The sequence below is a fragment of the Protopterus annectens genome, chromosome 3.part0 (genome assembly GCF_019279795.1).
Source record: "Protopterus annectens isolate FY-2018-M chromosome 3.part0, PAN1.0, whole genome shotgun sequence".
Lineage (NCBI taxonomy): Eukaryota > Metazoa > Chordata > Ceratodontiformes > Protopteridae > Protopterus > Protopterus annectens.
In genome coordinates this window covers 1,106,417,721-1,106,489,809 of record NC_056731.1, presented here as the reverse complement: position 1 = coordinate 1,106,489,809, position 72,089 = coordinate 1,106,417,721, and the positions used below count along the sequence as shown (strand labels likewise).

The 72,089-nt window shown below is 41.6% G+C and overlaps 4 non-coding genes across 4 annotated transcripts; 1 reads left to right on the top strand and 3 right to left on the bottom strand.

The window, feature by feature from the left end:
- Positions 1-26,020: 26,020 nt before the first annotated feature.
- On the top strand, positions 26,021-26,184 carry LOC122797382. The gene has a single exon (XR_006364103.1). It is a non-coding gene; the product is annotated as a U1 spliceosomal RNA (small nuclear RNA).
- A 12,935-nt stretch (positions 26,185-39,119) lies between these two features.
- LOC122797377 lies at positions 39,120-39,283 on the bottom strand. Its single transcript, XR_006364099.1, has one exon. It is a non-coding gene; the product is annotated as a U1 spliceosomal RNA (small nuclear RNA).
- A 16,740-nt stretch (positions 39,284-56,023) lies between these two features.
- On the bottom strand, positions 56,024-56,186 carry LOC122797390. Its single transcript, XR_006364111.1, has one exon. It is a non-coding gene; the product is annotated as a U1 spliceosomal RNA (small nuclear RNA).
- Positions 56,187-63,652: 7,466 nt separating this feature from the next.
- LOC122797381 lies at positions 63,653-63,816 on the bottom strand. Its single transcript, XR_006364102.1, has one exon. It is a non-coding gene; the product is annotated as a U1 spliceosomal RNA (small nuclear RNA).
- Positions 63,817-72,089: the final 8,273 nt, after the last annotated feature.

Here is a 72,089-nt window from a genome sequence, read left to right as displayed (position 1 = left end):
GCCATAACGTCAGCTAAGAGTTCTGGAGTTGCAGACCCTTTCTATCAAACCGCCTTTCATGGTTTTTCATAAAGACAGAGTGGCCCATCAAACTAACCCTTCATTCATGCCTAAAGTTACCACAGAAGCAGATTTGATCCAGTCAATTCAATTGCTATTCTTCTTTCAAAATTTTGCTAATAAAAAGGAATATCTGTTGCATATGCTAGATGTGCATAGGTAACTGTGCTTCTACTTAGATAGGATGAAGAGTTTCTGCAGGTCTGACCAGCTGTTTGTGGTGTTCTCTCAAGGATGGTGCAGTGGTAGTGTCGCCTCACAGCAAGAGGTTCTCCTGTTTGATGCTCAGCTGGAGTGCCTTTTGTGCAGAGTCTGCATGTCCTCCCTGAGTTTGAGTGGATTTTCTGTGGGTGCTCCCGTTTCCTCCCACTTACAAAGACATGCATCTGGAGCATCTCTCCCCAGGCCTCCGCTGCAAATTGGCTTTGTTCCATGTCAGATTTTTCTGGTAAACAAATGTTAAATAAATAAATTAAATAAATAAACAGGAAGGGTCAGGCAGTGTCCAAAGTAACTGTCTCCTGCTGGATTTTGATGTGCATTTCCTTTGTTTAGTCATCCAAAGGTTTATCCTTACAAAGACCAATTAGAGCTCACTCTACTAGGTCAGTGGCTATGTCAGCTGCCTGTCTGGCCCGTCATTCCATAGATGACATTTGTGCAGTAGCCACCTGGTCTTCCCCTCAAACATTTGTTAGTCACTACAAACTTGATTTTGTCTCCAGGATTAGGGCTTCCTTTGGCCCTACAGATGTTCTTCGTATTTCACTGTTGCAGTCATCACATTTGGGTTATCCCTGCCAGAGTAACCCTCGGACAGCCCGAATACCAGAGGACTTAGTATTTATGCGTCGGTTGCTGTCACTTGAGGATTGACGTCAGGTCGTCAGTGGTATAAAGTAAGGCAGCCGACGCTATTACATCAGTCTTTCATGCTGTGGAGCCCAAAGCAGAAGCAGTTTGTAAGAGTGCCAGTCAGCCGCTACCTGAGTTTTCTTTTCTGAACTGAAGATGAAGTCTTCTAAAGCTAAGTACCCTATTGGGGATCCTTTTTACTTGCACTAACCGATGTCAGAAAAAGTTAATCATCTCACCTGTGGAAATCAAATACATTTAAAGACTTCCACTCTTACTGCATCACTTGTCTAGGCCCAGACCACGATGTCCCCCGTTGTCACTTCTGTGTTTTGTTTAATGCCAGAACTATCGATCGTCGGGCCCTTATTGTAGCCAGATATTTTCCTTTACAGTCCTCGAATTCAGATATGGGCTTCGGTAAGCCATCCAACAGCAGATCTTCTGAAAAAAACGTAAAGATAAAGACAGAGGCAGACCGCACAGGTCCAAACCTACCAATGACGCTTCTGTTAAGCTAGGCGTCAGTTCTCCGGTACTCAGTGAGGTGCTTTTTATGCCCCTGATGCCTGCTTCAGTTGATTCGCAGGCCATTACCGAGACCCTTTTGGAGTCCGGTATGCCGCAAAGCTCTTCTTCATTTAAGGATTCTGTGGTCGTCTCTACCGTGGATGGGTCCGGAGCTGCTGAGCAGCTACTGGCTTCCAAGGAAGTCCTTTGCACCACCGAATCTCAACACAAACAGATGTTTTCTTTCACAACTACCATTCTTTCGAAATCAACAGAGTTCCTTAGGCTTAGGGTTCGAACCACACCCAAGAAACCGACAACCCACTCTCTAGCGCCTGCTACCTTGCCTCAGTCTCAAATGCTTAAAATGGTGGAAGACCTTATCATGCTGATCAGGGGAAGCCAAGCTACTCCCTCAAAAAGAGAGATCTGCCTAGTAGTTTTGTCTGAACAAGAGTCAGATGAATCAGATGCATCTGACTATGAAGACTTCCAACCCCTCTCCACTTATGATGATTCTGATACAGGGGAAACCATTCCTTCAGCTTCTACCCCAGAGGATTTTTCATTTGGGGAAACCCTGCATACTTTAGGGAGCATTTCCAATGGAGAGTCAGGACAACCCTCAGTCTAAAAAGAGACTCAGGAAATTCCTAGACCTTCCACAACACAGACCCTTGGCCATCTCCCCAGTCCTGGATGTGGTGGATGATGTTTTTCTTGAATCCAGCTTGACTCCTGACACCCTACCTCCTGCTCCCAGAAAACCAGACAGGTACTACAGAGTCCCTGACTCACACAAATATCTTTTTAAAAATTCTACAGCTGACCTTGAGGTCACTTCTCAAGGGCCTAAAGGTATTAAAGCAACCTCTGCTAAGAATCCCACCCCCTCAGACAGGGATTCCCAAGCATTGGACAGATGGGGTAAAAAAGTACCTCAGCTACATTTGCTGTCAGGGGACTAAATTGTCAGTTCCATATGTTTACATATCAGCAACATACCTTGGAACTCCTTAAACAAAAATGTCTTTTTTCCTACTTGGGCAAAATCTAAAGATTTACAAGACTTAATGCATTCTGCAAGTCAAGTAACTAAACACACTTTGCACTGTGGTTTTGATGCCCTAAAAGCTTCTTGCAAGGTAGCAGTCACGGGATCTGTCATTAGAAGACATGCATGGCTTAAGGAACAACACCTGCCAGACCATGTTAACTCTAAATTGTTGGATGCCCCCTCGCACAAAGATAACTTATTTGGCACTAAGGCAGAAGAGGTCTTAAAAAAGATGGAAGAAAAAGCGAAATCTATGCAAACAGTTAAAGATTTCTTACTGGTACAGCAGACATTGTCCCTCCAAGCACTGGTCCTTTCCTGCTCCGAGTAAACAGGCCCAGCCTAGGCCCTGTGGGAGGAGACCCCCTCAGACAGCAGCCTCAGGGAATGCAGAGCTCTAAGCAGTGGACTACCTCCACTTCAAAAACAGGGAGTTCTAAGACACCACCTTATGATAAGAACTCACAATGACTCACCTCCTCCTGACTTCCCCTCTGCCCACTTTCACTTGCCCCTAGGAGGAAAACACTTTCACTCAAGCATCTGGTCCACCATTACCAAAGACTAATGGGTTCTGAACATTGTATCTCAGGGATACAAATTCTCCTTCCACACCCTTCCAACCTCACAAGAGTTCCCAGATCTACCACCAAATCAGTGGGCAGAGGCTCAAAAGCAAATCCATTCCTCACTCTCTGAGGGCAATAGAGAACATTCCTGCGGAACAGATAGGCCAAGGCTTCTATTCCAGACTTTTTTTGGTGCCCAGAAAAGAGGGCACCTGGCACCCTATCCTCGATCTATCCATTCTAAGCACCTTCCTGGTGATCCCAAAATTGGCAGCAGCTACCCATGCTCTCCAAGGACGCCTGGCTAGCCACCCTGGATCTAAAAGAGGCCTACCTCCACATTCCTATCAAGGAATCATGCAGAAAATATCTCCGCTTCACGGCAGGATCTCAACACTTTCAGTTTTCTGTGCTTCCCTTTGGCTCATCTTCTATCTTCTGCTCTCAGAGTTTACACAAAATGCCTGCCTCTGCCCAGTGCCTTCTGCAGACAAAGAAATATTCAACTTTACCCCTACTTAGATGACTGCCTTATTCAGGCAGACAGTCAGGAAAAGCTGCTCAAGCACCTGGCCTTTGTAAATAACCTACTAACCTCCCTAGGGTACACAATCAACGAAAGGAAATCAAAACAGGTGCCCATCCAAAGGATAATATTCCTGGGGGCAAGTCTGGACACATCTTCCCAGATGGCATACCTTACACCAGAGAAACAAATTTTCCTTTCAGCTTACTTCTCTCAACTGGCCACCAGGCCCCAGCTTTCTGCAAGGAAAATCCTGCAAGCTCTGGGGTTCATGGCATCTTGCATACTCATTCCATATGCCAGACTGCATATGAGGAAACTTCGGTGGTACCTAAAGAGCCTTTGGTGTCAACACTCTCAAGACCTGGAAACTCTTCTACCTATAATTCCTTGCCTCAGAAAGGAATTTCTTTGGTGGGCATCAGCATCCTTCCACAACAAGGGAGTGCCCTTTTCCCCACACCCCGCCGCCCAGACCCTCACCACAGACGCATCAGACTATGCTTGGTATGCATACCTGGATGGCAGGTGCATTCAAGGCCAATGGAGCCAACAGCAAATCACCCCCTGCACATCAGTCAAAACGAGATGATGGCTGTGCAGCATGCCTTGATAGCTTTCAAACCCCTTCTCTCTCTCCAGTGGTTCTCCTGATCAGAACAGACACCACCACTGTGATGTGGTTCATCAACAAGCAGGGAGGGACTTACTCCTACCCTCTATGCAGGCTAGCTATGACCCTTTGGCTCACAGCCTCTTCCATGCAACTACACCTGTTAGCACAATACCTACCAGGCTCTCTCAACTCCCTGGCAGACCAATTAAGCAGAAACCTTCTGGACCCACACGAGTGGCAGCTCAACAGAAGTACCTTCACCTTAATAACTCAGAAATGGGGAACCCCGATGGTCGACCTCTTTGCCTCCCACACCAACCATCAGCTCAGCAAATTCTGCACCAGAGAGCATCACTACATGGCTTGGAAAGTGGATGCCCTGTCCTTCCCCTGGGTCAACCTCTCGGTCTATGCCTTTCCTCCCCTTCATCTCATCCCCAGGATACTGCCCAAAATAAGGGAGGAAAAACCAAGGACCATTCTTATAGCTCCAGACTGGCCCAGACAGCACTAGTACCCCTTGCTGCGCAGCCTGTCCCTGCTGCCTCCATGGCATCTTCCTCAGATTGCAAACCTCCTAACCCAGAGGGAAGGGGAATTCATGCATCCCCAATTGCAGACACTCAGTTTGGCAGCTTGACTTATTCCCTAACCCCGAACCAATCTGCCATTCTCAGTAAAAAGGTTCTAGATGTTATCCGTGAGGCCAGACACCCTAGCACCAGAAAGTGTTATGCAGAAAAATGGAAAAGGTTCTGCACCTGGACCCAAGCTAAGGGGGCCAGTACAGCACAGACCTCCATCCCTCTCATCCTGGATTACTTAGCTGACCTACTACACAGTGGTCTCTCTTTCTCATCTATAAAAAATAATGCCTCTGCTATTTCTGCTCATTTTCCCATGACCAGCCCCTTTTCTCACACCCTTTTATCAAACAGTTCCTCAGAGGGGCTAGCAACTTGAGGCCCCCCAGAAAGGCATCAACACCAGCTTAGGACCTTAACTTTGTCTTGGAAAAGCTCACCCTGCCTCCTTTCGAACCAGCTTCTTCTGCAGAGCTAAAATTTCTCTCCTGGAAGACAGCCTTCCTTCTGGCCATCACTTCAGCCAGAAGAGTCTCTGAGCTGCAGGAAGTCATGGCTGTGAAACCCTTCGTCATCTTCCATGCAGACCGGGTATCCCTCAGAACTAACCCATCATTCATGCCCAAGGTGGTGTCCATTGAGGCTCTCAACCAATCCATTCATTTGCCCACCTTCTTTCCTAATCCCCAGAACAAGGGCAAAAGGATTCTTCACTCTCTAGATGTACACAGACAGCGCAGATTCTATCTGGACAGGACTAAACCCTTCAGAATGTCTGATCAATTGCTGGTTAGCTTTGCTACAGATGCAGAAGGCAAAGCCATCTCCAAGCAAACCCTTTCCAAATGGATAGCATACTGCATACATTTCTGATACAAGCAGCATGGTAAGCCCCCCCCCCCCCAAGGGGGTCAGGACACATTCCACCAGAACAGCCTCCACCTCTGCAGCTTTCCTCAGAGGAGTCCCCACCAGGGACATCCTGGAGGCTGCCACCTGGACATCTGTTCACACTTTCACCAAACATTACCACCTGCCTCTTCGCCAAATCCAGGGCAGGGTTTGCCTCTGCAGTCTTGCAGGGCATCCTAGCCAGCCCCAAGCTTCCTTGACTGCCTACACCCATTTCCTCAGCTTTGGGAATATACCTAAATGTGATGACTGCAACAGTGAAACACGAAGCACATAGTACAGCTGTGTACACTTACCATAAATGTAGATGCTCGAGTGTATTCACTGTTGCAGTCCTGGTTTCCCTCCCTCCATTCCCCTTTTTTCTTTTTCTCCTTGTGTAACCATTCTTCTTTATTGTTCTACTTTCCTTACAAGGGACATATTGGTATTTATTTTCCACTGGTGGGGTTCTGCCACCAGAACCTGGCATCCTACTTTGGGGGCTCCTGACAGGTTAGGGCTAGAAAATGGTGTCGGCTGCCTTACTTTATACCACTGACGACGTGATGTCAGTCCTCAAGCGACAGCAACCAACACAGATATACCAAGTCTCTGGTATTCGGGCCAGTTGAGGGGATAACCCAAATGTGATGACTGCAACAGTGAATACACTCGAACATCTACATTTATGGTAAGTGTACACAACTGTACTTTTTTCGTCATATCCTTCCACGAGGCTTCCCAGAATTTAGGGTAGCTGGGGACTCTGACCCAAGAGTGAGGAATAGTGACATGGATAGCATCAGATAAACAGTTATGTACTTTACCATAACTTGGCATCTGTGTTATCCTATGTCACTATTCTTCACGATCCCTCCCTCCGTCCCCTGCCCTGTAAGAGGTAGAGGATGTGCAGATGTCCTATCTGGTGGTCAAGGTCTTCTTTAGCTGTTTTCTAGCTTAGGACAAATTCGATCTGAGGGGTTAGAGGGCAGCGAGGGTTCATGGGAGTGGGAGGAGCTTGAGCCTTGAAGCAGTCTGTAAAGTTGCCGGCTCGGATCTCATGCTGGACCCAAGAGTGATGAATACTGGCATAGGATAACAGATTCCAAGTTATGGTAAGTACATTATTCTTTTTGGACTGGTTTTGTAGATTTTAATATATCTGCTTTATTAGCATGTTTAGCCCATCAGTTAGTAGGTACCTTCTACAGCAGTTTTTTTAGCTGTCTGTATGCTTTAAAAGGTTGTTCCTCAGCTTTTGCTAAGACTGGTAATACTTCCCCCCATTGATTTTGTTGGAACATCCAAATACACCCTTTCTGGTGTACAGTAAATAGTGCAACCCAGTTTGTATAACAGGTCTCTCTATAGTAGATTTACTGGTGCAATAGCACTCAAAAGAAAATAATGCCTTTTTTCAATTGCTCCTAAAGAAATTGGTATAGGTTCTGAAACAATAACATTACCATTTGTTGATCCAACTGCCTTTACTTTATGTTTTGCTACTGGTGTTTGACTGAGGTAACTTTTAATACAGACCAAGTGGCTCCAGTGTCCACCAAGAAAGGATTTTTTTTTACCTTAACATTTGATCACTTTTGATCTGTTGGCAGCAAAGGATAAAGATTTATTTTTGTTTTATTATTCTGACAGTAACGATCTGCAGCACTTAGCAAGGACTCCAAGACCTTTCTCTGCCAGTCTATAAACACTTGCTGTATTTGATTTTGTATAGAGGCTTGCAGACCCTGCACAAAAGCAGCTGCAATAGCTAGCTTAGCTTGTTGTTTTGGAGCTGGTATTCCTGAATGTCTAGCAAACACTACGTTAAGACAACTCAAATAATCTGCAGGGGCTCCCCTTTATTTTTCTTACATGTCTATATCTTAGACCAATCTGTCCTACCTTTACACACTTCTGTAATTTAATAACCCTATCCTTTTGTCTATTTTCTGTGACAGTAAAATCTGTTATTTCAGCCTTCTGAAGTAACTGCGCTCTTATTTCATCTGAGGTAACTACCCAAAGCATCTGGTTTAAATCTGTCAAAGTAGGGTTCTAACATTTTATTATAGTTTTTAAGTTTTCCTTAAACCTTAATGGATCTTTTTTAATATTTGGAAAACTTTTAGACATAGTATACAAATAACAAGGGTGATGAACACGCTATTATTACCCCCCCAAAAAAAAATTTTTAAGAGGTGCCAAAAGATCCTCACTAGAGGCAATAGCCTCTTGTCCTACCCTATTATGTGAGCTCGTGTGATGAACCACTGGAGTTATCAAATACTAGTGCTCCTGTTGGAGATGTAGAAGCTTGATGAAAATGATAGGAAGACGAAGAAGAAACCTCCTAGACTGCAGATGCCTGTTCTGAAGATGAGCGTTGAACAGGGGAACTGGGTTGAGATGTAACAGTACCATGCTGACCTAGTGTCCAATGGACAGTTTGCCTGAAGTGCAGAGGTGTAAGAAACAGCAGACTCTTGTACAGGAGCCACCTGTACAGGTACATGTGGGGGTGCAGTAGTTATTGGAGGATTATCATCCTCTTTAGAATTCTCTTTTTGGCCATCCCCATTTTTTTTCAAACATGCCAAGACAGGATAAAGAGATCCCTTTTCCTGGTCTGTACTGACTTTTTTAACTTCTCACTTGTAGCAGCTTCTTCTTAGTGTTCTGCAATCCCCTTAATGTTGACTTCTTTCCTTTTTAAGAACTTTAGTATACCAAGAATAAAATACTGTCCATTGTTCCTCCACTTACCTTGTTTTTCTTTTTTCCTCAAAAATACCCTTCAAATTTTCTAATTTATTTTACCATAGATCTAATGGCTGGAATTCTTTTTTCTAATTTTTACCTTAACATAGGGTCCCTTTTGATCATATTATACTTCACCAGAGCAATTTTTAGCAAACTGAAACCACTTATTTAAATGCTTAAAACTTTCCTTTCCATAATTATGATACATAAAATTTATGCAGGTGTTCCCTCGACAGGGATTTGATCCTGCCTGCTTAACCTTGTTCCCATTTTTCCTATTCAGACTTACCTTGCAGATCCTGGATTCTGATAATTCAGAAAAAAAAAAAAAGAAATGAATATATCAATTCACACAACATTCAGGGAGGGAAAGGTAGGGATTCTGCCATTGTACAATGACAGTGGAAAGATTTTGATCAGACTTTTCCCACAGCATTCCCTTGCTTTCCTCCCATCACAAGCTCAAGCTTTACAGCTCCAGCATTGTGATCGGGATAATGGGGGATAGGTACTGTGCCCAGACCTCACCACTTTTTTGGACCCTCTGAGGGCACTTTCATACAGCAACACCTATGTCTCAACATGCTATAGGCTCATGAACTTGATTTAACACACACACATCTCTCTCAGCATACTGTAGACTGCATACATTAAACACTACAAAACATCTTTCATGCGTCTTACCTTTTAGTCTTGAGGGTACCACCCTCAATACACGGCACATCCTTTTTTTTTCTTTTTGTTGTATGTGCATACACACTAGTAAGCTTTTTTTCTTATTTTCTGTGGGCTCCTCCCACTATTACGTTACATATACCTAACAAGCAGACTTAGTCATTCAACAAAACAGTTATTCACTCATTCTACTTTAACAACAATTACCTAAGAGAGAGAAAAAAAACAATACATTTTCCCAATTTAGTCTAAAAGCAGTTTGCACAGCCTGAATAGTTGGGTATCTGAATCTCTGACCATCCCATACAAAACAGCATGGAATTCACAGAAGAACTTTCTGTGCTGGGCCCTTCTAATTTATTCCACACTGCCCTGCAGCAATACCAAAGTTCAGAATCCAAGTCATGACATCAATGTTAAAGTTCACAAATAAATATTTTTACCTTTTAGTCCTAGTCCTAAGACAATAATAATAATGCTTCAGGGTGTGATTTTCAGTTAGTCTCAAAGAACAAAGAAAAATAACACTACATATATACTTTTTCTCATCAATTTCGTGCATGCAGAACTTTGATGTAACATAGCTTTAAACAAATACTGTTTTTAAATATTTTATGTCCTTGTGATCCTCGCATAGAGCGTCACGTGAACACTTGCAATATGCCTTTTTAAAACAGACTACTTTGTCTAAGAATTTATCTTTTAACCTTGTAACATTTAGTTTCAGTACACACTATCTCATAGACATTCATACAAAAAGACTCATCCCCCAGCCTGAGAAGGCCAGTGTATACTGTTATTAATCTGGTTTCAATAGATGCCTGGCACATTGTTTTCCTCTATTAACATTCTGACAATAGACCCTTTGAGCATAGTATAACATACCTTAGTTCATTCAGCATTTACTTCACCTTCAGCTGTCAGCACAAACGGAAAGAGTGCAATTATAAGACACTTGAAATACAAAGCTTCATCTTACATGAAAATATATCTTGCACAATCATGCATCTGTTTTACATTTTATTTTTAACATAAACATGCTATAAACAATTTGACTAATTTATGAAGAAACTGCAAGTTAATATGTACTTCATGAAGAATAATCATGAGACTTAATATTTTTCTGTGCTTAGTAAAAGAATGCACAGAAATCCAAGCAGAAGCTTCCAAAATGGGTCTGCCACTGAGACCCTTAAAAAAAGCTCCAGAAGAAGCAGCCACAAGTATTAAGAAGCCATTTGCCATGAAAAGAAAAACAAAAGGAAATGGCCTATGGAATCCCAATTTCTTATCTTGAAATGAAACAAAATGTTGCACACAGTCTGCATTTGTTTCTAAATAATATTGGAGTTGTATATGCAAATCCAAAGAATGGAGAATCTGAGAGTCCCCAGTGGAGTATTTATCGGCCATAGGTTTGGAAAACTGAACGAGATGTACAATCTTTAGACCAAAATTCAAAATGCTGCTTTCATACTAGCAGCAAATAAGTTCTGAGTGTTTGGCACTTGAAAGTCACTTATGTACTTTTTACACATCAAGTGTACGACATACATATGATGCATGGAAGACCCCAAGCTTTAGTATGCTGGCTGGCTGCACATAAGACTATCCTTGGCAGGATATCACTATTGTAAGGATCATAGGAGGTTACTAGGGTAACGGCCAGAGGGCCCTTACAGGCCTAGCCAAGTTCAAGCCATGTTCCCAAGGGTGTCTGGTTTAAACAGACACAAAAACCAGCACCTATTGTTCCTGCCCAAGAGGGACACAGATGGAACTCTCAGGGTGAATTTCCAGTTACCCATCCAGTCATCCAAATTATGCTTAAATAGGGCCAACAAGCGGCTTTGTTTAACATGAACAGGAAGTTTGTTCCAAAAGTGGGACAAGAGACATATCTGTCTCTCCAGCAAGTTCTATTAATATCACATACCAAGTTAAGGTCCTTTGCGCAAGTGACCCGTGTGCCATTTAACTTGTGAATGTGCAACAATTCCATTAAAACTGGGTCAGAGACTGCTCTATATGCAAGGCACAGTTCGCCTCTGAGCAATCTGTATGACACAGAGTAAACTGACCGAGTTCAATCTGTCTGCATAAGACAGATCTTGAAGACGCTGAATTTTCTTTGTAAGGAACCTTTGTGGTCTCTGCAATTGCTGAAGATGTTTGGAAAGGAACATATCAAAGGGAGCATAGTATTCTATTATTGGGCTGCTGAGGAAAGAGTACAGGGGGTTATAACCTCTTTTTTTTCTGGAGGCAGTGCCCTTACTTATGAGCTAAGCAATATAAAATGGCCTTCTTACACTGTGGAGACATGGTGATCAAAGTTAAGGTTGCTGTCAACATGTCTGCCCAGATCTCTCACCACTGACTGTGTGCTTAGGGTATTGCGATTGATGTGGTGGTTTGTAGGAACATCACCCTTGCCAAAGGGAATGGTAAAAGTAAAGCACAAAATGCATTTAAGACCATGACTGTGACACCAGTCATTAGTCTGCGTAAGACCTTCTTGCAGGATGTTGACATCACTAGGTTCATAGGTTCATAGGTTGTTACTAGGCTATCAGCCCTAGGGCCTATACAAGCCTAGCCATAATAATTCCCTGGCTATTTCTTCCCACATTATTTACTTTCCTGGACCCCTGTCTAGCAGGGCGACTGACGTGATCCCTGGGGTGAATTTCCTTTCTCCCATCCAAACGTCAAGGTTCCTCTTGAAGAGGTCCAAAGAGGCACTCTGCTTGACATGTATGGGCAATCTATTCCAGAGTCTGGGGAGTCTCTGGGTCAGGAACCTATCCCTCCAGCATGTTTTGTTTATTGTGATGACAAGGTTTAGATCCCTGGAGCATGTAGCTCTGAGGGATTGGGATTTCTTTAAGTGTAGCATGTCCAACAGCTCTGGGTTTGACATGGCCTTGTATGTTAAGCAGAGATCGCCTCTGAGTAGACGATATGCGACAGAGTATAGCTGGAGTTTTTTAAGGCGGTCAGCGTGGGGCATCTGCTTTAGGCCTGTGATTCTTTTAGTGAGGTATTTCTGAGGCCTTTCCAGTTGTTTCAGATGTCTTGAGAGGTACATACCAAATGGGGCGTTGTATTCTATAATGGGTCTAATGAGGGATGAGTACAGTGGGACAATGACCTCCTTTTTCTGGATGAAAAGCCCTTCATGATGAGGTGTGCCACATAGAAGGATTTCCTGACTGTTGTGGCGATGTGGTTATCGAAGGTGAGACCACTGTCCACCTGTGTCCCTAAGTCTCTTATCACACTTTCTGTGTTTAGTGTACTGCCACCTATATGGTAATTCATGGATACATGTTTTTTCCCAAAGGGATAACAATACATTTCTTGGCATTGAGCTTGAGCCCATGGCTCTGGCACCAAGCATCTGTTTCTGTAAGGCCCTTTTGTAGAGTATCCACATCATTTGGGGATTCAATAATGGCTCCCAGTTTACAGTCATCTGCAAACTTTGTTAGCCAGAGTCCCTTAGTGTTGACCTGTACTTCAGAGAAGTAGATGCCAAACAAGAGCGGCCCCAGGACTGAACCCTGAGGTACTCCACTTGTCACTTTTCTGGAGCTGGATTTGGAGTTGGCTACTTTTACAGTGTGGGTTCTATCAGTAAGCCATTTAGCAACCCATTGGGTGACATAGGGATTAATACCCAACTTAGTAAGTTTATCTATGATTCCAGAGTGGGGGATGGTGTCAAAGGCCTTGGCAAGGTCTAGATAGGCTGTGTGGACCACCTTACCCTTGTCCATGGCTCTGGAGACTGATTCAAAGAAGTCAATCAGGTTCAGGAGACAAGATCGGCCCTTCACAAACCCAAACTGGGTGGGGTCCAGTGTTTGAAGGTTGCCAATGTCTTTGTTTATAAGTTCCATGATAATACGCTCCATGGCCTTACAGATAAGGCTTGTCAGACTGATGGGACGGTAGTTTCCGGGATCCAAGGTGGATCCCCCCTTGTGGATTGGGATAACTGTAGCTGTGCGCCACTCAGTGGGCACGAAACCTGAGGTGAGGCTATGATTAAACATGACACTTAGGTGAGGTGCCAGTTCATATTGTAGTTCATGTAGTACACAGCCCGGAATGTCATCTAGTCCCATGGATGCTGTATTCTTGGCTTTAGAGAGTGTGTTTTGTACCTGTGTGGCCGTTATTACTGGAATTTGGCAATCTTCCGGTATTGAGATGGGCCATTTAGGGGGTGAGAGGGGGATGAAGTTGGCACTGAATCGATCTGCCAGGATATTGGCAATATCCTTTGGATCAGTATATTTATTGCCATTCTGTTTTAGCTCAGAGCAGATCTGAGCATTGCCATTTAGATTCTTGACATAGTTATAGAATGCTTTGTGGTTGTCTTTGGAATCTTTGGCAATTTTATTTTCATAACTAGCTTTGGAGGATTTTATGAGGCATCTCAGTTTCTTACTGAGGCTAGTAAGGGAGTTTTTGCATCCTGGGATTTTCCTCTTTTCTGCAAAAGTTTCTTCCTTTTGTTGTAAAGTTTGTTTATGGCAGGGGACCACCAGATTGGCTTCCTTTTTTGGATGAGAGCATTTTGGTTCTATTTGGGATGGCACGATTCATGCATGAGTGGATGTGCTCGTACAGTGCCTTAGTGTAGGATTCAGCAGTTGAACTTTCAGTTCCGTCTGCATGTGTGTCATGAAGTTTGTCACTTCTGACTTGAGTAGCATGAAGTTGGCTTTGGAGAAGTTTTTATGGTGATTTCTTTACTGGGGTGGGGGTGGGATGTGGATGTTAAGGGTGATTAGCTTATGGTCAGACCTGACTAACGAGGGGTGACCATAGGTATGGAGCACTGATTTGCCATGTTGGTAATGACCAGGTCTAGGATATTGGAGCCCCTGGTGGGACTATGGATTAGTTGATCCAGGGCGTTGGAATTTATGAATTCCAAGAACCGTTGCAAAGGTGTTGGGACATGAGTAGTTTTCCCAGTTAATGGCAGGGTAGTTAAAATCACCCAGTATTAGGGTGTTTGGTTCTATCTTAATATTTTCCAGTATGTTTAAAAAGGTGTAGTGAGAATCTTGGGGTATGGTGGGGATCTGTAGCAAGCTACAATTTGGATTGCAGTCTTACCTAGTGTTAGTTGCACTTGGAGAATTTCAGACACATTGTGTTGGCCAACTAGCCTGGTGGTGTGAATATCCTTGGTGAATATTGACACTCCTCCACCTTTAGTGTTTCGGTCCTGGTTTGGTGGCGAAAAGTGTGGTAAGAGTTGTAGCCTGGTATTGCAGGGGTGCTCTCTGGAGCCTTGAACCAGGTCTCAGTTACTGCACAGATATCGATATTCTCCATTTTTAGGAGTGCCTCGAGAGAATGCATTTTGAGGTTTAGACTTCTAGCATTGAGTAGCATTACCTTCAGATTTTGCATGCTTGTACCTGTTACGGTGGTGGTTTTGTCCTTTGAAGTTTGCCTAAAAAAGGCACTATAGGGGTGGCAAGAGCCTTAGCCAGTAACCTGAATCCCAGGGGTGACAGGTGCAGACCATCTCTGGCAAAGCATCGTGGTCTGCCAATCATGTCATCCCAGGCAGACAGATACTGGATCCCCTTTGAATGACACCATAAGCTTAGCCAATTGTTGAAGTCAATCATTTTATCCTTATATTGTGGTATCATTCTGGGCGAAGGCAGGATGCTACTCAGGGCTAGGGTCATACCTGCCTGGGCCACATGATCCGAGAGCCCTTCCATGTCTCTTTTCATGTAGTCCATGGAGGTACGTTTCAAGTCATTCACTCCAACATGGACAATGACAGAGTCATATTTGTACTTGTTGTGGAGTGACTTGAGTGCATGCGTTATGTGGCGAATCCTGGCACCCGACAGGCAGCTGACTGTAATTTTCTCCTTATTCAACCTGGTGAGAGGGACATCAGTGTGCTGGACTATAGAGTCACCTATGACTAAAGTGTTAGGCATATTGTCTTATCAAACTAGGGGTTTCAGTGACTGCTCCCAGTTTGTAGTCATCAGCAAATTTGTCAGCCACAGTCATTTAGTTTTAGCCTTTACTTCAGAGAAGTAGATTCCAAGTAGTAGGGGTCCCAGAACTGATCCCTGTGGAACACCACTGGTTACTGGTCTGCTGGAGGAGGTGGAGTCCCCTATTTTGACCGTATGAGTTCCATCAGTGAGGGAGTTTGCAACTCAACTGACAATATATGAGTTGATACCCAACTGGGTGAGTTTATCAATGATGCATGAGTGGGGGATTGTGTCCAAGGCCTTGGCTAAGTCTAGGTAGGCCATACACAAAGATTTGCCCTTGTCTAGGGCTTTGGTGACTGTCTCAAAGAAGTCCACCAAGTTTAACAGGCATGATCTCCCTTGACAAAGCCAAACTGGGTATGGTCGAGCATTTATAGATTTCCTATATCTTTATTAATAAGGTCAGGAATAAAGCAGCCGTGATTAAAGAGGGCATCACACTGCCTTACACTACTACTACTACTCTTACTAACACATCAACTAGCCCTGTACTCTCCACATCATAGGTTTTTCACAACCACTACTACACACAGCTTCACATTTTACCTCTCTGTCTCATAATATATCATCGCCCTCCCCACCAATCTTTATCTCTCCCACCTTAATATTACTAAACATCTCTACAAGTACATTCCTATTTCTCATACTAATCAGAATAAATAAAGAAACCAATCCAGGACAAGTCATTAACTCTGTCTCCCCTAAGCAGAACACATCCTTCACCATCGCATGCATATTAACCAGTGCCCATAGCATCAGAAATAAATTTGATCAAATAAATGCTTTCCTATCTTCTCACTCACCTGACATTACTACAGGCAAAAAGAGTACCGCCTAACTATGGCTCAGCTCGCCCAGGTTTGATTAGCAGTTCAGGTGATTGATATAGAGACAGGAAGGGATGGGGGGAAGATGCACACAGGTGAGGCTCCCTAAAGGGTGTCCTGATCTAAAGAGAGGAGATACTGGTGGATGCAACCTGCAAGGTTCTTCTTCCTTCAACCTTCCAATGCCCTGGACTCACTCTGGTATTGCTGTAGCTGATTGTGGATTATGAGGGCATCCTGGGGGATCTGGCCATTTGTGCTTTCATCTGGTATGTTTTATTATTCTGTACACCCCCATCCTTGCACGTTGCATCCACCAGTATCGCCACTCTTTAAATCATGGCACCTTTTAGGGAGCCTCACCAGTGAGCACCCCCCCCCCCATCCCTTCCTGTATGCATGAGATGGTGAAGGATGTGATTTTCTTTGTGTTTCACTGTTGGAGTCATCACACTAGGGTTATCTGCCTGCAGGTGGCCCTCAGTCAGCCCGAATACCAGAAACTTAGTATTTCTGCGTCGGATACTGTCACTCCAGGACTGATGTCAGGGGTATAAAAACAGGCAGCCGACGTCATTACATCAGTCTTTCTTGCCGAGGAGCCCGAAGCAGAAGCTGTTCGCAAGTGCCTGTTGGCCACTACTTGAATTTTCATTTACAAATTGAATAATCCTGAAGTCTTCTAAAGTTAAGTACCCCATTGGGGATCCTTTTTTCTTGCTCTAACCGATGTCAGAAAAAGTTAATTGTCTTGCCTGTGGAAAGCAAATACCTTTATTGGTTATAAAACATATTCCAAAATAATAACCAGACCGGTTTCGGCCTCACAGCCTTTATCAATGGTTAAGCAAAAAAGAAGTTCCTTCTTTTTTGCTTAACCATTGATAAAGGCTGTGAGGCCGAAAACGGTCTGGTTATTATTTTGGAATATGTTTTATAACCAATAAAGGATTTTGAACCTTTTGTGCCTACCATCGTATTTTGCTGGTCGTTGTGGTTGTATGCAGTTGGTTTTGACCATGCACGCCATCCTTGCGAGGCATTTCAGTCGCAGAAAGCAAATACCTCACAGAGATTTTCATTCTTACTGCATCACCTGTTTAGGCCCAGACCACGATGTCACTCGCTGTCGGTAAATTCTTTCGCTCTCAATCTCTGTATTCTGAAATGGCTTCGGTAAACCATCCGACTACCGATATTCTGAAAAAAAACGTAAGGATAAAGACAGACAGATTGCATAGGTCCAAAACTGCCGACAACGCTTCTGTTAAGCTAGTCGCCAGTCCGCAGATACTCAGTGAGGCGCTTTTGCAGCCCCTGATGCCCACTTTAATGGATTTGCAGGCCTCTACCAAAACCCATTCGGAGTTTGGTATGCTGCGAGACTCTTCTTCGACTATGGAACCTCCGGATGTCTCTACCTTGGATAGGTCCAGAGCCACTATGCAGGCACCGGCTTCTGAGGCAGTTCTTCGCTCAACCGATGTTTGACTCAAACCAACGACTTCTTTTTTAACCAAAACTACAGAGTTTCTTAGGCCCAGAGTATGCACTATGCCTAGAAAATAGATGACCAAAGCGCATGCACCTGCTCCCATGCCACAAAAACAAATGCTTAGAATAGCCGAAGACCTTATTACGCTGATTAAGAGAAGTCAGCCTTCCCCTGCTAAGAGACAGAGTCCAGTCCCCTTCAGCTTCTATAGACCAGGAGTCCGATGACTCTGAGACTTCTGATTATGAAGACATGCCTTTATCGGAGGATTCAGATGCAGAGGAATCCATTTCCTCTGCCTCCCCTCCAGAAGATTTTTCTTTTGGGGAAACCTTGCATACCTTAAGAGAGCATTTCCACTGGGAATGCCAAGACTATCCTCAGTCCAAAAAGAGACTCTGAGAATTTTTAGAGTTGCCTCAGCACAGGCCTTCTGCTATACTCCCTGTCCCGGAGGTTGTGGATGATGTTTTTACAGAATCCAGTCTTACTCTTGACACTACCTCCTGCCCCTAAGAAACCAGACAGGTACTACAGAGTACCTGACACACACAAATTTCTTTTGAACAATCCTACTGCTGACCCAGAGATAATTTCCCAGGGGCCTAAAGGTATCAAGGCTACTACAGCCAAGAATCCCATCCCTTCGGACAGGGATTCCAGAGCTTTGGACAGATGGGGCAAGAAGGTATATACCTCTGCAACTCTTGCTATTAGGCCACTGAATTGTCAGTTTCACATGCTGACTTACCAGCAACATATTATGGAATTTAAACAAAAAGTGGCAACCTTTTCAGACTGTGCAGAAAATAAAGAATTGCAGGAGCTTATGCACTGTGCAAGCCAAGTCAGCAAGCATACTTTGCAGTGTGGCTTTGACGACCTAGAAGCATCTTGCCAGGCAGCAGTCACTAACTGTACTGAGAAGGCATGTTTGGCTGAAGGAGCAGACCTTGCCAGACCATGTCAAATCAAAGTTACTCGACGCTCCATTGAATAAGGACTGTTTGTTTGGCACCAAAGCAGAAGACGTTCTTAAAAAGATGGAAGAGAAAGCTAAGTCTATGCAGACTGTTTTAAAGATTTCTTACAGGTGCAACCCCCTACATTCAGTAGGCATTCTTCTTCCAAACACTGGCCCTTTCCATCCCCTCCAGGCCTTCTCAAACCAGTCCCAGGGGAAACAGACCACCCAGACAACAGCCTCAGAGTATGCAGAGATCTAAGCAATGGAGTACCCCCATCCCTAAAGCAGGGAGTGGTAAGCCACCTCCTTACGGAAAAAGCTCACAATGACTTCTTTACTCCACTCCCCAGCCCTGCCCAATTACTTGTGCCCTTAGGAGGAAAACTTGCCCTTCATGCAAAAAAAATGGATGTCCATCACTCAGGACCGGTGGGTCCTAAACATTGTATCCCAGGGGTACAAATTTTATTTCCATTCACTGCCAACCCCAAGCGGGTTTCCAGACCTTCCTCCAAACGAGTGGGCAGAGGCTCAAAAATCAATTACTTTCCTTGCTCAATATCAGAGCTATTCAGCCAGTTGTAGTAGAACAGAGGGGTCACAGATTGTACTCCAGACTCTTCCTGGTTCCCAGGAAAGAGGGCTGTTGGCACCCAATCCTGGATCTTTCAATTCTCAACACCTTCCTGGTAGTATCAAAATTCAAAATGCTTACCCTGTAACAGCTTCTTCCTATGCTAGCCAAGGATGCCTGGTTAGTCACCCCAGATGTAAAAGAAGCCTATCTGCACATACCCATAAGGGAGTCATGCAGGAAGTATCTATGTTTCAGGGTAGGATCTATGCATCATCAGTTCTCTGCACTTCCCTTTGGCTTATCTACTACGCCCAGAGTATTCACAAAATGCCTGGCTCCAGCCATTGCATACTGCAGGAAGAGAAATATCCAAATTTACCCATACTTGGACGACTGCCTGATTCAGGCAGACAGTCAGGAATTGCTGCTGCATCACCTGACACTTGTGAAAAACCTTGTTACTTCCTTGTGGTACACCATCAATGAAAATAAATCAAAACTGGTACCCAGTCAAAAAATTGTATTCCTGGGAGCTAACTTGGACACAGCTTCCCAGACGGCATTCAAACAAGTCTATCTGACAGACTACTTCAAACAAATGGCCACCAGAACCCAGCTATCCACAAGAAAAATACTGCAAGCCCTAGGGTTCATGGCCTCATGTATACTGCTAATTCCATATGCAAGACTGCATGTGAGGAAACTTCAATGGTACTTAAAAAGTCTTTGGTGCCAACATTCTCAGGACCTGGAAACAGTTATTTCTATCATACCCTGTCTAAGGACAGAGTTCCTTTGGTGGGCAGAAGCATGCAACCACAACAAGGGACTGTCATTTATGCAACCCCACGCCATCCAGGCCCCAACCACAGACATATTAGACTATGCCTTTGGGGCACACGTGGATGGCAAATGTATTCAGGACCACTGGAGCCCAAGTCAAATTCATCTGCACATCAACCAAAAAGAGATGCTAGCTGTACAAAATGCCCTGACAGCTTTCAGATCCCTACTCTTTCCCGGACAATTGCTAATAACAACAGACAACACCACAGTTATGTGGTACATCAACAAGCAGAGGGGAACCCATTCCTACCCACTCTGCAGGTTAACCATGGTCCTGTGGAACACGGCCTTGGACATTCAAGTTCATCTGCAAGCTCAACTCCTGCCAGTCAAACAAAATTCAGTGGCAGACGTCTTAAGCAGAAATCTCCTAGACCCACATGAGTGGCAATTGGAGCCCAGCACCTTCAACCTTCTGATTCAAAAATGGGGGACCCCAGAGGTGGATCTCTTTGTCTCCCCCTACAACCATCAGCTCAACAAATTCTGAACCAAGAGTCATCACAGCAGGTCCTGGAAAGTGGATGCCCTATCTTTTCAGTGGGTAAATCTCTCAATCTTTGCCTTTCCCCCTCTGCCCCGTCTCTCAAGAGTATTACTCAAGATAAAACAGGATAGACCAAGGATAATTCTGATTGCCCCGGACTGGCCACGCCAGCACTGGTACCCACTCCTGCGCAGCCTGACACTGGCGCCACACTGGCGCCTACACCAGATCCCAAATCTGCTCTATCAGCAGGAAGGACAGATTTTGCATCCCCAACTGAAAACCCTAAATCTTGCAGCCTGGCTTATTCCTTGAATTCTCCTCCAGCTACCCTAAGCAAGCAGGTGCTGGACATCATTCTTGAACCAGAAGACCCAGTACAAGAAAATCCTGTGCTGATAAGTGGAAAAGGTTCTGCTCATGGATTCAATTTAAAGGAGAAAACACAACACTGCCCTCCCTGCCTGTAATCCTGGATTACTTAACAGATCTACTCCACAAAGGCCTGTCCTTCTCCTCCATTAAGATACATGCCTCAGCCATTTCTGCTCATTGGTGGGGATTTCGAAACCGGAGTTGTAAGGTGTATTCTTGTATTCGGCTCCATATGATGTACATAGGTTCATAGGTTCATACTAGGCTATCTGCCCTAGGGCATTTATAAGCCTAGCCAGAGTGTGTTTGGCTTTCGCCACCCATTTTAAATGCATTTTGCTATGCCCTTTTTCGAGGTTAGTATACTGTGCCTCTGTCTAACAGTGACACAGAAGTGATACCCGGGGTAAACCTACGATCTCCCATCCACTCATCAAGATTCCTCTTGAAGAGAGTCAATGAGGGACTCTGCCTAACCTGGACTGGGATTTTATTCCAGAGTGAAGGGAGCCTCTGGGTTATAAATCTGTCCCTCCAGCATGTCCTATTTATTTCAGTGCTGAGGTTCAAGTCTCTCGAGCGCGTAGCTCGGTGGGATTTGGATTTTCTGAGGTGCAGCATGTCCATTAATTCCAGGTTGCACATGGCTTTATATGTCAGGCACAGATCGCCTCTGAGCAGGCGGTATGCCACTGAGTAGAGCTGGAGATTCTTTAACCGGGCAGCATATGGCATCTGTTTGAGCCCTTTGATCCTCTTGGTGAGGTACTTTTGGGGTCTTTCCAGTTGCTGCAGGTGTCTGGTAAGGTACATCCCAAAAGGGGCACTGTACTCAATTATGGGCCTGATGAGGGATGAGTAAAGAGGCAAGATGACCTCCCCTGATCTAGATGTGAATCCCTTCATGATTAGGTGGGCTATATAAAATGTTTTTCTAACCACTTTGGCCACGTGGTTTTCAAATGAGAGATTGCTATCAACTTGGGTCCCCAGGTCCCTAATTACTTCTTCCGTACTTAATGGATTACCACCTATATGGTAATTTGTGTGCACTTTGTTTTTGCCAAAGGGGATGACTATACATTTTTTGGCGTTTAGCTTGAGGCCATGGCTCTGGCACCAGTTGTCTGTTTCTATGAGGCCCTTTTGTATGATGCTTGTGTCGGCTGGAGAGTCGATTATGGCGCCTAGTTTGCAGTCATCTGCGAACTTGGTCAGCCACAGTCCTTCCGTGTTGGCCTGTACCTCAGAGAAATACATACCGAACAAGAGAGGTCTCAGGACTGAGCCTTGTGGGATGCCACTTGTAACTGGTTTGAAGTCTGACATGGCTCCAGCAATTCTAACCATGTGGGTTCTGTCCTTGAGCCAGTTTGCAACCCATCTAGTGACATAGGGGTTTATATTTAAGCTGGTGAACTTATCTATAATGCCCGAGTGGGGTATTGTATCGAAGGCTTTTGCGAGGTCCAGGTAGGCTGTGTGGACCACCTTCCCCTCGTCAATGGCCTTGGTGACTGTTTCAAAGAAATCGACCAGGTTTAAGAGGCAGGATCTGCCCTTAACAAAGCCGAACTGGGTAGGATCCAGTGTCTGTAAGTCCCCAATATCTTTATTTATGAGGTCCATGATGATTCTTTCCATAGCTTTGCAGACCAAGCTAGTCAGGCTTATGGGGCGATAGTTTCCAGGATCCGTTGAGGCGCCACCTTTGTGGAGAGGGACCACTGTTGCTGTACGCCACTCTTTGGGTACATATCCTGTAGTAAGGCTGAGATTGAACAGTAGTTTTATGTTTTGGTTTAGCTCTTCTTGGAGTTCATGTAGGACGCAGCCCGGGACACCGTCTGGTCCCATTGATGCTGTGTTTTTTGCTTTGGAGACGGCGGCTCTTATCTGAGCATCTGAGATGTCAGGGGGACAGGACTTTGCTGGGATAGATATTTGCCCTTTTGGTGGGGAGGGGGGGGAGTTTGCGCTGAACCTGTCAGCTAAGATGTTGGCAATGTCTGTGGGTTCGGTGTATTTTTTGTCATTTTGGACTAATTCTGAACATATCTGGGAATTCCCACCCAGGTTCCTAACATAACTAAAGAAAGCCTTGTGATTATCCTTAAAGTCCTGTGCAATTTTTCTCTCGAAGCTGGCCTTAGACGATTTTATGAGTGCCCGTAGATTTTTGCTAATACTGATCAGAGATGCCTTCACTTTTTGGGATTTTGCTCTATCATGTAGTAGCTTCCTACTTCTATTGTATAGTTTGTTTATGGCTGGGGTCCACCAGACAGGATGCCTGCCTTTGCAGGATTGGGTCTTGGTTTTATTTGGGATTGCATGATCCATGCATTCTTGAAGGTGTTCATAGAATGAGTTTATAAAGGATTCCACAGTCTGGGCCGTATTTTCCACAGGCCTGGGGGCTTTGAAGGATTCCACCTTGGTTTTGAGAAGTGTGAAAGTTGCTTTAGAGAAGGTTTTCACTGTGGTTTTCTGGGCAGGGAGTGGGGTCGTGATGTGAATATCCAGTGAGATTAGTTTATGGTCTGTTCTTACCAGTGAGGGATACACTTCTGGTCTGGAGCATAGAGCCCCCATGTTGGTGATGATCAGGTCCAGTATGTTTTCCCCTCTTGTGGGAGTGGTAACAAGTTGTTCCATAGCATCTGAGTTTATAAATTCTAGGAACCTTTGGGCTAGGGTGTTGGAGCTAGAGTAATGCTCCCAGTCTATGTTTGGGTAGTTGAAGTCACCCAATATAATGGTGTTTGGAGAGACCTTCATATTTTCCAGTGTTCTCAGGAAGGCCGAGTGGGGTTCCTGGGTTTGGGAGGGTGGTCTGTAGCAGGCTATAAACTGGAAGGCAGTTTTTCCCACTGTTAGTTGCACATGGATAGTCTCTGATGCTTCGTGCTGTGCCACCAACCTGGAGGTGTGGGTATCTTTGACTAATATTGATACTCCCCTCCTTTTGTGGTTCGGTCCAAGTTTTGGGGCCGAAAAGCATGGTATGAGATATAACCTGGTAGTGCTGGGGTGCTCTCGGGAGCCTTGAACCAGGTTTCTGTTACTGCACAGATATCGATGTTCTCCATGCTAAGGAGAGTTTCGAGTGCGTGCATCTTGAGGTTTAGACTTCTGGCGTTGAGTAGCATTACTCTTAGTTTCTTATCTCTTGTGATACCTATGGAGGTGGGTTTGTCTTTTGAGCCTTGCCTAAAAAAGGCACTATGGGGGTGGCAAGAGCCTTTGCCAATATCCGAAAGCCCAGGGGTGACAGGTGCAAGCCGTCCCTAGTGAAGCATCGTGGCTTGTCGAGCATGTCATCCAAGCTGACAGGCATTGGATCCCCTTTGAATGACACTAATACTTAAGCCAATTGTTGAAACTGATCATCTTGTCTTCATATTGTGGCATCATTCTTGGTGAGGGTAAGATGCTACTCAAGGTCAGGGTCATACCGGCCTGGGCTACATGCTCAGAGAGCTCCTCTATGTCTCTTTTCATGTAGTCCAGGGAGGTACGTCTCAGGTCATTCACACCAGCATGGACAATGACTGAGTCATATTTGTACTTGCCTTGGATTGACCGGAGTGCTTGTGTTATGTGGCTTGTGTTACATACTACTGAGACTATAATTATGAATCGAGGTACCATTGCTGTATGTTGAAGCCTCTAAGTAAGCAGACTGCGGTCCCAGAACAGACCATTAAGACTTTGCACTTTCATCTTGTAATTCAACCTGCGGTAACGTTGTCGCCTCACAGTAAGACGTTGTCCTGTTCGATTCTCAGCTAAAGCGTCTTCTGTGTGGAGACATGCATGAATGGGCGTACCTTCGTTGAAGGTTGTGCGTCAGGGCTGGCAACTTGGTAAGTAAAAAATCTACTGCCAATCATTAGCGGACCGGAGTTCCACTGTGGCGACCCCTAACCGGGAAAAGCTGAAAGATACAACAACTTTCATCTTGTAATTCACAGGATTCTCTAAGTCATCATTTGCTTACTCTATGACATGACTTAGCAAGATAAGTGGTGTTTTTTTTTTTTTTTTATTCTTCAGAAGAGCAAAATGTGATACTGTGAGTCTCAATTCATGTAAAATTGAGATATTTACACATAAAAGTGAAAGTGCTTTTGGAGAGAAATTTGGCTATTATGCACCACTGCATGAGGGCTGAATTTTCTAATTATAAGATTACTGTACCTTTAGTGAAAGACCACTAGTCCCTCATATAGCAGCTCTAAATGTAGTACATGTCCCTCCTAAGTGCACTTTAAAATATTGCAGTCCCCTCCCTGGAAGATACTCAGACTTTCAAAATGCACAGAACTGAGTTTACTGGACAGTGCGCTCAGAGGCTACCCCTACAAAGAAACCCTTGAGAGTAGCACACTGGTACAAACAAATATAGATAAATATAAAAATGTTTATTCACAAGGATTGGGTGTACTACTTTCAAAGGCAAAAAAAAAAAAAAAAGACTGCCATCTATAAATGCCTCAGATTAGGGTCACATTTTAAATACTGATTTAAATATAAATCATATAGTCATACTGGCAGTATTCACAGTGAAAGATGACAGGGAAAAAAAAGACTTGCATTAATATATATTTTCTGAGAAATTAGAAGTTTCTATCTAATGTACAGTAGTAGTTAGATAATGTAACTGTGGCTGTTTTGCCATAAAAACACATATGTTGCTAGTAAAACTAACTAAATCTTGACAAAAAGTCACTGTGTAGTCAAATTGTGTCTGTGAATGACTTTGTGGTTCATATAAAGCAGTTCATTTCTAAGCAGAACACGTGGCTGTTAGACCTTTCTTTGGCCAGTAGATTTCCTTCCCTCCTTCCTGGAAAACACTTCCTGGAAAAGCAAACAAAAGGGGTGGGGACTGAAATGTATGCAAGTCATTCTCACTGAAAACCTGATATGCCATGATGCCTGTCAGCTTGCGTGTGTGTACAATGTCTCCTGCTGGTCACTCACTCTCTGCTTGCTGGACAAGACAAACAGGACAGCCTACTGTATGCTTATGTTTCTGTTAGCATGTGATGTCAAGCAATGTAGATTTTAAGAAAGAACTGCCCCATGGGAAATGGTAGTGTACCATAGTTTATTTACTGGATAGTGCCAGACTTCTGAACTCTGCTTGTTGCCATACAAATGTGTGATGTGACCATACAATATTTATGAAAAGATGAAATTAGAAATAGCACCGTGTTTGTAAAGTAAGGTACACCCGTAGATCTGCCAAGATATAAATTAGCAACTCATACTTACCTGGCAGGGGAGAGACCACGATCAAGAAGGTGGTTCTCCCAGAGTGAGGCTCCTCCATTGCACTTCGGTGGGGTTGACCCCTGTGATGTCCTCAAATGCAGGATACTCAACTGCATAATTTATGGTAGTGGGGGACTGCGTTCGCGCTTTCCCCTCCCCTCATTAACTGGTTAAGAAAGATAGTTGTATAACCATGTAATTAAACTGGTCTTGAAAAGAAGACCTTACATTTTCCTTGATAAAAACTAATAACAAAAATGTCTTATCAGTGCTACTATTAAGGGGTGATGCAAAAAGAGAACATTATTTTTGATGAAATAAAAAAAAAAAAAAAACTACAGAATCTTAGTGCTCAGACAACTTAACCAGTTGAAAGCTCTGGTAAGTATCAAATAAGCAGTTTGCCTAGCCTCAGCTTGCTTTCCGTGTAAAGTCTATTTTATTGTTTTTTTTTTATACCTCACATTTTCCATGAAGAAGCATAGCAACTTACCGGTAATCTCTGTCTCAGACTCTGTAGTCTAACATTCAGTGACCTCCAGTAGAAGTCCTGTGGCAGTTTTATATTCTTCCTGTGCTGTCACTTTGCTTTGCTTACTAAAGTTTCCTGTAGTTTCTCAAATACATGCTGCTTAACTGACTACACTGAATTGTCCATAGACCGTTAATTTTGTGGCCCAGGTCCAAAAGCACCCACCTATAAAATAACTCCATTCTTCATGGAAAATGCTAAACTCAATTAGAAGCCAAGACTTCACAAGATAGCTTTTAAAAGGTACATCAAAGTATGCCAAAAGCAACTGTTACTGTTATTATTGCATATCCTAGTAAAACAGCAAATTGTCAAAATGTTGACAGTATTACAAATTGCTTTAACATAAGCATTTGTATTAATCAAAGATGGTTACTTACAAGGTGAACAGATGTAGTATTCTAATATAGTAAGTGTTGGAAACACACATACACACCTGTACTCGGATAGCTTTGAAACACAAAACAGAAGATGTTTCTCAAGGAAAGCTGTAACATGAGCTATACAGTACAGATGGAAGCACTTCTATGTTTGGATGTTGACAGTTAAGAGCTCACTAGGACCAAAGTGTCATTAAAAGAAATACAGAACAGATATAAGTATTACAGTAGGTTCAGAACTAAACTCTATGCAGTTTTATTCTGAAAGGGCTAAAACTCTGTACTATACAGCAGCTATCCCAACCCAAGGTACGCACTTGCTGGTTTAGGGGTACGCGGGAAAAAAATCAATAATGGTGGAGAAAGGTATTTTCCCGTGTGTGCACCAAAGTCTAGTCAAGTGAAAGTGGGTTGTGTGGGTCTGTGCTGCACACAGGAACTCTGTATAAAAGCCTGCTACCATACTTCAGAAGTTATACAAGAAAAAGAAAGGTAAGATGCCCTTGTAACTCCCACTCTAATATCACCCACCCCATCCAACCACTACCTTTCTTTCCACCCCACTAACTACCTTGATTACAGCAAGCTTAGATGCTCATAAGCCTAGTACTTATTAAACAGCAGGAACTTCTTATTGTAACATTTGTTAATGTCTGTTATGTACTTCACAGATAAAGATTCTAGTTGTCTACTGATGTATTATGTTCTTCATCTGTAAATATGTTTGTAATTAATTGCTATGTTAAATTGTTAATCACTATGTCCAATGTAACTACTGTCTGTTTATTTTAACTGTGGAGCTTTTCTCCCCGGGCCTCCGCTGAAAATGGACCTATGTCCAGTCGGACACTCCCGGTCAACAAATGTAAATAAATAAATAAAATAAATAAAAATAAGATAGTTTGACAATGGCTCCTTTTCAGCCATAGTCTTTTCACAGTGTGATACAAAGCAAGCATTGAGCTAAAACGTCTTTGACATACTTCCAATAACGCAAATAATTTAAAGGTGTTGAAACCTAAACATCCACACACAGTGCCAACAGAAGCAGAAGTTCAAAATATCTGTGCGTCGGTATTTTGAATTTCGCGCTTCTGCCAGTTTCGGAAATGTGAGTCTGCGGCTTTCTAATTTCGAAATACTGCAATTCGAGATTTCAGTACTTCAAATTTACAAAGTGGACCCATATATATATATATATATATATATATATATATATCTATATATATATATATATCTATATATCTATCTATATATATATATATATCTATCTATATATATATATATATCTATATATATATATATATCTATATATATATATATATATATCTATATATCTATATAAATATATATATATCTATATATATATATATATATATATATAGATATACATATATATATATATATATATATATATATATCTATATATATATATATATATATATCTATATATATATATATATATATATATATATATATACACACACACACACACATATATATATATATATATATATATATATATATATATATACACATATATATGCATATATATATATATATATATATATATATATATTGCCAAAACTCAAAAGATTAATATAAGTTATAAAGTTATCATAAAATTAAACATTTCAAACTTATTAAATATTTCAAACTGCACAAACAAATAATTAAAAGACTAACTTGTCTTAAACATTTATTCAGTGCAATCCTTGTGCTTGTTTTGAAGCACATAGTTTTTTGAAATTGGGTTCAACTGATGCAAGGTGTAATCGTAAATCTGGAACTGCATTCAGCTTATTACGATATTTGTTTTTAATAAAGATATAAGAGAAAGCTCTCACCACCACTTCTGTACTTGTAAACGGCAACAGAAACATAAGGGCCATGTCAAAAAGCTGCTCATATTCTCTGCTGACGTTTGCCCAAAAGTTATTAAGAAGTTGTCCTTTGAATTTGGCTTTTAAGTAGTATCAGTTGAAAGTTCAATCAACTTTTCTTTCTCCTTGACTGATAATTTAGCTGCCTGCACATATTGTTATTTAAAAGGATTTGAAATTCAATAGCTTTCTTCTTCAGGTTTGGGGAAGTACTTCTCGAAATCTGATTTTAGCCCTTTCAAGTGTTCAGTTATTTTCTTGCTTATTTTCCAGGATAGACGAAGCTTGTTTTCAGATAAGTTATGAAGAGTTCCAAATACCTCAGGTTGACCATTTTCAACACATGACCTCCAAAAATCTATTTTTCTAATCATAAATTTAATTTTGTCTGAGACATTGAAGATCATTATTGAGCTATTCTGAAGAGTCAAATTTAATTTGTTTATATTTTGGAAAATAAGCCATTTACAGTCATGTAACTTGGAAGCCAGGAAGGAAGAATGGTCTTTAAAAAACACCTGGACTTCATATGTAAGTTCAAACAGCTGGGTATGTACTTTACTTCGAGAAAGCCACCTTACTCCTGTATGAAGGAACAGAGAAGAATGACGGCTCATCATCTCTTCACAGAGAGCTTTGAAAATTCTTGAGTTTGTGGACTTTATAAAATTCACCACTTTCACAGCTTCTTCCAAAACATTCAGGAGGAAGGTTCTGACATACCAGACTCTGTCTGTGGATGCAGCAGTGGCTCCAGCTTATATTGGGAGCTACCTTAATGACAAGGCCGTGAAGGCTGAAGTAGATACCTGACACAGCCTTGGCACCATCGGTACATAATCCACAACGATTAGACCAATTAATTTCCTTTTCTTTGAAATAATCGATAACATTAAATATATCCTCACCTCTTGTGTGTTCTGACAGAGGATAACAAAGCAAAAGGTTTTCTTCAACTTCATTTTCTTTCAAATACCTTGCAGTAACAGGCAAAACAGGACAATTAGCAACATCTGTGCTTTCATCAAGATGAATAGCAAAACTGTTACTATTTTTAATTCTAATTACTGTCATCTCAACATCAGACATATCTTCAATTCTTCAAGATATTGTATTGTTCGAAAGAGGGATACTGTCCATTTCCCCCACATGTTCTTCTCCAAGCATGCACTGAATGGCATCTTTTATACATGGAGATATTACATTCTCAGCTATAGTACGATTTTGACCACACTTAGCAATATGGTAACTAACACAGTAGCTAGATTTGACCGCATTTTCATAATCTTTGTTACCTGACAGGAAGTATGATGTCAAATTCGAGCTTTTTGTATTTTCTGATAAGCATTTGTAAAAATATATTCCTTGTTTTTATAATTAGTATGCTTTGTTTCTAAATGTTGTAAAAGTAGTGGAGGTTTCATGCTACCATTTGACAGCACTTCTCCACAGACCACACACTGGGGTTTAGGACAGTCTTCATCTCCCACATACGAAAATCCATATTTCATGCATTCATCACAGTATTTTCTCTTTTTCCCTCTTTGAGAAACTAAGGATGGTGCCTGGTTAGTGTTTTGCAACAAAATGTTAGACGTGTCAAGAAGTACTTGGGAATTGATCACTTTCCGTATCATGCTTCAGCTCTTTTCTTGTGCTAGGTTTCAGCCACTCATCCATGTCTAATAAATGAATTAAGAAACTAATGTAATTTCCCCATTTTTCCCCACTTGCCATAGCATAAAAAGTATTCCTCAAAACTGTGCACATACCGTTTTCTGCTTTACTTCTATACGGATTAAAGACTTAATTTAAAACTTTTATTTCAAATTTTATAGCACACACACTGATAGACATTTGCTAAACAAAGAAATACAGTCTCACAATGAAAACAGACATGGCATTAAAACTTCTCTTCCCTTAAAACTCACATTCACTGAAATAGCACTGAAACCCACATTCAAAGAAAATGCACCTGCCCAGTTTAACTTTGGGCTGTTTTCAAATCATAGGCCCCTTGCACACATCTTTGGGGCCATGCAAAAGTTCCGTGATTCACTTTCCTGATTGTAAAATGTAATTACAATATAATAATTAAATTATATCCCTTGTATAATAAAGCACCATTTATGTTTTAAATTTATAGTTTTGAATATTTCAGTAAGCCAAGTAATGAAACAAAACATATGAACCAATAATGACAAAACTGTCCAGTTCAGAACATTTAAAAGACCACTCAAACTTTTGCCATTAAAATCTACCAATATCAGTCAATATGCAGAATCTCTGCAGAAGTAAACGTCATCTGAATAATTCCACATTAAAGAGATCTGTAACTAATGAAGAGGTTGCTGCTAGCAAAAACCTTTATATTTCAGTGTTTCATTTAGAAATTCAATGCAAACAGTTCAACATACGTTGCAACAAGAAGCATGAGAAAAGAGAAGAAACATTTTGTGGTGTATGAACTACTAAGCAGTGATGTAAAGAGATAACATCAGAAGCTAAACAGAAAATATATCCAGTCTATGTTCTGGGCTTGTAGTGCACCTTGGAGATCATGAGGAGTAATTATGGGATGACCTTCTCAAGACACAATTTACAGAATTTGTTTTACTAAAACAATTCATGTTTGACTTTTCAATGTAAATACGACATGCTAAGCAGTATTACATCATGCAGTTTGAAATGTCACTGAATAAAATACTAAAGTTGCTGAAAAGATGTGGTAAATTGTATTTTTCTGAAATATGACTTTGTCATGGACCCAGACGCCTTGTAGTATTTTGGGGTCTATATTACGTAGACGAAAAATCAAAATCTCGAACACTTGGATGAGCGAAAACGCAGGTAATCGAAATATATATTGTGGTTGTACCCCCCAAAAAATAAGTTCCAACTCTGAGATCGCAGTACAGTGAGGAAATGGCAAATTTTCCAATCTTCACTGTAATATCAATTTCAATTACCTGCGTTTTCACTCATCCGAGCTTTCGAGATTTAGATTTTTCATTGTTCTGATAGGAACCCGTATTTTGGTAACTACAAAAATATGGGACTCATCTTCTGAAGAATATTACCTGAGAAACGTATGAGTTTTGTGATTCACTGTTCTAATGGTGCTCCTGACTGGACTGAATAGTATTCAAGCAATGTGCTAATTATTATACCTGTAAGACTAGGTACTTGGGTATTAATGCAACCAGTGAACATAAATTGACTTCCATAGTTTTACTTACCTGAACACCAGTGTTACAACTCCTCCTTGCAATAATGTTATCCAAATAAATATCACCTAAGGATTCAAACAATGAAATATAACAAATCAATCTATAAATTAATGTGGCTATCAAAGAACCTGACAAAGGCATAACTTCAGCAAAGTGGTAAAAGTCTGTTTTCATCAAAATTCTTACATCGCATTTTGGTATACGATGTGGCTATGAAAATTATGTGGTGCTACACAGTCATAATCCCTATTTAATGAACTATGTATATGATATATCCAAATGTCAATAAAATCTCCACACTTTGAAGACACTGCAGTTAGACATATGGATATGAAAGAGCTAGCACAGTCTGCGGACGACACTGTAACTAACTGAATATGACAGAGTCATCAGCTATCACACGGTCTTCTCTCTATACATACAGTGCAGATTACAGCAAGAGGCATTAACTACGAAATGAAAAGGATAAATTCTGCACAGATACAACAAGCTGACACCTCCAAAGAAGACTTAAAAAAGTTATCCAATCTACGGAGGAAAAGCAAAGCAGTGAGTTATCAGATGTGTACTCAGGAAGCAAAGAGCCTAAGCAAACATAGTAATGTCAATCACGTACTAATAAAAATGCCATTCGGACAAAGGTAAATAAAGTCTGCATTTACTCAGATACTGCACATTCAATCCAAACACTGCTTACACATAAATGCAACTTCAAATGTATGTGTTCAACTAATAAAATGACTGTTGTATACCTTTCAACCACCAGTAAATGGATGCCAGTATAAACTGCCAATGTACCTGTGTTTTTTTTTTTTTTTTTTGGTTTCTCTGACTTCACTGGACTTATTTAATGAAGACCATTAAGTTTAGGGGAAGCTGAATAACAGGAGATGTTTACAGACAACGACGCCTTATTCAAAATACTAAATCCTATTTAATACATTGGTGCGTGCAATTTGTAAGGGTTTGCACTTTGGCTTCTTACTCAGTGAACATAATCCAAACGTTTGCTGGAAAGTCATACATTTTTGAGAGAGAAGCCAAAATATTAGGAAAAAATAAGGACATTCTACAAAAACGGGAAAATTGAGAGTCAGTTAGTTGCATTGATTGGGATGCACTACTGTCTCTAATCATTAGACTCCAATGGTTACCGGGAAAGTCCGACTGGGACAGAACCCGTTTTCAGTGGAAGTCCGTGGTGAAAAGCTCCGCTCTACTCCCTGTATTGCGATGATAAAGGCAGTTATGGGGTGAGTGTCATACTCTTTTCTTCACCAGATTTAATGCAGACTCCAGTCTCCCCAACACTGCTGCCGGCCAGTAAATGCCTTCATTTTGCATTTTATAACTTTAAATTATTTGCGTTATTGGAAGTATGCCGGAGGCGTTTTAGCTCAATGTTTGTTTTGTATCGCACTGTGACAAAACTACGGCTGAAAAGGAGCCATTGTCAAACTATCTTACCTTTCTTTTTCTTGTATAACTTCCGAAGTATGGTAGCAGGCTTTTATACAGAGTTCCTGTGTGCAGCACAGACCCACACAACCCACTTTCACTTGACTAGACTTTGGTGCACACACGGGAAAATACCTTTCTCCACCATTATTGATTTTTTCTCCACCATTATTGATTTTTTTCCCACGTACCCCTAAACCAGCAAGTGCGCACCTTTGGTTGGGAATAGCTGCTGTACAGTATGCAGTTTTAGCCCTTTCGGAATAAAACTGCATAGTGTTTAGTTCTGAACCTACTGTAATACTTAAATCTGTTCTGTATTTCTCTTTATGACACTTTGGTCCTAGTGAGCTTTTAACTGTCAACATCCAAACATAGAAGTGCTTCCAACTGTACTGTATAGCTCATGTTACAGCTTTCCTTGAGAAACATTTTCTGTTTTGTGTTTCAAAGCTATCCGAGTACAGGTGTGTATGTGTGTTTCCAACACTTACTATATTAGAATACTACATCTGTTCACCTTGTAAGAAACCATCTTTGATTAACACAAATGCTTCTGTTAAAACAATTCGTAGTACTGTCAAACTTTTGACAATTTCATGTTTTACTAGGATGAAAAACACTGCTAGGAACCACCACGATAAAATAAAAAGTCCAGTTTATTTTAAGAACAAACAAGCGCTTTCACGCATACAAATGCGCTTCATCAGGTTATAGTTTATACATAAAAGGCGCCCATTTATATAGTAAAACAGTCATCAAATTAAACAAAATAATTGTCAATTGACCAATTAATTAAGACATAATTAGTGTGATTAAAACACCCATCAGCTTACATCACTTCTCTCAGCAAGCTTTAAACAGATACAACAGATGCACCAAGCATCTTTTTGCATAGCATGGAAATGCTACGACATAAACAGTTGGGATGTCACATCATGCAAATCAAACAGTAGCCTAGTAAAAACCTCTTAAGATCCCATTTATTATGTCAGATCCATAATGCGCAAATGTATGTATATGCGCTGAGACCAAAAACATAAAATATATCATACTACTTTAAATAATTTAGACCATATAAACTTGTCATCGTAGGTGGAGTAAGCATAATTGTTAGTCATCCCATTTTTTGTAGTTCATTGTCATTCTAAGTTTATAAGCAGCAAACAAACTTATGAATAAATAACAGCATGTAAAAAGCATCAGCGTGCAAAAATAAGTCATAATATGTCTTCCTTCACCTTCTTAGACTATTCTACTCTTATTTTATTTTATTAACCTTGAACCATATCATTTGCTGTGGGGAGGTTGCCATTACGCTCTATATATTTATGAGTTTCTGATTTCTGTAACGCTCCTATGTATCTAACGGCAAGCATATTGTAGCCAACAGCATTCATCTTGGTATCTGATGCCCAGCACAGTGAAAGACAGTAAAAAACAGATGTATCATGGGTCTAAAGATAAATATATTCCTATCTCATCTACACGAACTCATAGCAACATAATATATTCAGACCATTATATGCATCATTCTTGATGTATACAAATGCCATAGTTTTACATCGCCATATTTTATAAATGATGAAAAGAAACTGTCATAATCAACGAGATAAAGCTCAAGCCTTCATCAACATCCCCAAGTACACAGATGGTACATCAAACAATGATAATATATACAGATATCATAGTTAGACATCGCCATTATTTATAAGCGATGAAGGAGAACTGTCGTAGTCAACATGTCAGGGGAGAAAGCAAAGCTCAAGCCTCCGTCTTCAACCCCAGATGCATATAGTGCATTAAACAACAGTAATATAAAAAACTCAATTACCAAGAAGCCCTGATAATGCTGGGCAAGTGTCAGTATATGATACTGCTTGAATACTCAATCACAGTTTGGGACCTCATGATGTCAATGGTCAGAAATTTACCAGCAGACATTACTCAACAAATTTATGATGGATACAGCAGCATATATCGTTAATATTAAACGTAGATGAGCGTTAATAAAACTTCTCATTGACTATATGTTGTTGATTATCAAGATATAACGAAAAAATATTGCTCTGATCCCAAAACCATAAAGTATAAATTATCACTGAGATCTCAACGAAATAGTTCACAACTTATTAGTGTGGCCATATCAAGTATAGGTATATTTGTAGGGGGATATTGGTACTAAAATCCCCACGATCAACATCCTGTTGTAAATCAAAGCATACTTAAGAAATAATATATAGTACTGATTCAATGGTGCAAACTATATATTGGTATGTACATAAAACCACTATCTCATATGGATCCTAATAAAGCAGGACGTATATTAACAACAGTATTGAGTCCAGGCGGTATGTGTGCCTTTAGCCTTAGTATCCACCTAAGTTCGAACATTTCTACAGTGCCTAAGTGGTCACCCTCTCTCCTGTTCGGGTTAATAACTTGTGGCACTTGGAAGCTAAAACAGTGCCTAGGTCTTTCAGCACAGTGTGTAGCTAAGGCACTAGTAAGGTTGCTCTTTTTAATGTCGTAGACATGATTGTAGACTCGGTCTCTGAGTCTACGTGACGTCATGCCTACGTAATAACTATCACATTGGTCACATCTCGCAAGGTAAATAACATTCTGTGTATTACAGGTGGCATAGAAGGTAGCTTTAAAATTTATGTTAATGCCTGGAATCCTAAGGTCCTGTGTCCTGCTTATGAATTTACACATGGAACATCGGCCACATGCATAAGTGCCTGTTCTTATCTGGGCTCGAATATCAACAGGCCTAATCTCAAATTTCTCCTTACAAAGCAGTCTTTTGAGATTCATACAGTTATTAAATCTGAAGTTAGGTTTATTACCTAATAATCTCAAGAGGGATGGCTCTGAAAGTAAAATTTTCCAATTCCCTTTTATAATCCTAGTTAAGTGCTCAACGTCATTGGTATATTTAATATCATACTTAATGCTGTTACCTTCCTCTAATCCATACTTAGCTTTCCCTCTTTTATTCCACGAAACTGGATTCTTTAATGTGGATTCAACTACTTCATTAATTAATTCACCAGGATATCCTCTGTCCATAAAAAGATATTTTTGTTGCTCAATCAAGCACAGAGCATCAAATCTATCAGTACATATTTTTAATATTCTACTGATCTGGCCTTTTATGATGTTGCGGAATGTGTACCGTGGGTGCAAACTATCATAGTGGAGGATACTATTCCTCCAACAAGGCTTCCTATACAAGGTAGTGGCCAAACTGTTGTTGTCACCCTTTGTTATAGTAATGTCTAGGAAATCAGCTCTTACTAGAGAGTATTCATAAGTAAATGTAAGGAATGAAGTAGTACCATTCATGTAGCTGACAAAGTCTTCATGCTCATCTGCACCTCCATTCCATAGTATTATGACGTCATCTACAAAACGTCTATAGATGACCACGTTATTAAACCTAGGGTCACCAAAAATGTTCTCTTTCTCCCACCTATGAATCACCAGATTGGCATATGCGTTGGCGCAGGGAGTGCCCATGGCCACTCCCCATGTTTGCGCATATACCGTGTCATTAAACAAAAAAATGTTATTATTTAAGACCAAGTCCAAAAGGCAGCAAATATTCATGATCTCATTGCTGTCTAAAGTTCCCTGTTCGACTAAATGGAGCCTGATAGCGTCAAGCCCATAATCATTGGGAATACTTGTAAAAAGGCTCTTTATATCTAATGTGACAAATAAAGTATTCACATTTAATTTATTGGCTACTAGGTCTTGTTTAAGGTCTTCTAGTAACTCATATGAGTTTTTTAGAATAGTTGGTATTTCTTTTGTCATCGGACCAAGCTTAGATTGTATATAAAGGGAGGCATTTTCGGTGACCCAGTGGTCACCTGATACTATGGGTCGTAATGGAGGAGGATATTCATCTTTATGCAGTTTAGGCAGCCCCTTTATGACCGGAATAAGGGGTGATTCTATCTTCAAGAAATCATATAAGGACTTATCTATCGATCTTGTCATGAGCAGATCGTACAATGTATCATGTACATAGTTTACTATTGATGCAACTTTTGATTTGTCAATGACCTTGTAGGCCTTGTCCTCACTGAGCATTGTATTCATCAGTTGGTTATAGAAACATTTATCTAGAGCGACAACCCCCCCTCCCTTATCCGCTGGTTTGAACACTGTATTCACATCATTACTCAAAACATCTAAAGAGTTTCTAAGCGCATGATTCAAATTTACAAAAATATTGCTATGTTTATCATGCTCGTAATAACTGTAAAAATCATGTTCACATGTTCGCATGAAACACTCAATGGTTGGAATTAACGGAGGTATGAAAGAACTTCTCCTTTTATAAGTTACAGCATTGCGGGTAGATATATAACTGTCAGATGGGCCATCATTGAACAACACTTTAAGAGACAATTTTCTGGCAAACAGGCGTAAGCCTATGAGAGTATCTGATAGTACACTGTGCTTAGAGGGTATAAAGGATAACCCCCTATTTAGTAAAAATTGCTCTTCCGACGAAAAAGACCTAGTCGCCAAATTAAAAAACAAGGAGTTTAGTTCTTCATCCTCCTTCTCCGTTCTGGTGTCTCTCCCGATAGTTTTCTTTTTCCTCTTCCCCTGCTCCCAGAACGCGTGCGTGCAGCGTCTTTGTAGGGGAGAGGAAAATTTAAAGGCAAAGGTGCGGCAAAGGTATTGTTCTTGCCAGTAGCTTTAGATTTTGCACCTAAGTTTTCAGTGTTGTTCAAACCTTGCTGATTACAAGGTAAAGATAGACTTGGTGTGTTGGATGTAATAGGCTCTCGATGGTTAGTGTCATCTACTTGGGAAATAGGAACTAGCCTAATACCCAAGGACTCAGTCAAAGTGGTGGCTGATCCATCATTAGCTGTATTCATAGCTGCCGGTGACTGAGTGATGTGTTTTACTACGATATGCAATAATAACAGTAACAGTTGTTTTTGGCATACTTTGATATACATTTTTAAAAGCTATCTTATGAAGTCTTTGCTTCTAATTTAGTTTACTTGTGCATTTTCCATTAAGAAGGGAGTTACTTTTTTCGGTGGGTGCTTTTGGACCTGGGCCACAAAATTAACGGTCTATGGACAATTCAGTGTAGTCAGTTAAGCAGCATGTATTTGAGAAACTACAGGAAACTTTAGTAAGCAAAGCAAAGTGAGAGCACAGGAAGAATATAAAACTGCCACAGGACTTCTACTGGAGGTCACTGAATGTTAGACTACAGAGTCTGAGACAGAGATTACCGGTAAGTTGCTATGCTTCTTCATGGAAAATGTGAGGTATAAAAAAAAACAATAAAATAGACTTTATACGGAAAGCAAGCTGAGGCTAGGCAAACTGCTTATTTGATACTTACCAGAGCTTTCAACTGGTTAAGTTGTCTGAGTACTAAGATTCTGTAATTTTTTTTTTTTTTTATTTCATCAAAAATAATGTTCTCTTTTTGCATCACCCCTTAATAGTCGCACTGATAAGACATTTTTGTTTTTAGTTTTTATCAAGGAAAATGTAAGGTCTTCTTTTCAAGAGCGGTTTAATTACATGGCTATACAACTATCTTTCTTAACCAGTTAATGAGGGGAAAGCGCGAACGCAGTCCCCCACTACCATAAATTATGCAGTTGAGTATCCTACATTTGAGGACATCACAGGGGTCAACCCCACCAAAGTGCAATGGAGGAGCCTCACTCTGGGAGAACCACCTTCTTGATCATGGTCTCTCCCCTGCCAGGTAAGTATGAGTTGCTAATTTATATCATGGCAGATCTAAGGCTGTACCTTACTTTACAAACACGGTGCTATTTCTAATTTCATCTTTTCATAAATATTGTATGATCACATCACACATTTGTATGGCAACAAGCAGAGTTCAGAAGTCTAGCACTATCCAGTAAATAAACTATGGTACACTACCATTTCCCATGGGGCAGTTCTTTCTTAAAATCTACATTGCTTGACATCACATGCTAACAGAAACATAACCCTACAGTAGGCTGTCCTGTTTGTCTTGTCCAGCAAGCAGAGAGTGAGTGACCAGCAGGAGACATTGTACACACACGCAAGCTGACAGGCATCATGGCCTATCAGGTTTTCAGTGAGAATGACTTGCATACCACATTTCAGTCCCCACCCCTTTTGTTTGCTTTTCCAGGAGGGAGGGAAGGAAATCTACTGGCCAAAGAAAGGTCTAACAGCAAGATGATGCAATGAATCAGCCAAGTGTGTTCTGCTTAGAAATGAACTGCTTTATATTAACCACAAAGTCATTTACAGACACGATTTAACTACACAGTGACTTTTGTCAAGATTTAGTTATTTTTCCTAGCAAGATCTGTGTTTTTATGGCAAAACAGCCACAGTTACATTCTCTAACTACTACTATACATTAAATATAAACTTCTAATTTCTCAGAAAATATATATTAAAGCAAGTCTTTTTTTTCCTCTCAGCTTTCACTATGAAAACTGCCAGTATGACTATATGCTTTATATTTAAATCGGTATTTAAAATGTGACCCTGATCTGAGGCATTTATCGATGGCAGTTGAAAGTAGTACACCCAATCCTTGTGAACCTTATGAATAAACATTTTTATATTTATCTATATTTGTTTGTAAGCCATGCCGGTTCTATTCTCAAGGGTTTCTTTCTAGGAGTAGCCTCTGAGCAAAGTCCAGTAAACTCAGTTCTGTGCATTTTGAAAGTCTGAGTATCTTAAGTGAAATCCAGGGAGGGAACTGCAATATTTTAAAGTGCACTTAGGAGGGATATATACTACATTCAGAGCTGCTATATGAGGGACTAGTGGTCTTTCACTAAAGGTACAGTAATCTTATAATTAGAAAAGTCAGCCCTCATGCAGTGGTGCACAATAGCCAAATTTCTCTCTAAAAGCACTTTCATTTTTATATGTAAATATCTCAATTTTACATGAGTTGAGACTCACAGTATCACGTTTTGCTCTTCTGAAGAATACAAAAAAAAAAAAAAAACACCACTTATCTTGCTCAGTCATGTCATAGAGTAAGCAAATGAAAACTTAGAGAATCATCCTGTGGATTACAAGATGAAAGTGCAAAGTCTTAATGGTCTGTCCTAGGACCGCAGTCTTACTTAGAGGCTTCAACATACAGCAATGGTACCTCGATTCATAATTATAGTCTCATTAGTATGTACATCATTTGGAGCCGAATACAAGAATACACCTTACAACTCTGGTCTCGAAATCCCCGCCAATGAGCAGAAATAGCTGAGGCATGTATCTTAATGGAGGAGAAGAACAGGCCTTTGTGGAGTAGATCTGTTAAGTAATCGATGATTAGAGGCAGGCGGGGCAGTGTTGTGTCCTCTCCTTTAGACTGAATCCATGAGCAGAACCTTTTCCACTTATCAGCACAGGATTTTCTTGTACTGGGTCTTCTGGCTTCAAGAATGACGTCCAGCACCTGCTTGCTTAGGGTTGCTGGGGGAGAATTCAAGGAATAAGCCAGGCTGCAAGATTTAGGGTTTTCAGTTGTGGATGCAAAATCTGTACCTCCTGCTGATAGAGCAGGTTGGGTTCTGGTATAGGTGCAAGGGTGGCACCGGTGTCAGGATGCGCAGGAGTGTGTACCAGTGCTGGCGTGGCTAGTCCGGGGCAATCAGAATTGTCCTTGGTCTGTCCTGTTTTATCTTGAGTAATACTCTTGAGAGAACGGGCAGAGGGGAAGGCAAAGATTGAGAGATTTAACTACTGAAAAGATAGGGCATCCATTTCCAGGCCCTGCTGTGATAATTCCTGGTTCAGAATTTGTTGAGCTGATGGTTGTAGGGGGAGGCAAAGAGATCCACCTCTGGGGTCCCCCATTTCTGAATCAGAAGGTTAAAGGTGCTGGGCTCCATTTGCCACTCATGTGGGTCTAGGAGATTTCTGCTTAAGCCGTCTGCCAGTGAGTTTTGTTGGCCTGGCTGGAACTGAGCTTGCAGATGGACTTGAATGTCCAAGGCCGTGCTCCACAGAGCCATGGCTAACCTGGAGAGTGGGTAGGAATGGGTTAGGCCCCTGGGAAATAATCTCTGGGTCAGCAGTAGGATTCTTGAAAAAAAAATTTGTGAGTGTCAGGTACTCTGTAGTACCTGTCTGGTTTCCTAGGGGCAGGAGGTAAAGTGTCAAGATTAAGACAGGATTTCATAAAAACATCATCCACAACATCCAGGACAGGGAGTATAGCTAAAGGCTGGTGCTGAGGCAACTCTAGAAATTCTCTGAGTCTCTTTTTGGAATGAGGATAGTCTTGGCATTCCAGTGGAAATGCTCTATTAAGGTATGCAATCATCATCATCATCTTCTTTCAGCTGTTCCAGTTAGGGGTCGCCACAGCGGATCATCCGTTTCCTATTTCTTCCTGTCCTCTGCATCTTGCTCTGTCACACCAACCACCTGCATGTCCTCTCTCACCACATCCATAAACCTGATCTTAGGCCTTCCTCTTTTCCTGTTGCCTGATAGCTTCACCCTTAGCATCTTTTTTCCAAATATACTCAGCATCCCTACTCAGCACATGTCCAAACCAATGTAATCTTGCCTCTCTGGCTTTGTCTCCAAACCTTCCAACCTGGGCTGACCCTCTAATATACTTATTCCTAATCCTGTCCACCCTTGTCACACCCAGTGCAAATCTTAACATCTTTAACTGTGCCACATCCAGCTCTAACTCCTGCCTTTTTGTCAATGCCACTGTCTCCAACCAATATAACACAGCTGGTCTCACTACCCTCTTGTAGACCTTCCCTTTCACTCTTACTGGTACATGTCTGTCACAAATCACTCCTGACACTCTTCTCCAGCCACTCCATCCTGCCTGTACTCTCTTCTTCACCTCTCTGCCACACTCACCATTACTCTGAACCATTGATCCCAAGTATTTAAACTCATCCACCTTCGCCACCTCTACTCCTTGCATCCTCACCATTCCTCTATCCTCCCTCTCATTCACACACATATATTCTGTCTTAGTCCTGCTGACCTTCATTCCTCTTCTCTCTAGAGCATATCTCCATCTCTCCAGGGTCTCTTCTACCTGTTCCGTACTCTCAGTACAGATCACAATGTCATATACAAACATCATAGTCCACGGGGACTCCTGTCTGATCTAGTTTCCCCAAAAGAAAAATCCTCTGGAGGGGAAGCAGAGGAAATGGATTCCTCTGCATCGGAATCCTCAGATAAAGGCATGTCTTCATAATCAGAAATCTCAGAGTCATCGGACTCCTGGTCTGTAGAAGCTGAAGTGGACTGGACTCTGTCTCTTAGCAGGGAAAGGCTGACTTCCCCTAATCAGCGTAATAAGGTCTTTGGCCATTCTAAGCGTTTGTTTTTGTGGCATGGGAGCAGGTACATGCGCTTTGGTCATCGGTTTTCTAGGCATAGTGCGTACTCTGGGATTAAGAAACTCTGTAGTTTTGGTTAAAAAATAAGTCGTTGGTTTGAGTCAAACATCGGTTGAGCGAAGAACTGCCTCAGGTGCTGGTGCCTGCATAGCAACTCTGGACCCATCCAAGGTAGCGACATCCGGAGGTTCCATGGTCGAAGAAGAGTCTCGCAGCATACCGGACTCTGAATGGGTCTTGGTAGAGGCCTGCGAATCCCTTAAAGTGAGCATCAGGGGCTGCAAAAGCACCTCACTGAGTATCTGCGACTAGCTTAATGGAAGCGTCGTCTGCAGTTTTGGACCTATGCGGTCCGTCTTTATCCTTACTTTTTTTGGAATATCGGTAGTCAGATGGCTTACCAAAGCCATTTCAGAATACAGAGATAGAGAGCGAAAGAATTTACCGACAGTGATGGACATCGTGGTCTGGGCCTAAACATGTGATGCAGTAAGAATGAAAATCTCTGTGAGGTATTTGCTTTCCACAGGCAAGACAATTGTTAACTTTTTCTGACATCGGTTAGAGCAAGAAAAAAGGATCCCCAACAGGATCCTTAGCTTTAGAAGACTTCAGGATTATTCAATTTGTAAATGAAAATTCAGGTAGTGGCCGAAAGGTACTTGCGAACTGCTTCTGCTTCGGGCTCCTCAGCAAGGAAGACTGATGTAATGGCGTCGGCTGCCTGTTTTTATACCCCTGACGTCAGTCCTGGAGCGACAGCATCCGACGCAGAAATTCTAAGTCTCTGGTATTCGGGCCGACTGAGGGCTACCTGCAGGCAGATAACCCAAGTGTGATGACTCCAACAGTGAAACACAAAGAACATCACATCATTCACCATCTCATGCATATTAACCAATGCCCATAGCATCAGAAATACATTTGATCAAATAAATGCTCTCCTATCTTCTCACTCGCCTGACATTACTACAGGTAAAAAAAGAGTTCCACCCTAACTATGGCTCAACTTGCCCAGGTTTGATTAGCAGTTCAGGTGATTGATATAGAGACAGGAAGGGATGGGGGGAAGAAGCTCACTGGTGAGGCTCCCTAAAAGATGCCATGATTTAAAGAGAGGAGATACTGGTGGATGCAACCTGCAAGGATGGGGGTGTACAGAATAATAAAACATACCAGATGAAAGCACAAATGGCCAGATCCCCCAGGATGCCTTTATAATCCACGATCAGCCATAGTAAGACCACAGTGAGTCCAGGGCAGTAGAAGGATGCTAGTAGACGAGGTATGGAAGTGGAGCACTGGGAGCCAGGCTAATATAAATGAGGTCTAAAAGGATAAAAAAAAAGAAAAACACAACTAATTGTCAACACCTTCTCTGAGCGTAGAATTACTTATCTGATGTAAGATAAAACAAAAGGCCTGGAAGTGGAGCTCTAGTACTATTCAAGTGTCATCTCAATCCCAGAGTTATTGCTCAAGTCAGTGACTCCTCATACATCAGTCCTACCTGGATACTCAAAGTTCCCTCATGGAAGAGCAAGCTGGCCATTGTCTTCTACCCCGACCAAATTTCAGTCCCATATTCATAAGACCTCCATTTCCCCAAAATTCAAAATGATTATCCTTCTAGGAGATAACTTTAGCTGACAGGGACCACACACTACTGACATGTCTGAATTCTGCCTACAGTGACCTCATACAGTTGGGTCAGTGAGCTCACCCATCCAAACATACACACTAATCACCACGCTGTCCTTGATCTACTAATAACCAACAACCCTCCTAGAATTGCTAACACAGCCATTTATTCCCCGTGATTTAGCGACCATCTTCCAGTTAGCTTCCATTATCTCAAACCAACAACTCAGACTTCAAAATTTATCGCGTGTAGGCTCAAATCCAACACAAATATTACAAACCTCAAAATCACCTCTCTTCTATCAGCTCAGCTCTAATTCTCAAAACACAGCACCTCTGACCTGTAGCCTCAATCTTTACCCTAACTGAGCTACAAGTCTAATTCTTCCCACTTACAAAACATCTTTTCAGAAAAAAAAAAATTTAAATAACCAAAGAACTCAAACAACTTCCCAAATTAAGACAGATTAAGCACGGCACAAATGGAAGCTAAAGCTATCTTTATAATCTCCAGCAACCTTTACAACTTTACGTAAACCGGACAAACCAGTCATACCCACACAAACTCAACTACTTTAAGTTTTCCTTATAGGGATACATGCTGAACTTGAACACTTCTAGAAAGAAGTAAACCTACAAATAGGTCATAAAAACACTATCACCCCCATACACTCCACTGCTCTGTCAGCCAACTTTCACAAAAAATTCAGCCACCTCTCAGATACAAAACACAAACCTTCCTCCCCCATCTGTTTGACCCTACTACTTTAGGAAAATATTACCAAAGCATATTGAACCCTTAATAGAACAAATCTGCACATACACTCCCACAGGATCCTAAAACTTTAATCCCAGGCTAATTTTTTTCAATGTATAAACCTCCTTATTACACCTCTGCTGCACATCTACAACCATTGCCTAACTAAAACATTATACCCAACATCTGGAAAACTGCTCTTATTAAACCTCTTTCTAAATAACGAAAAATAGAAAATGCCCCACAATATACACTCAGCTCACAAACTAGATCCACCCATACCATCTTCTCAAATCCAAACAAAATGGCTTCTGGCCTAGCTGTACTACTAAGACTGCACTATGGACCCTTATTGTGAAATCATACTGATATAGCCAAAGGAAACCTTGCTGGGTCTTTCTTCATTGACCACATCAACATTTTATAAAAAATACAAAATCAGTTCCCACTGGAATGGAATCGAGATGCTGCCACTCAATATTAATATAAAACCTCTCTTTATTAAACGTTAAGCGCTGTCATCTAAAGATACTTAGACTTCTTCAGAACAAAAAAAACTGCCCTTGGGTATACAGTTTATATAGATGTCGTCATCAACTAATTAAGTCAATTAATTAATTACAAAAAGCATTTAAGGTGCCAGTGTATAAAATGCTCTTACACAAAGAAATGCTCTTACACAAAGAAATTTTAAGTTATAGATTTTAAAATACAGTTTCATGGTAACATACACATAAATGCACCAATCCAAGACTGATAAAAACATGACTAAAAATGCCCTATGAAGCATTCCTTCAGTAACCTCCTTGTTGGAAAAAAAATAGTTACTGTTCACAAGTTAATGTATTTTATGATTATCTCCCCCCTACCAGTCTATCCAGTATTTGCCAATATTGGCTTAACTGAAATTTGGTCATTTAATCCTGGTGGAGTAGATGCATTTAATTTGATTTGCCATCTTGTCTCTAACTCTCCCAGTTTTTTACTAATATTCCCTCCCCTGGGATTCACTGTGGCAATGTCTAAAATGGCAAAGTAAAACTGCATAAAGAAAAAAGATGCCAAAAATGCTTTGTGGAGACACTTGCAAGAAAGTAATTGTTGTAAACTGTTTTACTTTGCCATTTTAGACATTGCCACAGTGAATCCCAGGGGAGAGAATATTAGTAAAAAACTGGGAGAGTTAAGAGACAAGATGGCAAATCAAATTAAATGCATCTACTCCACCAGGATTAAATGACCACATTTCAGTTAAGCCAATATTGGCAAATACTGGATAGACTGGTAGGGGGGAGATAATCATAAAATACATTAACTTGTGAACAGTAACTTTTTTTTTCCAACAAGGAGGTTACTGAAGGAATGCTTCATAGGGCATTTTTTAGTCATGTTTTTATGAGTCTTGGATTGGTACATTTATGTGCATGTTACCATGAAACTGTATTTTAAAATCTATAACTTAAAATTTCTTTGTGTAAGAGCATTTCTTTGTATAAGAGCATTTTATACACTGGCACCTTAAATGCTTTTTGTAATTAATTAATTGACTTAATTAGTTGATGACGACATCTATATAAACTGTATACCCAAGGGCAGTTTTTTTGTTCTGCAGAAGTCTAAGTATCTTTAGATGAAAGCGCTTAACGTTTAATAAAGAGAGGTTTTATATTAATATTGAGTGGCAGCATCTCGATTCCATTCCAGTGGGAACTGATTTTGTAATTTTTACATTGTGTTGACTGTTTCCCAGTTCGTTGGTTATTTTAGTCACATCAACATTTTAGACATATGCATCAGCACAAAGTCTTTTGCATGGTTTACAGACTTCCTAGCCAATCCAACAGACTTTTTAAGACCAAGAGAGGCTCATCCATTTCTGAAGCAATACCTCTTTAGAGGAGATGTACCTCAGAGCTCCATACTTGCCTCTTTGCTGTTCTCTATTTTTATTAGCAGACAACAATAGGACTTTCCACACATACCTCCCAATTCTTTTTTTCAGATGATATGGTTATATATAGATCCAACCACTCACTTTGCAATTCAAACCCAACTCAAAACAGACCTTCACTCATTTAACACATGGTTAATCAAATACTAGGTACTACTAAATCCCACAACTACTGAAATCATGCTCTTCAACACCACTCACAAACTGGCAAAATCCTCAAAGTCTCTCAACACTGAAGACATTACCAATATTACCAAAGAAGAAGAAAAAAGAAAAAAAAATCAGGAATGGCATCAAACATACAGGTAATCCCTATGGATTTTAAAATATACTACCTGTCACACAGGATTTTTACAGAAGCAGAGACTAATTTATTAAAGAAAGGCTTCAATTTTGTGCCCTCTAGAAGGGCGGACATTGTGGACACTATTGTCAATTTAAAAGCATACACCAGAAAACTGAATTTAAAGTTGTTAATGGGGAATCGAGAAGGTAAACAAAAGGGTGATTTTGTTACACCTAGCACTTTTAACCTGCCCCTGCACCCTACATTAAAAGCATTTTAGGATTTGTGTGAAACAGAAATTAGGGATTTCTTAAACAAAAGTAAGAGAACATTTTATAATATGACTGCAGAAGAGCAAATGACTTTCAACTCTATTAAGGATAATATTAATATCAGGGTTATGCGTGCAGACAAAGGGGGTTCAATGGTCATAGTGAATTCTGATGATTATGTGAAGGGGATGTAATATTTATTAGCAGATGAAACTGTATATAAAAAAAGTTTCCAAAGGTGATGTCCTAAAAGCTTACCAAAGAATAGATTCTTGGCTTTTTTGAAGCTTTGGCAGAAGGTTTAATTTCCAGGAATATGTATGAGTTTTTTGTAGTAGACAAACCCAAGATAAGGCATCTCTTTGGAATTCCAAAGATACACAAGGATGGTCATTGCCCCCCTTACAGGCCTATAGTTTCTTCACCAGCATCGAATTTAGAGCAATGTTCTAAGTTTACAGACAGAACTGTGCTTGAAATAGTGCAGAAGACAGAATCCTTTATTAGGGATTCTTTTGATTTTTTTAAGCAAAATCAAGAAAATTAAGATTGAAGCTGGTGATTTGTTGGTAACAGTTGAAGTGGCATCTTTATATACCTGCATTCCCCATGATTTGTGTTTAGAGTGGGTTCATGTTGGAATGCATGGACAACATTCTTTCTTACAATCACTTCATGTTTGACAATGAATATTTCTTGCAAATAAAGGGTGTGGTGATGGGTGCCAGGATGGCTCCCAATTATGCCAACTTAGTTTTGGCTTACTGGGAAAACAACATTATGTCCAAGTTTACCAACAGACACAAAAATGTGAGTTACCATAGTTTTATTGATGATTTGTTTTTTTTTATTTGGAGAGGTACACCAACTGAGCTTTTGCTGTTTATTGAAGACATGAACAACAGCACCTCTTTTTTGCATTTTACTGGTAGCTGGGACAATTTTAAGATTTGTTTTTTTAGATTTTGAGGTTATTACAGAGGAAGGTAAAGATTTTTTGGGATCCAGCATCAGTTATAAAAATGTAGCAAGTAATGGTCTTTTGAGTTATTCTAGTATGCATCCCACTTATGTGAACTACACCATTATAAAAGGTCGGTTAATAAGACTTGAGAGACTTACAAGTGACGAAGCACAGTTAGATCTGTTAGTGCAGGAACTGCATTTTAGATTTAAAAACAGAGGGTACCCTTCCAAAACTGTGCATGACATTATTAGTACAAACAAAAAGGAGGGGCTCAGAGGAAACACACAGGAGAAGAAGGATTGGGTTACGTCAATGTTGTTAACCTTTACCATAGACAGCAAAGAAATCAAAAATATAGTGCCCCAACAACCTGAGAATATTAGTTTCTAACAGTGATCTTCAGATGGTAGCAGGAGAAGCCCCCATTTTTGTTAACACAAGAGCAAGGAATTTCAAAGAAATGTTAGAAAGTACACCAAGAAAAAAGCCCCAAGGTAACATAGGTACTTTTAAATGCAAAAGCTGCAATTTTTGTTAATACATTTGAGAGAGACCACAATTTGATATTGTAACCCAGAACAAGATGTGGCATGTTCTAGGCATTTTCAGTTGTAAATCTACCTTTGTGGTATACATGACAAAATGCTCCACCTGTTTTTCGTTTTATATTGGGAAGACCAATAAGCAACTTAAAAACAGGATGTATGAACATTATTATGCCATTAGAAAGAGAAATTTGGACAATGATCTTTATAAGCACACTTTAAACGGTGTGGGTAACAATGACAGTGTTAAGTTTCTTTTCACAGTTATAGATCACGTTCCAGTAGATTTCAATGGAGACAGAGATGGGGAACTAGATTTTTAGAGAGTTCAAATGGCAGGTTCTTTTGGATGCACGCAGGGCACCAGGGCTTAACAATGGTGTCAACTATAAAGCTGTGTTGAAAAGAAAAGCCTATTATAATAAATGTAAATAGTTTAAATGCTTGTTAAAAATGAATGCATTATTTAGGATGTATTTTATACACATATATATTTTTTATATTAAGTTTTAAGAAAACTGGGATCCGATTGGTTTGATGTGTACTGATGATGTTATAACAATGGGACAGTTTTTTAACAGTCTGTTCTGATGAAGGCCTCATTTTTGGGCTGAAAGCGCTAAACCAGTGGATTAGTCTTTGTTTGAGATACACAGTTATTCACCATTACTTGTGGTTTTCCTTTTAATTTTACAAACATTACACAACGTGTGAGACAAGTCTGTAGTTTTTTCTTGAATTACCAACATTTCAATAGAAACAGCCTCCTCCTCCTTTAAATATCTCAGGATCTCACTAGATCCATCCCTCAACTTCCAAATAAATATGGAGGAATAACTGAAAACAAAATCAACACTCCTCTTCTTCCAGGCAGGAAACACTTTCTTTCTTAAATTTCCAGCCACAGCATAAATATAGGGTTGCCACCTTTTCAAATGCCCAAAGTGGGACAATTGTGGCACAAACATCAGATTTTGCAGGCCAAAACATACCCACAGCCAGTACAAAGGACAGAACTTCTCTTTATTGCCAAAATAAAAGCTTATTTTTGCAGCATTTTAGTTGTTTTTTCTGTTTCTTATAACATGTAGGTGTTTCAGATACAGAATAACTGTTTTATGCAACTATTGCATAAAATTTAGGAAATAATTTTACCCTAAAATCTCAAGACATTTGCCATTTTTGCAATTTTTTTGCAGGACACAACTGCCCAAAGAGGGACTTGGCCCAGGTGGTAACCCTACATAAATATGTGAAGAAGTCCTCCCTCAGCTCAAATGCAGGTTATCTGTTATAGCCAATATCTCCAATAAAAACTCATCCACTCTACAGGATATCTCAAATAAAATGTTGTCTTATTACAAATTTACCCTCATGATAGTACCACAGTATCACTCTTTCTAAAGTGATCTGGATAAAAAAAAACAGAGAGGACCTTCGTTTAGGGTCACTTCTTTTCAAGCTGTTATAGGTTCATAGGTAAGTACTAGGCTATCCGCCCGAGGGCATATGTAAGCATAGCCAGAATGTGTTGGCTTTCGCCGCCCCCTTAGTTTAGTTCCCTGTGCCTCTGTCCAGCATAGCCATTAGTTCCCTGTGCCTCTGTCCAGCAGAGCCACTGCAGTGATTCCCCAGGGTAAATTTTCTGTTTCCCATCCACTCGTCAAGGTTTCTCTTGAAGACTGTTAGTGAGGGACTCTGCCTAATGTAGATTGGAATCCTGTTCCAAAGCATGGGGAGTCTCTGAGACAGGAATCTATCCCTCCAGCAAATCCTATTTATCGTTAAGGTGAGGTTTAGATCCTTAGAGCGTGTGGCTCTCAGGGATTTTTTTTTTTAGGTGGAGTATGTCCATCAATTCTGGGTTGGACATGGCCTTGTATGTCAGGCAGAGATCACCTCTGAGTAGGCGGTACGCACCTGAGTAGGGCGGGAGTTTCTTCAGTCGGGCTGCATAGGGCATCTGCTTGAGGCCAGTAATCCTCTTGGTGAGGTACTCCTGTGCTTCCCTGTACCCCTGAGAAGTATATACCGAACAGGAGGGGTCCCAGGACTGAGCCCTGGGGGATGCCACTTGTAAACGGTTTAGAGTAGGACCTAGAGCCTGCAACTCTCACTGTGTGGGTTCTATCCGTGAGCCAACTGACAACCCATCTCATAACATATGGGTTTTATGTTTAGGCTGGTGAGCTTGTCTATAATACAAGAATGGGGAATGGTGTTGAAAGCATTTGCGAGGTCTAGGTAGGCTGTGTGGACCTCCTTTCTCTCGTCTAAAGGCTTGTTACTGTCTCAAAGAAGTCCACCAGGTTTAGGAGGCATGATCTACCCTTAAAGCCAAACTGGGTAGGGGCCAATTTTTGTAGGTTCCCAATGTCTCTGTTAATGATTTCCATGATGATGTGCTCCATATCCTTGCAGACCAGGCTAGTCAGGCTTACAGGGCAATAGTTCCCGGGGTCCGTTATGGCTTCACCTTTGTGGAGTGGGATAACTGTTGCTGTGCGCCACTCTATGGGTATGTAGCCTGTAGAGAGGCTGAGTTTGAACAGTGTGTTTAGGTGAGGGGTTAGTTCATTTTGGAGTTCATGTAAGACACAGCCTGGGACACTGTCCGGTCCCACTGAAGCTGTGTTTTTGGCTTTGGACAGGGCTGTTTTAACCTGTGTGTCAGTGATTGCCAGGGCCCTACATTCTTCTGGTATGGTTATGGGCCCTTTACGGGGTGAGAGGGCGGTGAAGTTTACACTAAACCTTTCTGCCAGAATGTTGGCAATATCAGTCGGTTCAGTATATTTTGTGCCATTCTGCACTAACTCAGAGCAGATCTAAGAGTTTCCACTTAGGTTCTTTAACACAGCTAAAGAACACTTTGTGGTTATCTTTGGAGTCCTTGGCAATTTTTTCTTTCAAAGCTAGCCTTGGATGATTTTATAAGGGATCATAGTTTCTTGCTGATACTGATCAGGGATGTCTTTCCTTCTTGGGATTTTACTCTTTTCTGTACTAGTTTCTTCCTTCTATTGTATAGCTTGTTTATGGCAGGGGTCCAACAGACTGCTTTCCTTTTTGTGGAGGAGTGAGTCTTGGTTTTGCTTGAGATAGCACGATCCATGCATTCTTGCAGGTGCTCATAGAGTGCCTTTGTGAGGGATTCAGCAGCTTGGACAGTGTTGTCCTTTAGCATGGGGGCTATGAACCTTTCCACCTCAGTCTTAAGTAACGTGAAGTTTGCTTTTCAAAAGTTTTTCACGGTGGTTTCCTTGATTGGGGTTGGGGCAGAATGTGAATATCCAGAGTGATTAGTCTATGGTCTGATCTAACCAGCGAGGGGTTGACCTCCGGTGTAGAACACCGGTCTCTCAAGTTGGTGATGACCAGGTCCAATATGTTGTCACCTCTGGTGGGGGTGTTGACCAGCTGATCCAAGGCGTTCGAGTTTATAAATTCTAGGAAATGTTGGGCAAGGGAGTTAGTACTTGAATAGTTCTCCCAGTTAATGTTTGGGTAATTGAAATCACCCAGTATTAGGGCGTTTGGTAGGACCTTCATATTTACAGTGTCTCCAGAAACGTGGAATGGGGACCCCTGGATCATGGTGGGTGATCTGTAGCAAGTTACAATTTGAATTGCAGTTTTGCCCGTTGTTAGTTGCACATGGATGATCTCTGAGGCATTGTGCTGCGCCACTAACCTGGAGGTGTGGGTATCCTTGATGAATATGGATACACCCCTGCCTTTTGTGTTTCGGTCCGGGTTCTGTGGCCGAAAAGTATGGTATGAGTTATAGTGTGGTAGTGCTGGGGTGATGTCTGGAGCCTTAAACCAGGTTTCTGTTACTGTACAGATATCAATGTTCTCCATACTGAGGAGTGCCTTGAGTGCATGCATTTTGAGGTTTAGACTACTGGCGTTGAGTAGCATTACCCATAGTTTTTGGTTACTTGTGCTACTTACGGTGGTGGGTTTGTCTTTTGAGCCTTGCCTAAAAAAGGCACTATGGGGACGGCAAAAGCCTTGGCCAGTATTCAAAAGCCTAAGGGTGACAGGTGCAAGCCATCTCTTGTGAAGCAATGTGGCTTCTCGAGCATGTCATCCCAGGTGGACAGATACTGGACCCCTTTGAATGACACCAGAAACTTAGCCAATTGTTGAAATTGATCATTTTTTGTTTATACTGTGGCATCATTCTTGGTAAGGGCAGAATGCTACTCAGGGTCAGGGTCATACCGGCTTGAGCTACGTTATCAGAGCGCTCTTCCATGTCTCTTTTCATGTAGTCCAGGGAGGTACGTCTCAGATCATTCACACCAACATGTACAATGACAGAGTCATATTTGTACTTGTTCTGGAGCGACCTGAGTGCTTGTGTTATGTGGTGGATCCTGGCGCCTGACAGGCAGCTAACTGTAACCTTCTCCTTGTCCAGCCTAGTTAGTGGGACATCAGTGTGTCTGACTATAGAGTCGCCTATTACTAGTGTGTTGGGTATGTTATTTTGCCTTAAGGGCTGTGATTGCGTGGCACACTGATTATGTGACGTATGTGTTTCATGGTTTGTGATGGGGTGTGGAGGTTGCTTGGGTGTCTGCTTTGGAGGTCTCTGTTGCTTTTGCAGATTTTTATTTAGAGCCTCCGAGTTTGTTTTCATGTATTTATGTGTGTTATTTGCCGGTGTTGGTTTAGTAGTTCTATGTGAGACCGGTGGTGTGTTGCAAGTATTTTCCTTTTCCTCTTGACTGTCAGTTCCTCCTGTCTTGGGTTGTGAGAGCTTTGCCTCCAGTTTGGCTGTATAATTGCATCTCTCGCATATATTTATGAAGACCATTAAGTTTAGGGGTAGCTGAATAACAAGAGATGTTTACAGACAACGACGCCTTATTCAAAATACTAAATCCTATTTAATACATTGGTGCATTTGTAAGGGCTTGCACTTTGGCTTCTTACTCAGTGAACATAATCCAAACAACATTTGCTGGAAAGTCATACATTTTTGAGAGAGAAGCCAAAATATTAGGAAAAAATAAGGACATTCTACAAAAACGGGAAAATTGAGAGTCAGTTGCATTGATTGGGATGCACTACTGTCTCTAATCATTAGACTCCAATGGTTACCGGGAAAGTCCGACTGGGACAGAACCCGTTTTCAGTGGAAGTCCGTGGTGAAAAGCTCCACTCTACTCCCTGTATTGCGATGATAAAGGCAGTTATGGGGTGAGTGTCATACTCTTTTCTTCACCAGATTTAATGCAGACTCCAGTCTCCCCAACACTGCTGCCGCCAGTAAATGCCTTCATTTTGCATTTTATAACTTTAAATTATTTGCGTTATTGGAAGTATGCCGGAGGCGTTTTAGCTCAATGTTTGTTTTGTATCACACTGTGACCAAACTACGGCTGAAAAGGAGCCATTGTCAAACTATCTTACCTTTCTTTTTCTTGTATAACTTCCGAAGTATGGTAGCAGGCTTTTATACAGAGTTCCTGTGTGCAGCACAGACCCACACAACCCACTTTCACTTGACTAGACTTTGGTGCACACACGGGAAAATACCTTTCTCCACCATTATTGATTTTTTCTCCACCATTATTGATTTCTTTCCCACGTACCCCTAAACCAGCAAGTGCGCACCTTTGGCTGGGAATAGTTGTTGTACAGTATGCAGTTTTAGCCCTTTCGAATAAAACTGCATAGTGTTTAGTTCTGAACCTACTGTAATACTTAAATCTGTTCTGTATTTCTCTTTATGACACTTTGGTCCTAGTGAGCTTTTAACTGTCAACATCTAAACATAGAAGTGCTTCCAACTGTACTGTATAGCTCATGTTACAGCTTTCCTTGAGAAACATTTTCTGTTTTGTGTTTGAAAGCTATGCGAGTACAGGTGTGTATGTGTGTTTCCAACACTTACTATATTAGAATACTACATCTGTTCACCTTGTAAGAAACCATCTTTGATTAACACAAATGCTTCTGTTAAAACAGTTCATAGTACTGTCAATCTTTTGACAATTTCATGTTTTACTAGGATATGCAATAAGTAACAGTTGTTTTTGGCATATTTTGATATACATTTTTAAAAGCTATCTTATGAAGTCTTTGCTTCAAATTTAGTTTATTTGTGCATTTTCCATTAAGAAGGGAGTTACTTTTTTCGGTGGGTGCTTTTGGACCTGGGCCACAAAATTAACGGTCTATGGACAATTCATTGTAGTCAGTTAAGCAGCATGTATTTGAGAAACTACAGGAAACTTTAGTAAGCAAAGCAAAGTGAGAGCACAGGAAGAATATAAAACTGCCACAGGACTTCTACTGCAGGCCACTGAATGTTAGACTAGAGTCTGAGACAGAGATTACCGGTAAGTTGCTATGCTTCTTCATGGAAAATGTGAGGTATAAAAAAAAACAATAAAATAGACTTTATACGGAAAGCAAGCTGAGGCTAGGCAAACTGCTTATTTGATACTTACCAGAGCTTTCAACTGGTTAAGTTGTCTGAGTACTAAGATTCTGTAGTTTATTTATTTTTTTTTTACTTCATCAAAAATAATGTTCTCTTTTTGCATCACCCATTAATAGTAGCACTGATAAGACATTTTTGTTATTAGTTTTTATCAAGGAAAATGTAAGGTCTTCTTTTCAAGAGCGGTTTAATTACATGGCTATACAACTATCTTTCTTAACCAGTTAATGAGGGGAAAGCGCGAACGCAGTCCCCCACTACCATAAATTATGCAGTTGAGTATCCTGCATTTGAGGACATCACTAGGGTCAACCCCACCGAAGTGCAATGGAGGAGCCTCACTCTGGGAGAACCACCTTCTTGATCGTGGTCTCTCCCTGCCAGGTAAGTATGAGTTGCTAATTTATATCATGGCAGATCTACGGCTGTACCTTACTTTACAAACACGGTGCTATTTCTAATTTCATCTTTTCATAAATATTGTATGATCACATCACACATTTGTATGGCAACAAGCAGAGTTCAGAAGTCTAGCACTATCCAGTAAATAAACTATGGTACACTACCATTTCCCATGGGGCAGTTCTTTCTTAAAATCTACATTGCTTGACATCACATGCTAACAGAAACATAAGCCTATGTCTCAAACATAGCTGTCCTGTTTGTCTTGTCCAGCAAGCAGAGAGTGAGTGACCAGCAGGAGACATTGTACACACACGCAAGCTGACAGGCATCATGGCCTATCAGGTTTTCAGTGAGAATGACTTGCATACCACATTTCAGTCCCCACCCCTTTTGTTTGCTTTTCCAGGAGGGAGGGAAGGAAATCTACTGGCCAAAGAAAGGTCTAACAGCAAGATGATGCAATGAATCAGCCAAGTGTGTTCTGCTTAGAAATGAACTGCTTTATATTAACCACAAAGTCATTTACAGACACGATTTAACTACACAGTGACTTTTGTCAAGATTTAGTTATTTTTCCTAGCAAGATCTGTGTTTTTATGGCAAAACAGCCACAGTTACATTCTCTAACTACTACTATACATTAAATATAAACTTCTAATTTCTCAGAAAATATATATTAAAGCAAGTCTTTTTTTTCCTCTCAGCTTTCACTATGAAAACTGCCAGTATGACTATATGCTTTATATTTAAATCGGTATTTAAAATGTGACCCTGATCTGAGGCATTTATCGATGGCAGTTGAAAGTAGTACACCCAATCCTTGTGAACCTTATGAATAAACATTTTTATTTATCTATATTTGTTTGTAAGCCATACCGGTTCTATTCTCAAGGGTTTCTTTCTAGGAGTAGCCTCTGAGCAAAGTCCAATAAACTCAGTTCTGTGCATTTTGAAAGTCTGAGTATCTTAAGTGAAATCCAGGGAGGGAACTGCAATATTTTAAAGTGCACTTAGGAGGGATATGTACTACATTCAGAGCTGCTATATGAGGGACTAGTGGTCTTTCACTAAAGGTACAGTAATCTTATAATTAGAAAATTCAGCCCCTCGTGCAGTGGTGCACAATAGCCAAATTTCTCTCTAAAAGGACTTTCATTTTTATATGTAAATATCTCAATTTTACATGAGTTGAGACTCACAGTATCACGTTTTGCTCTTCTGAAGAATACAAAAAAAAAAAACACCACTTATCTTGCTCAGTCATGTCATAGAGTAAGCAAATGAAAACTTAGAGAATCATCCTGTGGATTACAAGATGAAAGTGCAAAGTCTTAATGGTCTGTCCTAGGACCGCAGTCTTACTTAGAGGCTTCAACATACAGCAATGGTACCTCGATTCATAATTACAGTCTCATTAGTATGTACATCATAAATTTTTTGTTCTGTCCAAATAATATCTAAGTTGACGGTGGACATCAAGATAATGTAGCCTTTGTTCAGCTCTATCTGAATAGTTAGGAAAAATACAGGAGATCAATGGATTGATTCAAATTGTTCTTTGAAGCGACCTTAGGCAAAAAGGTTGGGTTAGTTCTCAAAGATACTCTGTCTTTGTGAAAAACCAAATAGGGGTCGAACCGAAGAGCATGAAGTTCAGACACCCTCCTGGCCGATGTAATAGCCACTAGGAATAAAGTTTTCCAAGAAAGATATTTCAGGGAACAAGAAGCAGCTGGCTCGAAGGGGAAGAATCAAGGATGTCAGCACTAAATTTAGATCCCACTGAGGAGGAGGATTCCTGATTGGAGGTTTTAGTAGGAAAATTCCTTTCAAGAAGGCCCTGCAGAGCCTATGGGACATAATATTATGATCTGCTATCCCGACATGAAAATTGGAAATAGCAGCCAATTGAACTCTGACTGTGGAAGAAGAGGAGCCTGCATGAAAAATCTCTGCTAAGAAGTCCAGGACTGCCTGAACAGGGGCAGTAAAAGGATCGATATTCTTGGCCTTAGCCCAATAAGAGAAACGTTTCCATTTGCTTGTATAAATCCTCCTGGTAGAGGATTTTAGCGAAGCTACTATGATGTCTCTAACTGGGTTAGAGATCAAAGGAAGCCTGGCTAAGGAAGGAAGTGGAGCAACCATGCTGTGAGGTTGAGAGAAGGGATTGACCGTGCAGCTGACCCGATTGGTGTATCAGAAGATCTGGCACTGGGTCCAGATGCCACGGCTGCACCAAAAGGTGATGATGGAGGAACGGAACCAAACCTGTCGAGGCCAGTAAGGGCAATGAGAATCAATTTGGCTCTCAAAACGGTAGCTTTCTGGATAACCTGAGGGATCAGAGGAAATGGAGGGAAGGCATAAAGAAGTCCCTGGGGCCAATCCTGGGTCAGAGCGTCTCTGGGGATGGCCTGATAGAGGGAAGAGGCTGAAGAAGTCTGGACATTTGCTGTTTTGGGGAGTAGCAAAAAGATCGCAACATGGACGACCCCATTCCAGAAAAATCTCTTCCGCTATAGATTGCTTGAGAGACCACTCGTGAGGCATGAGAATAGCTCTGCTCAATCTGTCCGCTACAATGTTGGTTTTCCCAGGGATATGCGTTGCTACCAGAAACCGATGAGAGGAGATCGCCCATTGCCATAGTCTGAGCGCTTCTCGACACAAGGGGTAGGACTTGGTTCCGCCCTGTTTGTTGATATACCAAACTACAGACATGTTGTCTGTGTGGACTGCAATTGTCCCTACGGGAAGAAAGTCGTTGAGGGCTTGCAACGTTAAAAGCACTGCTCTCATCTCCAGGACATTTATGTGCAGATGGTACTCGAGCGGCTGCCACGCCCCATGAACCATCCTGCCCTGATAATGACCCCCCCACCCGATCAGGGAGGCATCCGTGGTGACAGTGGCTATCGGGGATGGGGGTACAAAGTACCTGCCTTGGTGAACCTGAGGAGATGTGATCCACCAAGCAAGATGCTCTTTGCATGTCTGTGTCACCAGAATCTGGTGACGCATTGTAAGTTGCTGGTATGACCATTGTGTGAACAGCATCCACTGAAGAAGGCGCATGTAGAATCGAGCCAGGGGAAGAAGAGTGATGGCCGAAGCCATGAGACCTAATACCTTTAGAACCATTCTGGCCTGTACTTTCTTGTTGGCCAGAATGATCCTGACATGACTCTGAATGTCTGAAACTCTTTGATCTGTAAGGGTAGCTGACATCCGAACAGTGTTTAAGTTTGCGCCTATGAAGGTAATAGACTGGCAGGGCGATAAGGATGACTTTTCGAAGTTGATTGAGATGCCCAAATGAGAACAAAGGTTTATTGTGTAATCCCTGGCTTGTATAAGCTGATGCCTGGTGGTGGCTGACAGGAGCCAGTCGTCGAGATACGGAAACACCTGGAATCCTTGACGTCTCAGGTGAGCCGTGACCACTGCCATGCATTTGGTGAACACTCTGGGGGCTGTAGTGAGACCAAAGGGCAGGGCTCTGAACTGGAAATGACTGGACCCCAGCCGAAGCGGAGAAATCTCCTGGAGCGTCTGTGAATTTTGATGTGATAGTACGCATCCTGAAGATCTATTGAGCACATCCAGTTGTCCTTCTGTAAGAAGGGCAGAATTGACTGAAGAGTGACCATTCGAATCTTGTCTTCCTGACAGACTTGTTGAGTCTGCTGAGATCCAATATTGGTCTCCAGTCTCCCGTCTTTTGGGGACCAAAAGAACCTTGAGTAGATTCCGGGCTCTGAATGGTCTATTGTAACTGGCTGAATGGCTCTTTTGCAGTAGTTTTGAGACTTCTAACTCTGCAATTTCCCTTAGACCGGGTGGTACATCTGGAAGGGAATTTGAGGGAAGGGACTTTCCTCGAAAGGAATTATGTAACCCTTGGATATGATCGACTGTACCCATCTGTCTTGAGTGAGGGAATGCCAGGCTTCTGGGTACAGTGATAATCTTCCCCCGACTGCCTCCAAGGAGGGACAGCTGGGCAACATCTCAGGGATGCTGAAAGGGCTTGCCAGAGAGAGGCTCTCTGTTTCCCTGGTTTTCGACCCCTCTGCCTCTAGAGCGGCGCCTGTTGTTGTTACCCCTCTGCCTCTAGGGGTAAACTGACCACGTGAATCGGCGTGACTCCTTGGGATTTACGGAACCACATTTTCCCACCTTTCTGTCCTTTGGGATAAGGTCTAGAAGGGGTGGAAAACGGACTCCAACAGCAGAAAGAGTCTTGCCGTCCTGTTCGCACCTGGTCAAGGTTTCCTTCACCTGAGGGCCAAACAAAGCTGACCCATCAAAGGGAGAATTTGTGAAGGACGCCTTAAAGGGATCCGCAAAATCACATAGCCGCATCCAGGCTTGGTGTCTAAGAGCCACACCTGTACCTCGGCTCTACTCGCTCCATCCGCAGCATAAGATATTAGCCGCATGGAGGAGTTTGCAATGGAATTGAGGGTTCCTAGCTGCGAAGCAATTTTTCTTGAGCCCCTGCAGCTGTAGGATCCTGAACTACTTCACCCAGCTCCTTAAGGATATCCCTCTGGAGTCTGGTGAAGTGACATAGGTAATTCAGCGAACGCATAGCAAAGGTCGCTGAGGAAAACATCCGCTTACCGTACCTATCCATGGTCCTAGAGTCCTTATTAGGAGGATGGACGGGCACGGAAGGATCTGCAAGTTCCTTTTGGTGGCCGCAGCCACCACCATGGCATCAGCGGGACACCCTTAGTGAGGAATTGCTTGTCACACGGGCAGTGATAAATTTTGAAGGCCTCCTAGGGACTGGCTCTACAGAGTCAGGAGCTGCCCACGCCTTCGTGCAATAACCTGCATAAGGGGTCGAAGGCGGAGACACCCAGGAGGTGGAGGGCCGAGATCCAAACGCCTCTAGGTATACTGACTCATCCTCAGAGGGATTGTTGGTGGGCCAGTTTCCCTCTGTTTAAGGAGTTCTAGGATGTCTGAGAAGGAGACATCCTCAGAGGGGATCTAGGGGATCCCTCTGACTCATCAAAGTCAGTATCCGAGTGACAGACTCGGGAGTCTACATGCTTCCTCTTACAAGTCCTCTTCCTAGGAGGATCTCCCGAAACATCAGGAGAATCCTCGGAAGAGGGAAAATTCCCAATGGGGAAACCTGAGGCGGAGGATCTCTGGGTCCTGTAGCAAGAGAAGTGGCAGAGATGTCAACAGGTACTATAGAGGGAGGAGCTACGGGAACAGACTGCTGACTGATACCAGTGGCCAGCACACTCTTCATCACCTCGAATGCTCCCCTCCCAGGCAGGTCCGAGAGAACCCGTTCAAGAGCTAGGAACTCAGGGACCACCGAAGGGAAGTCTCCGAGGCAGATGTTGGAGCCGAGCTCACCAAGGCCGAGGCTCCAAGGGAAGAGCGGGTTCGACAAGGGTCCGATGCCACTCACCCCTCGGAGGAGACCATGGAAGCCCGACCACGAATCCCTCTAAGGAAGGTCTCAAGAGGAGATAAGAGTAGAGGCTAAAGGAACAGAAGGGGTATCCGTCCTCCAGCCATAGCAGTAACCATTCGAAGACTCCAACTCCAAGCTCTGGGGTAGAGTTGAAGGAGGAACTGTAACGGGTGTGGACCAACAGTCGCCTGTTGAGACGGACTATGTAACATTTGGGCCAGTACCTGTGACTTAAGTAATCTACTGACCACTCTCTCTAGGTCATGATCTGACAGTCTGGATGACCTTGAAGATCGGCTCCGATGGCTCCGTTCGAAGAAGAGGTGAAGCCGGCCGAAAGTATCGGCTCCAAGGAAGGAGACCTCGACCTCTTCCTGGAATGAGCCATCGGAACCGATACTATAGATCCTGTCGAGCCGACTTCGGAGCCGACAGGAAGCTCGATGTATCGGCTCCAGCCGGAGCCGATACAGCCACCAAAGTAACGGTGTCGGAGCCGATCGGAGCCGACACCGATGCCTGTGCCACATGGAGGTCGGAACCGATCGGAGCCGACACCGAAGTGGTCGATGCAGATTCGGCACCGATAGCCATCGGTGCCGAAGGCTGTTAAGCCAGAATCGGCTCCAGCCGAGATCTCGACTCGAACGAGTCGGAGCCGAGGCCGCAGGCTTAGACACAGAAGCCTGGGCCTTGGAAGATTTAGCTGATTTTGATGGAGCCGACTTAGCCGGAGAGCCCTCCGGCTTAAGAAGGCCCCTAAGTATCAGCTTGTTGTCTTTCCTGCAGGACTCTCTGGCTGAAGGAATGACAAATAGCACAGGAGTCCTGCAGGTGAAGAGGCCCCAGGCAATACAGGCAAGAAGTGTGACCGTCTGTCAGAGACATCTTCTGACAGCACGAGTCACACTTCTTAAAACCTGAGACCCTCTCCTTTGACATGGTGCTTCACAAAAAACACACACACACACCAGTCAAAAATTTAAATTAAAGAAAATACCAAAAAGGTATTCCTAAAAACAAACACACACACACCCTAACAGGGAGGGGATGGGATGGGTAAAGTTTGACTAAAAAAAAAAAAAAAATTAAAAGAGACAGGGATTTTCTGTCAGGAAATCTAAATAATTAACTTATAACTAACAATAAAAGTTTTTTTTAACAAAAAGGGGCTTTAATAACAATAAAGTGAATCACTTACCAGGAGCTGGTAAAAGGAGGACCTCATAAGCGAAGCGGCAAACGAGATCTGGGTACTTACCGCCTTGCATCATGGGATATGGGGCTGCCTCGAGCTGGTAAAAGTGACTCTCGAGCTTAGCAAGTGCCGAGTCGGAGCCGAAGGATCGGCTCCGAACCCATCAAGCAAGAATGAAGGCGAGATTGACAACTTAACATGCTATCTTATGAAGTCTTTGCTTCTAATTTAGTTTATTTTGCATTTTCCATTAAGAAGGGAGTTACTTTTTTCGGTGGGTGCTTTTGGACCTGGGCCACAAAATTAACGGTCTATGGACAATTCAGTGTAGTCAGTTAAGCAGCATGTATTTGAGAAACTACAGGAAACTTTAGTAAGCAAAGCAAAGTGAGAGCACAGGAAGAATATAAAACTGCCACAGGACTTCTACTGCAGGCCACTGAATGTTAGACTAGAGTCTGAGACAGAGATTACCGGTAAGTTGCTATGCTTCTTCATGGAAAATGTGAGGTATAAAAAAAAACAATAAAATAGACTTTATACGGAAAGCAAGCTGAGGCTAGGCAAACTGCTTATTTGATACTTACCAGAGCTTTCAACTGGTTAAGTTGTCTGAGTACTAAGATTCTGTAGTTTATTTATTTTTTTTTTATTTCATCAAAAATAATGTTCTCTTTTTGCATCACCCATTAATAGTAGCACTGATAAGACATTTTTGTTATTAGTTTTTATCAAGGAAAATGTAAGGTCTTCTTTTCAAGAGCGGTTTAATTACATGGCTATACAACTATCTTTCTTAACCAGTTAATGAGGGGAAAGCGCGAACGCAGTCCCCCACTACCATAAATTATGCAGTTGAGTATCCTGCATTTGAGGACATCACAGGGGTCAACCCCACCGAAGTGCAATGGAGGAGCCTCACTCTGGGAGAACCACCTTCTTGATCGTGGTCTCTCCCCTGCCAGGTAAGTATGAGTTGCTAATTTATATCATGGCAGATCTACGGCTGTACCTTACTTTACAAACACGGTGCTATTTCTAATTTCATCTTTTCATAAATATTGTATGATCACATCACACATTTGTATGGCAACAAGCAGAGTTCAGAAGTCTAGCACTATCCAGTAAATAAACTATGGTACACTACCATTTCCCATGGGGCAGTTCTTTCTTAAAATCTACATTGCTTGACATCACATGCTAACAGAAACATAAGCCTATGTCTCAAACATAGCTGTCCTGTTTGTCTTGTCCAGCAAGCAGAGAGTGAGTGACCAGCAGGAGACATTGTACACACACGCAAGCTGACAGGCATCATGGCCTATCAGGTTTTCAGTGAGAATGACTTGCATACCACATTTCAGTCCCCACCCCTTTTGTTTGCTTTTCCAGGAGGGAGGGAAGGAAATCTACTGGCCAAAGAAAGGTCTAACAGCAAGATGATGCAATGAATCAGCCAAGTGTGTTCTGCTTAGAAATGAACTGCTTTATATTAACCACAAAGTCATTTACAGACACGATTTAACTACACAGTGACTTTTGTCAAGATTTAGTTATTTTTCCTAGCAAGATCTGTGTTTTTATGGCAAAACAGCCACAGTTACATTCTCTAACTACTACTATACATTAAATATAAACTTCTAATTTCTCAGAAAATATATATTAAAGCAAGTCTTTTTTTTCCTCTCAGCTTTCACTATGAAAACTGCCAGTATGACTATATGCTTTATATTTAAATCGGTATTTAAAATGTGACCCTGATCTGAGGCATTTATCGATGGCAGTTGAAAGTAGTACAACCAATCCTTGTGAACCTTATGAATAAACATTTTTATATTTATCTATATTTGTTTGTAAGCCATACCGGTTCTATTCTCAAGGGTTTCTTTCTAGGAGTAGCCTCTGAGCAAAGTCCAATAAACTCAGTTCTGTGCATTTTGAAAGTCTGAGTATCTTAAGTGAAATCCAGGGAGGGAACTGCAATATTTTAAAGTGCACTTAGGAGGGATATGTACTACATTCAGAGCTGCTATATGAGGGACTAGTGGTCTTTCACTAAAGGTACAGTAATCTTATAATTAGAAAATTCAGCCCCTCATGCAGTGGTGCACAATAGCCAAATTTCTCTCTAAAAGCACTTTCATTTTTATATGTAAATATCTCAATTTTACATGAGTTGAGACTCACAGTATCACGTTTTGCTCTTCTGAAGAATACAAAAAAAAAAAAAAAAAACACCACTTATCTTGCTCAGTCATGTCATAGAGTAAGCAAATGAAAACTTAGAGAATCATCCTGTGGATTACAAGATGAAAGTGCAAAGTCTTAATGGTCTGTCCTAGGACCGCAGTCTTACTTAGAGGCTTCAACATACAGCAATGGTACCTCGATTCATAATTACAGTCTCATTAGTATGTACATCATATGGAGCCGAATACAAGAATACACCTTACAACTCTGGTCTCGAAATCCCCGCCAATGAGCAGAAATAGCTGAGGCATGTATCTTAATGGAGGAGAAGAACAGGCCTTTGTGGAGTAGATCTGTTAAGTAATCCATGATTAGAGGCAGGCAGGGCAGTGTTGTGTCCTCTCCTTTAGACTGAATCCATGAGCAGAACCTTTTCCACTTATCAGCACAGGATTTTCTTGTACTGGGTCTTCTGGCTTCAAGAATGACGTCCAGCACCTGCTTGCTTAGGGTTGCTGGGGGAGAATTCAAGGAATAAGCCAGGCTGCAAGATTTAGGGTTTTCAGTTGTGGATGCAAAATCTGTACCTCCTGCTGATAGGGTTGGGTTCTGGTATAGATGCTAGGGTGGCACCAGTGTCAGGATGCGCAGGAGTGTGTACCAGTGCTGGCGTGGCTAGTCCGGGGCAATCAGAATTGTCCTTGGTCTGTCCTGTTTTATCTTGAGTAATACTCTTGAGAGAACGGGCAGAGGGGAAGGCAAAGATTTTGAGATTTAACTACTGAAAAGACAGGGCATCCATTTCCAGGCCCTGCTGTGATAACTCCTGGTTCAGAATTTGTTGAGCTGATGGTTGTAGGGGGAGGCAAAGAGATCCACCTCTGGGGTCCCCCATTTCTGAATCAGAAGGTTAAAGGTGCTGGGCTCCATTTGCCACTCATGTGGGTCTAGGAGATTTCTGCTTAAGCCGTCTGCCAGTGAGTTTTGTTGGCCTGGCTAGAACTGAGCTTGCAGATGGACTTGAATGTCCAAGGCCGTGTTCCACAGAGCCATGGCTAACCTGGAGAGTGGGTAGGAATGGGTTAGGCCCCTGGGAAATAATCTCTGGGTCAGCAGTAGGATTCTTGAAAAAAAAAATTGTGAGTGTCAGGTACTCTGTAGTACCTGTCTGGTTTCGTAGGGGCAGGAGGTAAAGTGTCAAGATTAAGACAGGATTTCATAAAAACATCATCGACAACATCCAGGACAGGGAGTATAGCTAAAGGCTGGTGCTGAGGCAACTCTAGAAATTCTCTGAGTCTCTTTTTGGAATGAGGATAGTCTTGGCATTCCAGTGGAAATGCTCTATTAAGGTATGCGATCATCATCATCATCTTCTTTCAGCTGTTCCAGCTGTTCCAGTTAGGGGTCGCCACAGCGGATCATCCGTTTCCTATTTCTTCCTGTCCTCTGCATCTTGCTCTGTCACACCAACCACCTGCATGTCCTCTCTCACCACATCCATAAACCTGATCTTAGGCCTTCCTCTTTTCCTGTTGCCTGATAGCTTCACCCTTAGCATCTTTTTTCCAAATATACTCAGCATCCCTACTCAGCACATGTCCAAACCAATGTAATCTTGCCTCTCTGGCTTTGTCTCCAAACCTTCCAACCTGGGCTGACCCTCTAATATACTTATTCCTAATCCTGTCCACCCTTGTCACACCCAGTGCAAATCTTAACATCTTTAACTGTGCCACATCCAGCTCTAACTCCTGCCTTTTTGTCAATGCCACTGTCTCCAACCAATATAACACAGCTGGTCTCACTACCCTCTTGTAGACCTTCCCTTTCACTCTTACTGCTACTTGTCTGTCACAAATCACTCCTGACACTCTTCTCCAGCCACTCCATCCTGCCTGTACTCTCTTCTTCACTTCTCTGCCACACTCACCATTACTCTGAACCATTGATCCCAAGTATTTAAACTCATCCACCGTCACCACCTCTCATTCACACACATATATTCTGTCTTAGTCCTGCTGACCTTCATTCCTCTTCTCTCTAGAGCATATCTCCATCTCTCCAGGGTCTCTTCTACCTGTTCCGTACTCTCAGTACAGATCACAATGTCATATACAAACATCATAGTCCACGGGGACTCCTGTCTGATCTAGTTTCCCCAAAAGAAAAATCCTCTGGAGGGGAAGCAGAGGAAATGGATTCCTCTGCATCGGAATCCTCAGATAAAGGCATGTCTTCATAATCAGAAATCTCAGAGTCATCGGACTCCTGGTCTGTAGAAGCTGAAGTGGACTGGATTCTGTCTCTTAGCAGGAAAGGCTGACTTCCCCATATCAGCGTAATAAGGTCTTTGGCCATTCTAAGCATTTGTTTTTGTGGCATGGGAGCAGGTACATGCACTTTGGTCATCGGTTTTCTAGACATAGTGCGTACTCTGGGATTAAGAAACTCTGTAGTTTTGGTTAAAAAATAAGTCGTTGGTTTGAGTCAAACATCGGTTGAGCGAAGAATTGCCTCAGGTGCTGGTGCCTGCATAGCAACTCTGGACCCATCCAAGGTAGCGACATTCGGAGGTTCCATTGTCGAAGAAGAGTCTCGCAGCATACCGGACTCTGAATGGGTCTTGGTAGAGGCCTGCAAATCCCTTAAAGTGAGCATCAGGGGCTGCAAAAGCACCTCACTGAGTATCTGCGACTAGCTTAATGGAAGCGTCGTCTGCAGGTTTTGGACCTATGCGGTCCGTCTTTATCCTTACTTTTTTTGGAATATCGGTAGTCAGATGGCTTACCAAAGCCATTTCAGAATACAGAGATAGAGAGCGAAAGAATTTACCGACAGTGATGGACATCGTGGTCTGGGCCTAAACATGTGATGCAGTAAGAATGAAAATCTCTGTGAGGTATTTGCTTTCCACAGGCAAGACAACTGTTAACTTTTTCTGACATCGGTTAGAGCAAGAAAAAAGGATCCCCAACAGGGTACTTAGCTTTAGAAGACTTCAGGATTATTCAATTTGTAAATGAAAATTCAGGTAGTGGCCGAAAGGTACTTGCGAACTGCTTCTGCTTCGGGCTCCTCAGCAAGGAAGACTGATGTAATGGCGTCGGCTGCCTGTTTTTATACCCCTGACGTCAGTCCTGGAGCGACAGCATCCGACGCAGAAATTCTAAGTCTCTGGTATTCGGGCCGACTGAGGGCTACCTGCAGGCAGATAACCCAAGTGTGATGACTCCAACAGTGAAACACGAAGAACATCACATCCTTCACCATCTCATGCATATTAACCAATGCCCATAGCATCAGAAATACATTTGATCAAATAAATGCTCTCCTATCTTCTCACTCGCCTGACATTACTACAGGTAAAAAAAGAGTTCCGCCCTAACTATGGCTCAGCTTGCCCAGGTTTGATTAGCAGTTCAGGTGATTGATATAGAGACAGGAAGGGATGGGGGGAAGATGCTCACTGGTGAGGCTCCCTAAAGGATGCCATGATTTAAAGAGAGGAGATACTGGTGGATGCAACCTGCAAGGATGGGGGTGTACAGAATAATAAAACACACCAGATGAAAGCACAAATGGCCAGATCCCCCAGGATGCCCTTATAATCCACGATCAGCCACAGTAATACCAGAGTGAGTCCAGGGCAGTAGAAGGATGCTAGTAGACGAGGTATGGAAGTGGAGCACTGGGAGCCAGGCTAATATAAATGAGGTCTAAAAAGGATAAAAAAAAGAAAAACACAACCTAATTGTCAACACCTTCTCTGAGCGTAGAATTACTTATCTGATGTAAGATAAGACAAAAGGCCTGGAAGTGGAGCTCTAGTACTATTCAAGTGTCATCTCAATCCCAGAGTTATTGCTCAAGTCAGTGCCTCCTCATACATCAGTCCTACCTGGATACTCAAAGTTCCCTCATGGAAGAGCAAGCTGGCCATTGTCTTCTACCCTGACCAAATTTCAGTCCCATATTCATAAGACCTCCATTTCCCCAAAATTCAAAATGATTATCCTTCTAGGAGATAACTTTAGCTGACAGGGACCACACACTAGTGACATGTCTGAATTCTGCCTACAGTGACCTCATACAGTTGGGTCAGTGAGCTCACCCATCCAAACATACACACTAATCACCACGCCCTCCTTGATCTACTAATAACCAACAACCCTCCTAGAATTGCTAACACAGCCATTTATTCTCCGTGATTTAGTGACCATCTTCCAGTTAGCTTCCATTATCTCAAACCAACAACTCAGACTTCAAAATTGATCGCATGTAGGCTCAAATCCAACACAAATATTACAAACCTCAAAATCACCTCTCTTTTATCAGCTCAGCTCTAATTCTCAAAACACAGCACCTCTGACCTGTAGCCTCAATCTTTACCCTAACTGAGCTACAAGTCTAATTCTTCCCACTTACAAAACATCTTTTCAGAAAAAAAAAATTGAATAACCAAAGAACTCAAACAACTTCCCAAATTAAGACAGATTAAGCACGGCACAAATGGAAGCTAAAGCTATCTTTATAATCTCCAGCAACCTTTACAACTTTACGTAAACCTGACAAACCAGTCATACCCACACAAACTCAACTACTTAAAGTTTTCCTTATAGGGATACCTGCTGAACTTGAATACTTCTAGAAAGAAGTAAACCTACAAATAGATCATAAAAACACTATCACCCCCATACACTCCACTGCTCTGTCAGCAAACTTTCACAAAAAATTCAGCCACCTCTCAGATACAAAACACAAACCTTCCTCCCCCATCTGTTTGACCATACTACTTTAGGAAAATATTACCAAAGCATATTGAACCCTTAATAGAACAAATCTGCACATACACTCCCACAGGATCCTAAAACTTTAATCCCAGGCTAATTTTTTTCAATGTATAAACTTCCTTATCACACCTCTGCTGCACATCTACAACCATTGACTAACTAAAACATTATACCCAACATCTGGAAAACTGCTCTTATTAAACCTCTTTCTAAATAACGAAAAATAGAAAATGCCCCACAATATACACTCAGCTCACAAACTAGATCCACCCATACCATCTTCTCAAATCCAAACAAAATGGCTTCTGGCCTGGCTGTACTACTAAGACTGCACTATGGACCCTTATTGTGAAATCATACTGATATAGCCAAAGGGAACCTTGCTGGGTCTTTCTTCATTGACCACATCAACATTTTAGACATATGCATCAGCACAAAGTCTTTTGCATGGTTTACAGACTTCCTAGCCAACCCAGCAGACTTTTTAAGACCAAGAGAGGCTCATCCATTTCTGAAGCAATACCTCTTTAGAGGAGATGTACCTCAGAGCTCCATACTTGCCTCTTTGCTGTTCTCTATTTTTATTAGCAGACAACAATAGGACTTTCCACACATACCTCCCAATTCTTTTTTTCAGATGATATGGTTATATATAGATCCAACCACTCACGTTTGCAATTCAAACCCAACTCAAAACAGACCTTCACTCATTTAACACATGGTTAATCAAATACTAGGTACTACTAAATCCCACAACTACTGAAATCATGCTCTTCAACACCACTCACAAACTGGCAAAATCCTCAAAGTCTCTCAACACTGAAGACATTACCAATATTACCAAAGAAGAAGAAAAAAGAAAAAAAATCAGGAATGGCATCAAACATACAGGTAATCCCTATGGATTTTAAAATATACTACCTGTCACACAGGATTTTTACAGAAGCAGAGACTAATTTATTAAAGAAAGGCTTCAATTTTGTGCCCTCTAGAAGGGCGGACATTGTGGACACTATTGTTAATTTAAAAGCATACACCAGAAAACTGAATTTAAAGTTGTTAATGGGGAATCGAGAAGGTAAACAAAAGGGTGATTTTGTTACACCTAGCACTTTTAACCCGCCCCTGCACCCTACATTAAAAGCATTTTAGGATTTGTGTGAAACAGAAATTAGGGATTTCTTAAACAAAAGTAAGAGAACATTTTATAATATGACTGCAGAAGAGCAAATGACTTTCAACTCTATTAAGGATAATATTAATATCAGGGTTATGCGTGCAGACAAAGGGGGTTCAATGGTCATAGTGAATTCTGATGATTATGTGAAGGGGATGTAATATTTATTAGCAGATGAAACTGTATATAAAAAAAGTTTCCAAAGGTGATGTCCTAAAAGCTTACCAAAGAATAGATTCTTGGCTTTTTTGAAGCTTTGGCAGAAGGTTTAATTTCCAGGAATATGTATGAGTTTTTTGTAGTAGACAAACCCAAGATAAGGCATCTCTTTGGAATTCCAAAGATACACAAGGATGGTCAATGCCCCCCTTACAGGCCTATAGTTTCTTCACCAGCATCGAAGTTAGAGCAATGTTCTAAGTTTACAGACAGAACTGTGCTTGAAATAGTGCAGAAGACAGAATCCTTTATTAGGGATTCTTTTGATTTTTTAAGCAAAATCAAGAAAATTAAGATTGAAGCTGGTGATTTGTTGGTAACAGTTGAAGTGGCATCTTTATATACCTGCATTCCCCATGATTTGGGTTTAGAGTGGGTTCATGTTGGAATGCATGGACAACATTCTTTCTTACAATCACTTCATGTTTGACAATGAATATTTTGTGCAAATAAAGGGTGTGTTGATGGGTGCCAGGATGGCTCCCAATTATGCCAACTTAGTTTTGGCTTACTGGGAAAACAACATTATGTCCAAGTTAACCAACAGACACAAAAATGTGAGTTACCATAGTTTTATTGATGATTTTTTTTTTTTATTTGGAGAGGTACACCAACTGAGCTTTTGCTGTTTATTGAAGACATGAACAACAGCACCTCTTTTTTTGCATTTTACTGGTAGCTGGGACAATTTTAAGATTTGTTTTTTTTAGATTTTGAGGTTATTACAGAGGAAGGTAAAGATTTTTTGGGATCCAGCATCAGTTATAAAAATGTAGCAAGTAATGGTCTTTTGAGTTATTCTAGTATGCATCCCACTTATGTGAACTACACCACTATAAAGGGTCGGTTAATAAGACTTGAGAGACT